We start from the raw sequence: 72,089 nt of genomic DNA on the forward strand, positions 1-72,089 counted from the left end.
TCAATAGAACTATTTTGGGGGCATTCATATGAATATAAAAGCAAGTTCAGATATCCACACAAACCCAGAAATTATCAGATTTTGCTAGATTTGTGCCATAAACAAACATTCCCTTGGACATTACTCCTCAAATTCTGAGGTAGGAAAAAAACCAAAGGGTGCTACTCAAATATTACTGTGTACTAGGAATGAATGATCTGTTAGGAAAAGGGGCTTCATGAGCCTTTGTTTATTTGATGTTTCTTCTATGCTTCCCTAAACAACAAGAATTTAGAGAGCAAAATTATTATCACTCAGTTCTCCAAAATGATAGTAAACATGTCTTCCTGCCTCCCTTTGCTCCTCCCAGAAGGAAAAGATATACACGTTAGCACTAACACAAAGGTTCCCTCAGTTTGCTTTTTTCTAATTGGGAATACATTGCTAGTTTGTTGAAATCCTTTCAATGAAACTAGAATATCAGTCCAAACTTTTCCAGCCAGAGTCAATGAAACATCTGGGGGGAAAACATACTATGTCAACACAGCAATTCAATAATTTTATTTTATTTGAAAATAAAGCAATAACAAATTTTAAGCATCCATAATGTTGATTTCATACCCACACATAAAAATGGTCTTCCATAAAGTAATTTTCTTTTTTTATGTTTTTTTTCAAGTCAATCACAGTTTTAGTTTTAGGAGTGGTATATAATGCAACTCTCGTGCTTTCTGAAGAGATGTGTAGAGGCACCACTGTTCCATTTGGGTGTGTCAGTGGTGTGAAGTCAATCACAATTCTCAATTATGACAATAGGAATAGATTGTAAATTTGAGAAGAATGGATTGATTGTATAATCACTCTCAAATTGATCACATGTTAGGTGCAGGTCTATCCTCAATTTTCTAGTAATAGCCTTAAAGTGTTCTGCATTGTATGAGTCACTTTTCCCATCCCTGTGACAAAACATCTCTATGACGATGTAGGAAAGAATAATGTATCCGGTTCAGTGTTTCAGAGACATCAATTCCTTCTAGGTGGGAAGGAAATGGTTGGACAGAACAATATCAGAGTAAAAAGAATACATGAAGGGCCAGAGTAAAATATAGCCCCAATGACATGCTCCAAGTATGTGCTTCCTCCAAATGGAACTCTCCTTTCCAACCCTTTAATAATCAAATAATATTTTGAAGGCATCAAGAGAAAATTAATCCACTCATTAGGTTAGAGCCCTCAAGATGTAACAGTCCTATGTGTTTCTCAAATCAAATCAAACTGACAAGATAAGCTATCACATGGACATAAAGTAAGACAGCTACCACACTGAAATTCTCTTTCCTGGGACCCCTATTTCATGTTTTCTCTATGTTCTATAACTTTCTTGAGTTATAAGCCTTATAAAGAATACAAAAGTGATATTTATCCATGATAGCTATATTTTCAGCCAAGATGAATTTGTGAAGCCAATGACGAATCCATTAGCAAATTCAAACAGGGTTAAGTCTCAATCTTATTCAATAAAAGGAGGAAGGACAAAAGGGGTTAAGGAAGAAGAGGGAGGAAGGACAAAAGGGGTTAAGGAAGAAGAGGAGCAATGTTTTACTCTTTTATTATTATTATTATTATTATTATTAACATCATATTTCATATGGATACATCATGTTTTGGTACCTTCTTTTCCCTTGTCCCTGCTTCTGTTCCATTGGGGACCCTCATCAATGGGGTTGTAGGCATTCCCTGTGCAAAACAATTTTTAACAAGGGTTTCACATACAGCCTCAGAAAAATGAGGTAAGGTCTCATTCCACCAGGAGAGAGGATGCAGGTTTGAGAAAGGGACATGGACTGGCCAGGCTCCACAGGCTGCATGTTTCTTAGTCTGCTTGCACTAGAGAAGCTTCAGTATTACCCACTCTACATACTGGGGATATACAATGTATGCATTCATTCTTTAAAGAAACTATTGTCTATTAATTTTAATGAATTTCAAAATATTCCCTAGATCATATTTGAGGTTCCTTTCATGTGCACATTATAGGTATGTGATTGCTCATGTCTTAGAATACAAAAAAAAAGCTCAAATCCCAAGAAATGGAAGTTAAGATGATAGTTACAAAGGCATAAATGTGTGTTCCTCTCAAAATATTAGTACTGTGGTAATTTATAGGGCTGTAACCTCAAAAGGAGAAGTTATGGGACTCAGAGAAAAAATTTAAATAGGCCTTTCAGAAAGCACATTTTTTCACTTTGTGAAAACTCATCAGACTGAGCATGAGTGTACAATACGCAGGTGTTCTTAAAGATTGGAGACCCAAATCAAATAAAATACATGACACATGAGGATTTGTGAGCCTCATACTTCCTCTTGGCCCATAATTTACAAACACTATCCTCACCTACTGCTGGGTGTATAACATTAACCTTCACATGTTTAAAAAATGACTTTTATTTAATGCAGGTTTTAAAATATCCTTTCTCCAGTCCTATCTCATCCAATTCATTCCCCTTATTGCAAACACCTCAAAAAAAAGACAATTAATTTCAGAATTTTTAGTTCCTTTCAATTGCCCCTAGATGCCCTAATTAATAGCCAAATTTATTTATTCCTTCCTTCCTTCCTTCCTTCCTTCCTTCCTTCCTTCCTTCCTTCCTTCCTTCCTTCCTTCCTTTCTTTCTTATTTTGGTTTTGGACGTAGGGTCTCACTCTAGCCCATGCTGACCTGGAATTCACTATGAAGTCTCAGGGTGGCCTCGAACTCACAGCAATCCTCCTACCTCTGCCTCCCGGTTGCTGGGATTAAAGGCGTGGGCCACCATGCCAAATTTCTTTTTTTTTTTTCTCCCTTTCTTTTTTTTTTTTCTTTTCTTTTTTCTTTTTTTTTTCTTTTTCTTTTCTTTTCTTTTTTTTTTTTTTTTTTTGAGGTAGGGTCTCACTCTAGCTTAGGCTGACCTGGAATTCACTATGGAGTCTCAGGGTGGCCTTGAACTCATGGTGATCCACCTATCTCTGCCTTCCAAGCGCTGGAATTAAAGGCATGAGCCACCACACCCAGCTTAGCCAAATTTCTTAATGAAGTAAGCTTCCTGAACCCCAGATCCATTAAGATCAGTCCTAAGTTTCTAATGACTTGTGTCACTCCCAGCCCTTCATAAGTACTTACAGGTGTATGAAGAACTTTTTTGGTAATGTTTTAAAATTGAGAACTGTATTGTAGAAACATATTGAATAATGCATAGTCCCATCTGTTTTTACTCTTATATTCCCTCTCCCCTACCACAGTTGCACTGAGGACCCCCCTCCTCAGTAGTGTTACTGGGGTCATGAATGCAGGAATTTTAAGTTTCACCTTTCTTTTTTTTAATTTTTATTTATTTATTTATTTAAGAGCAACAGAGAAAGAGGAAGAGAGAGAGAAAATGGGCGTGCCAGGGCCCCCAGCTGCTGCAGACAAACTCCAGATGCATGCTCCCACTTGTGCATCTGACTAATATGGATCCTGGGGAATGGAGCCTTGAACCAGGGTCCTTAGGCTTCCCAGGCAAGTGCTTAACCACTAAGCCGTCTCTCCAGCCCTCAGCTCACCTTTCAATGGCTAATTGAAGTCCTACAGACCTCAGAACTACCTTCAGAAAGCACTCTCTGACATGTTTGTGTTTTCTTTGCTAATAATCACTCATCCAAATTCAGCAAATTGAGATAAAGAAATCATTTTCTTTTCATAAGATTGTGGATGAGAATTCTAGAGTAATCTAAATTATTTTCAAATATTCTTGATAAGGTTGTACTGAATAGATTCACACATACTTCTCTTCAATTTAGTATGTAAAGCAATTAAGTTCACACAAAGACAATGTAAGACACACTCATCTACCCTGCAGAGGAGTAATGCTCCAGAACACCAACAATGTGCAGCAATGGCAGTGTAGCTCAACCTCCTTCTGGAGACAAAAGGAGGAACACTAGTCTACAGTCATATGTGTAGTTCCGATTCTAACACTAATCTGCTACGGGACTTTGAATTATTGATTTTTCTGTATTTTATTTTCCCCATCTGAAAAAAACTACCTTAAAGCCCTTCATGGAGTCTTTAAAAGGCAAAGAAAATGTAGTTCAAAATAAATATGGGGCTGGAGAGATTGCTCAGTGGTTTAAGATGTTTGCCTGCAAAGCCTAATACCTGAGTTTGATTCCCCAGTACTCACATAAAACCAGATCCACAAAGTGGTGCATATGTCTGGAGTTCATCTGCCACAGATAGAGGCTCTGGCGAGCCCATTCATGCTCTGTATCTGTAGGGCGTGGTGGCACACACCTTTAATCCTAGCATTCTGGATGCCTAGGTAAGAGTTTAGCTGTGTATTCAAGGCCAGCCTGAGACAACACAGTGAATTCCAGGTCAGTGTATCCTAAAGCAAGACCCTACCTTGATAAAACAAAGAAAAAATAAAAATAAATAAAAATAAGCATGTACCTATAGAGGGAAGGAGGGAGAACAAGAGAGAGAAGTAGAAAGGAGGAATGGGGGAAATAAAGGAAGAGAAGAGACAGAAACTGAATAAAGAAAATCTCATTCCCCAGTGAGGGTGACCTGGGCACCATCCAATTTGCAGAGCACCCAAACTGAAAAACTATGAGGATGAAGGATGAACCCCCTTTTTCAAAGCTGTGGCCTCCGTCTTCTCTTGCTTTCATAAGGCACAGTCCCTCTGACTCCAGGATTTATGGCAGTTTTCCTACTCAGAAATACCCTTATCAGTGATGCCTGGCTGTCAGCCTCAGATTGGGAGTCAATACTACTAACTACCCTGGTTCTCAGACCTTGGCTTTGCAACAAAAGACATCATCAACTTTCTTCATTTTCCAGCTTGTAGGCACAGTTATCAAAAGATATGTCAGTATGTCCACTCACCTGAGTCAATTTTCACAATGAACTTTGTCTTCTATATCAACATACATTAGTTCTGTTTTACTGGAGAATTACAACAATTACTGCTTGATGGATGATAAGCTTAAACCTCAGTCAACCCACCATAGACTGGGAACATGATTAAGTCCCAAACACAAATAATACAAGTAGTGTACCAAACCCAAGAGCTCTGGGGCCCAGTACACGGGCAGTAGTTTTGCCTTGGTAATCACGTGAGTGACGGGGCTGGGGCTCTGGCTTGCTGCCACCGCCTAGCATCTTGAGAGCATATTGTACATCTTGGCAGTGGACTTGATAGCCCAGAAAAGATCAGAACTCAAAACGTAATGCTTTTTAGTGAATGATATCTCTTTTGTGCCATCATCAAGTTGCAAAATTCTAATTCAAACCATTTAAAAATCAGTCACCATCCGTATGGCCCGTAATAGAAGCATTCATGAAACCCAGCCAAAATTAAAATCAGGGCTGGATTTAGGCTGAAGCACAGACTAATTTTAGTTAAGTGGTTATTAAGAATTAGCAATTTATTTGGGTGCGGAGATGTTTGTCTCTAACCCCACCACTTAGTAGATGGAGGCAGAAGGAACATATATGTAAGACCAACCTTGGCTATGGAGTTTGAATCCAGCCTGAACTAGTTAAGACCTTGTCTCAAAACACAAAATCAGAGCTGAAAAGATTGCTCAATGATTAAGGTATTTGCTTGCTACCATAACAACCTGGGTTTGATTCCCAGTACTCATGTAAAGCCAGATGCTCAAAGTAGCACATGCATCTGGAGTTTGTTTTTGGTGACTGGAGACCCTGGCATGCCCATTCTCTCTCTATGTGTCTCTCTCCCTGTCTGTCTCTTTCTCTTTCTGCTTATAAATACAAAATATTTTTGATTTTTTTAAAAACCTAAATAGTAAACAGGCAAAAGTCACAGATCTACAGAGCTCTCCATAAGCTTTGTCTTTATAGAAAAAAAAGAACAATTTTACCTAATTTCTTGTCTGTCAATATCTATAAAACAGGAAAATAATCTGTTTTTCTCTCTTAGTTACAAATAAAAGCTATATTTATTTATTTGTTTATTTATTTTTCTAACCTCAATTATCACTAAGAACATAGTAGTTCTTCAAATACCTTTAGGACTTTGACTTCAAACCAGGACCTGTGAGTACAAAAAATACCATAGAGTTTAGCTCTTTAGACCTCACAGTTCCCTTCTAAAATTATTAGTAAATGTGAGTGAATAGAAAACGGTATTAACAAGACAGTGTAGGAGGGGAATTCTTTTGATAGAAAGCTAATTAACCTTTCTGGTCTTTGTTTTGACGCTTCCATACCTTCTAAGTAAGTTTGTGGCTAAGCTGAGCTCACAAGTCTGTTACCTATAAAATGCTTTCACTATTTTATCAAGGTTAGAGCTTACATTAAAGTATGCTCTTCTCACAAAGGAAGTCTGCTAGACAGCAACAGTATTTTGAGTAGAAGTTTGAGTGGAGAATGTAGCTCACTCAGAACATGGGCAGGGCATGGTAGGAACATTTTATTTTTTTAAATATTTTTTGTTCAATTTTTATTTATTTATTTGAGAGTGACAGACAGAGAGAAAGACAGATAGAGGGAAAGAGAGAGAATGGGCGATCCAGGGCTTCCAGCCACTGCAAACAAACTCCAGACGCGTGCGTCCCCTTGTGCAGCTGGCTAACGTGGGATCTGGGGAACCGAGCCTCGAACCGGGGTCCTTAGGCTTCACAGGCAAGCGCTTAACTGCTAAGCCATCTCTCCAGCCTGGTAGGAACATTTATAACAAGCCAGACCTGGTCGTGCAGGCCTATAATTCTAGCACTCAAAAGCAGAGGCAGGGAATTCTGAGCAGATGAAGACCTTATCTCACACAGTAACAGGAAAAATATCAACATCTTGGGAACTTTTGATTGAGGTTAAGTTGCTTCATACAACAGGACACAACACTAACACAATAGTATGTAATTATATACCACCATTGCTAGAAAGTAGTACACTGTATGGACTTGAATGCTGAGAGAGAGCATTTCTCATTCATCTTCCATCATCCTTCATTCTTTAAAAGAAACCTTAATAATGGTGCTACATTATTCTGTTTGCAATTTTCAAGATAAAAGAAGCTGTAAGAAAACCTTTGGAAGTAGTCCAAATTTTTGTTTATTTTTTATTTGTTATCTTGTTTATTTATTTCAGAGAGAGAAAGAGACAATGAAGTAGATAGAGAGAGACAAAATGAGTATGTATGTGCCAAAGCTTCCTGTCACCCCCAAGATGCATGTGCCACTTGTGCATCTGACATTACATGGATACTGTGAAATCAGACTTTGTAAGCAAGTGCCTTTAATAGCTGAGCCATCCCCCCAGCCCCTGGAAGCAGTTCAAGTTATTAAATATTAACTAGCAAAATATATAGCTACATTACTATACATATGCTAGAAAGATATTTCTAGTATGTTAACTTACTAGTTTCCATTTCAACTTGTATGTCATGTTGACTTCAATGAAATCTACTAGGGTATTATAATTATTGGGTATAGCTGGCTAGCATTCCCATTTTGAAAAGGAAATTTTAATAATATTTTTATCATTCAAACAAATATTATTTTACAAAATGTTTTATTAAAAAGTTACATACGGAAGCCGGGCATGGTGGTGCACGCCTTTAATACCAGCACTCAGGAGGCAAAGGTAGGAGGATTGCCATGAGTTCAAGGCCACCCTGAGATAACAGAGTTAATTCCAGGTCAGCCTGGACCAGAGTGAGACCCTACCTCGAAAAACAAACAAACAAAAAGTTACATATGGAGCTTGGAACACGCATTAAGCGTGTATATGGGGTCAGTTAGTTCATATGGGGGGCTCCAGGGCCTCTTGCCATTGCAAATTATCAGCAGGTGCATGCACCCCTTTGGTGAGTGGCCTGGGAATTGAACTCTGGTTGGCAGGCTTCACGAGCAAAAGCCTTTAATGGATTAGCCATCTTTTCAGCCCTAACCTTGTTTAAATTACAAAATCAAACAAAATAAGCACTTGTGGAGAACCTATATGTCAGGCCCTAGTTCCTTCGTCTGAAGAATATGGTGTTGACACCATTAGACGTTCTGTCCTGTGCAGACTTGCATTATCCTGAGGACAAGCACCTGCTTAGCTTCTCTGGGTTTTGAGTCAAGTGTGAGACGTGAATCTACCAGCCACGGAGAACAGCAGCGCCGGTTCCGGGGACGGCCACCTGGGGGCAGCAGAGGAGCGGGCGTCCGGTCCGTCGGTCTGTCTGCTCTCGGGGCTCCGCCCTCCCCCTTCTCATTAGGCCTGAGGACCCGGTGCTTATTTGCCCGCGAACTGACACAGCAAAGCGGCAGCAGCCACTGGGGTGTGAACGGATTTGCGCGGGGGCCCGGGCTTCGGGCGGGATTACGCCCGCGGCCGGATGAATGCGCTGAGCGCACGGGCTGTTTGTGAAAACGCCGTCCAGGCTCAAGGCTGATTAAGACGGGGTCCCCGGGCCGTTTGATCTCCGCTCATCAAAGAGACCCTGAAGCGAGCTTCATTTTGCAGGCCTGCCTGCTGGGCGGCCCCCGCCCCGCCCCGCCCCCGCCCGGGCTCGTCCGCGAGCGGAGCGGGAGTCCCGCGCCCCGGCCACCGGCGGCCCTCGCCTCCGCCCTCCCCGCCCGAGCTCCGCGTTCCCAGCAGCGCGCGGCTCTTTGGGGCGTCCCCTCAAGGTCCGAGCACGGTTCACTAGTTCGAAACTTAGTTGAAAAGTCAGCTCTACATTACATCAGTTTGTGATGGTGGAAAAGCAATCTGTCACTCTCTCTTCTCCCTTGCCCCTTCCCACTTAGCCCCCCCCCCCCCCCGTCCCCATTTCCCCTCTCACACGTAGCAAGGTCTGTTGGAAACTGGAAGTTCAAGTCGCCTTACTTCCACACACTTAATTTCACGCTAGTTTCCTCAGAGTCAGCGGATTCACATTATCCGTGGCAATGAGCGCTTGGTGTGTCTGCAGGCACCTCATGCTTCACTGTGCATGGAGCACTGCGGAGGGGGTGAGAGGGGGACACTCCCGCCCTCACTGCACGCCCTTCTCAAATGACAATGCAGTGTGGAGACACTCCCGCCCTCACTGCACACCCTTCTCAAATGACAATGCAGTGTGGAGACACTCCCGCCCTCACTGCACGCCCTTCTCAAATGACAATGCAGTGTGGAGGCACTCCCGCCCTCACTGCACGCCCTTCTCAAATGACAATGCAGTGTGGAGACACTCCCACCCTCACTGCACGCCCTTCTCAAATAACAATGCAATGTGGAGACACTCCCACCTTCACTGCATGCCCTTCTCAAATGACAATGCAATGTGGAGACACTCCCACCCTCACTGCATGCCCTTCTCTAATGATGATGCAGTGTGGAGACACTCCCACCCTCACTGCATGCCCTTCTCAAATGACAATGCAGTGTGGGGACACTCCCGCCCTCACTGCACACCCCTCTCAAATGACAATGCAGTGTCGAGATACTCCTGACCTCACTGCATGCCCTTCTCTAACGACAATGCAGTGTGGAGACACTACCGTCCTCACTGCATGCCCTTCTCCAATGACAATGCAGTGTGGAGACACTCCTGCCCTTACTGCATGCCCTTCTCAAGGACAATGCAGTGTGGAGACACTCCTGCCCTCACTGCACACCCTTCACAAATGAAAGTACAGTGTGGAGACAAGCAGCCTCATCAGGGCCCCACATTAGGAGCTGGAGGCTGTCAAGGTGGAAGCGCCCAGTGTGGATACAGCCACAGCCTCTGACGTGGTGGTCTGAGGCTCTTTTGGCCATAACTGGTGGAGAATGCTTCTATTATTCAGAAGGTAGAAAGTAGATAACCATAGGAACCCATGGTGGGAGGGAAATGATAGTCTCTAGATCCGGGACTTCATGCCCTGCTTTCTGCCCACAGTGGCCTATCTTTATGGTTAGCAATAGAGTTTGCTGGACCATTCCAAGTGTCAGGACATCAACAAAGATGGAGGGAAGGCCAGGCATGGCAGTGCACATCTTTAATCCTGGCTCTCAGGAGGTACAGGTAGGAGGATCCATGTGCGTTCAAGGCCAGCCTAAGACTGTTCAGTGAATTCCAGGCCAGTCTGGGGTAGAGCAAGACCCTGCCTTGAAAAACCAAAAATGAAAAAAAAAAATTTTTTTAAAGAAAAGAAAGAAAGAAAAGATACAGACAGATGTCGGGTTTAAACACCATCTTCATGAGTTTTCAGTCACAGGTTCCTGGGCTCTGGGCTTTATGCTCAGTTTAGTGTTCAGCACCGTGGTCCAGGGTCTTCTGAGCTGTATTAGAAAGCTACGATGAAGCTGGGTTTATCTGTGTTGGCCATTGCCACTAATGAGATACAAGGATGTCTCCTCTTTGTTTTGTGGAAAGTCCACCCTTGGAAGAGTTATTACCTGGGACTGGTCTAAAAGTTCTTAACATCATGAAGAGCCTTATGACCAAGAATCTTTTTTAGCCGGGTGTGGTGGTGCATGCCTTTAATCCCAGCACTCAGGAGGCAGAGGTAGGAGGATCACCGTGAGTTCAAGGCCACCCTGAGACTCCATAGTGAATTCCAGGTCAGCCTGAGCTAGAGTGAGACCCTACCTCAAAAAAAAAAAAAAAAAAAGAATCTTAAAAAAAAATATTTTATTCATTATTTATTTGAGAGTGACAGACAGAGAAGGAAAGAGGCGGAGAGAGAGAGAGAGAGAAAGGGAGAAAATGGGCATGCCAGAGCATCCAGCCACTGCAAAGGAACTCCAGACACGTGCGCTCCCTTGTGCATCTGGCTAACATGGGTCCTGGAGAATTGAGCCTTGAACCAAAGTCCTTAGGCTTCACAGGCAAGCACTTAACCACCAAGCCATCTCTCCAGCCCATGACCAAGAATCTTTTAAAAAACAATGAGAAAATTACAATGTTTTCTGTTAACCTCCATGGAGGAGAAATCCTTAGTACACATTCAAGATTAGTACCAACAAAACTATTGGGCAACATCCACTGTTTTCCTAGTGAAGTAAAGCAAAATGTCAGCAGGGAGAAAGATAGAAAGAAGGAAGGAAAGGAAGAGTAGAAAGGGGAAAATAAAAATGCAGTAGTCACAAAGGCACCTCAAATAACAAGTATAGGAAAGTACTTTGTAAACAGCATGGTGTTTAGGTTTGCTTTGACTTTGCTTTCTGGATGAAGAGTATTCCAGGTGTGGCAGAAATCACTTAAAATATAAGGAAGGCATGTCTCATGTCATTCCACCTTGGGTAAACCTTTTCCTATTTTCAAATTTAATACAAAATATTAAACTTACTGCATTTATTGTGATCATAATTCAACCAAATCAAACAAGAGGCAGGGTTCCTTCCAGGACACAGCAAACTGTTTAATAGGCTAAATATAACTGCCACCCCCATCCCCAGCTATGGAAGACATTCAGAATCATTGGGCTTCCTCCTGCCCCAGACTTGGTCACACTTCCTGCACTTTTGCACCTTTTTTTCTTCCCATGACCAATGCATACCAAATATAATTTGTTTCAAAAAGAAAACTGAGCCAGGTGTGGTGTTACATGTCTATAATCCCAGTGATTCAAGAGACAGAGACAAGAGAATCACAAATATGGTCTACAGAGTAAAACTTTGTCTCTAAAAGGCCCCAAAGCAATCATAATCATAATTCAATAACAAACAGCAATAAAAAAATCGTACCCAATGCCCAACTACATAGACACCCAAAGCCGTGTGAGGACGAGGAGCCTCCTACTTGGTGGGCGTCACGTAGTGTTCACTAGCACTGAGGGGACAAAGGAGGTCACCTCTCCATCTTCTTCTCCTAATGCCTGTGAGCAGAATAAATCACAGGAGGGATTCTCCAATGGAGAGCAACCTGGCGCACGCCTTTAATCCCCGCACACATACAGGATGCAGAGGTAGGAGGATCACCACCCTGAGACTACATAGTTAATTCCAGGTAAGACTGAACCAGAGTGAGACTCTACCTCGAAAAAATAAAAAAGTAAACCTCTCCAGTTGGAACAAAAGATTATCATGCTATGTACTACTCAGGCCTCTCTGGGGAATGGCTATATAATTTCTCCCTTGTATCATTTGTGAGCTTACTTCCCCTCCCCTGAATAAATGATTTGAAGGTAGGTCATTATGAGCAGTTGTATTTTTTAATTTATTATTTTATTTATTTGACCGAGGAAGAGGGAGACAGTAAGACAGGACGGGCACATGCCAGGGCCTCCAGCACTGCAAATGAACTCCAGACGCATGTGCCTCCTTGCACATCTGGCTAACGTGGGTCCTGGGGAATTGACCCTGGGTCCTTTGGCTTTGCAGGCAAATGCCTTAACGGCTAAGCCATCCTCCAGCCCGAGCACTCATATTTTATTAAAACAGCACCAAGTGCTGCGTTTAGCACATAGTAGGACCTCAAATGTTGATCTATTCAAGCCTTCAGAAAATAAAAAAACAAAACATGAAAATCAGGGATCCAAACCATCCCACCCAGTTTTGTGAACCCAAGCTCTTGATGAACTAAGTGTATTAAGAGTCAATGTATTAACCACGCACCATTTCTTCCAAAAAGTGGGAATGCATTGGCCTTTAGTGCAGCACACATGAATTTCTAGAAGTGTTTAGATAGGACAGTAGGACCAGGAAGAGACATGTTTACTCCTCATATAGGCAGGGGATTCATTTGTTTCTTACACTTCAATGTTATATACATTTACATACAACAAAGACAATCAACACACTGACTATTAATATACTGTGAGTAATAATATGGTACCTAACATCCTGCATTCCTTTACTTTTCTATCCCACAAGCTCTCAGTGTCTATAGAAACTTCAAGTCTATACACCGGCAGGGCCATATGGACTCAAGATCTATTTCCTCTGCTCTTTTTTCCCCTTATCTGTTTCTGATGTTCACTTTTAAAACAACTGTTCAAAAACTCCATCACCGTTTCCAGTTTTCAATGTGTTTGAAGCATTTTTAGAGTAGTAGCTAAGGCTACGCCATTGTACACATTCCTAATAAAAGCCAAATAAACATGGAGAAATTAATCCATGGTTGACTTCCAAGATATGTTATCAATAAAGAGGAAATTATCCAAGATAGAGTTTGAGATGGGAGGGGGGCACCAATGTACTCTGAGGTGCCATTAAAGAATCAAATCACCATTAAATATTGTTCTAAAAACATTCTAATATGACTTCTGAAGTGCAAGCAAACAGACCATTTCAACTGTTTGTCTAATATCCCTCCTCTCTCAATGTCAGGGTTATATGACTTCAAAACTAACACTGGGTGTCTTGGGTGATACTCCCAGCAGCAATGGCTGTAGAGCAGACCGCACTTGGAATGATTCTAGACAGTCTGAGCATTAGGGGAGCACCAAGAAAATACATTCCAGTGCATTCTATTCAGCATGATTTCTAGTCATTCCTTTTCTTTTCCAAACTCACACAATGCTTGTCCATTTTCCCATGCTTACAGAATCACCCGATGTAAAAAATAATTTCCACATTTCTTGTCTTTTTCCTATCATATTGTATATGCTGCAAAAACTTAAACTTTATTCCCTACAATGACAACTCAATCACCTACCCAGTTGTTGACTAGACTTCCCATTCAAAAGTCACCAGAAAAAAGGGGGGGAGAGAAAGGGAAGGGGAGGAAGGAAGAAGGGAAGAGGGAAGGAGGGAGGGAGGGAGAGATGGGGAGAGAGGGGGGGGGGAGGGAGGGAGGGAGGGAGAGAGAGAGAGAGAGAGAGAGAGAGAGAGAGAGAGAGAGAGACAGAAATTCGAATTTTTGGGCAGCGATGAGAGGGTACCAATATGTTTTCCTGGACTAAATACATTAAAACGATGTCAAATGCACTCTGTTTCACGTTCACCTTGCCTTTCCCACAAGGTAGTGTGTTATCTCCCTAGAGGGTTATTCCTCGGTCCTGCGCAAGGTTTGATGGGATCAAACGCAAGCTTTCTCAAGCTTGGCGATATGAAACACTAAAGAGGAAGTGGGGCGTTAAGCCTTCAGGGTTTCTTATCTCCTTCCATTAACCCACCGCTGGGAACCGGGAACCAGGGAAGGACGACTGACGGGGCACACGGACCCTGTCCGCTCTGGCTCAGGGTCACTTTGATCTCATGTGTCTGCCTAATCAAGTTCATCTACTGCTGCGACTGACCAGATTCAAAGAGCTACATTAAATAGTTTGATTATCAGGTGGCCATTTCCCTCTTCCCTCCACCGCTGATCTAATTTCCAAACCCTCGTCTCTCGCCTGCCTCTCTCTCTCTCTCTCTCTCTCAACTCCCCAGCGAGAGAGAACTACTTCTCCTTCCTTGGTACCCTCGTTTGATGTGCAAACTTCCTTGAGTTTGCACATTTTCTCCAAACAGAGGAGATACCGGCGAGGGACGACGAAATGAGGGAGAAAGCAACTGGACAAACATAAGGACCGAAAGACAGGACTTCATGCAAATTTGCAGACGGCAAACGCGAAAGGGTTAAAACGGCAACTCGCCGGCCATCTGGTCCTCTTGCAGAGCCTCTGAATACAGTGATGGGGCGCATCTGACACTGAAAGTTACTTGTGTGCATTTCAAGCGAGTATTGGGGGTGGGTGGGTGGGTGGAGGAAGCGTCTCCAGATACAAAATAATCCAAGTTTATAATAACCCAAAGCTCGGGAGTCCCTCCCGGGTTCTGCGGAAGGTGAGCGGCGAGGGGCCGGGCGGGGCGGGCAGGCGAGTGTCAAAGTCCTCCCCCTCCGCGGGCACAGGCGCACACCCCCTGCAGCCCCTCCCCGCGCTTTGAAATCCCACCCCGGCTTTGTTGTCTCCCCCGGAGGGGCCGGGGAGGCTGCGGCCCGCCGTATAAAGGCCGCCTCGGCGAGCGTGGCGGCGCAGAGCTCGGCGCCCCGCAGTCGGTCCTCCGTTGCCCATCCATCCGTCCGTCCGTCCGTCCGTCCGTCCGCCGGCTCTTCCTCCTCGAACCCCGAGTCTGCAACCAGCCGCTCGCCGGCCGGGCACGCACGTCTGGGGACCCGACCCGGGGCTGGCCAAGCGACCTCGGCTTTTTCTTCCTCCCTCCCTCCCGCTCTGAGCTCCGCCTGGCGATGCCGGCTGTGCGCGCCGCGGCGGCGGCTCGCTTCTCGGCGGTGCTGGCGGCGGCGGCGGCGCTGTGCGGCGCGTGTCTGCCCGCGGCCAGCGCCACCTTGAACTCGGTGCTCATCAACTCCAACGCCATCAAGAACCTGCCCCCGCCGCTGGGCGGCGCTGCGGGGCAGCCCGGCCCGGCCGTCAGCGCGGCGCCGGGGCTCGCGTACGAGGGCGGCAACAAGTACCAGACCCTGGACCACTACCAGGTGAGAGGATGCCAGGATGCTGGGGGCACGCGTGTGCGTGTGCGTGTGCGGGATGCGGGGCGCGCGTGGCACCGCTGCGATGGGAAAGCAGTGAGCTCGGCGGGCTGTGCACGGATGGGGACCGCGACGATCCTCCGGGGAGCGTGGGGACCAACCGGCGCGAGGATGCCCGGCGTCCTCACCACTCGCTCGCTCCCCACAGCCCTACCCGTGCGCCGAGGACGAGGAGTGCGGCTCGGACGAGTACTGCGCCAGTCCCGGGCGCGGAGGGGGCGCCACCTTGCAGATCTGCCTGGCCTGCAGAAAGCGCCGAAAACGCTGCATGCGACACGCCATGTGCTGCCCCGGGAATTACTGCAAAAACGGTGAGTCCTGCAGCTGCCCCCTATCCGACTGAAGTCGCTTTGCCTTTGAGTGCCTAGGCGTGAGAACGCAGTAGGTACATCCAAGCTGAGGCACTGCAAAGCGGGGCTCACTTTGCGAGGTTGCCTTGACGTGTCTTAGTGTCCTGCGAAGAGAGAGAAATACTAAGGTCTGGCAGCTTCTTACCCTCTTGTGTCCCTCAGTGATCAAAACATTATCTCAGACTGGACCCTTCCATTAAAAATAAATAAATAAGTAAATAAATAATAAGAACTTCAAGGAGCATTCAGGTCAATTGAGAAAGGAAGATGTGGGGGGCGATGGGGGTCTTTCTGAAGGAAGACCAAGAAAACCAGTATCGGCATTTTTGTTGCCAGTTCCGTTTTTCTTATTGTGGTTTCTGTGACTTTGTCACATTGTTCTCTCTCTCTCTATCTCATGATCTCTGGATGTTGAAATTTAACAACCTGGGGCCAGAAAAATTAATCTGCATGGCTAATTTTAAGAGACATCTCAGTACCCTCACGTCCTTACTCCTCCACCCTTTCCCTAACCCCCGCCCTTGGCTACCTTAAAATAAGTGCTCTTCCTCCAACCACAGATCCACAAAATGTTAATGTCTCAAAGAGGTCTCCAGAAATAAACTCACAGGGTGGCTAACCTCCTAAGACCCAGGGGCACTCTTGGGGGAACAAACTAAATCTCTGTAATATAGAAATCATACAGTAAAGTAACTGGTGGGTGAAACTGCAGTCTTCCAGACAGCTGGAAATGCGTTTGCTCAACTTAGTCTGGTGATGCCAATGCAGTACCAAGGGGAGAGAAGTTATTTTTAAGAATAAAATTTAAGTGACTGAATTTCTTTTTTCCTACCCCAAGGGTGACATTAAAATAGACAGAAATCTTGCTGCCGCCACCACCACAGTTAGTGGGAAAGCATCTTGAACGCTCTCCAGGAGGGTGTCCCCTATGAGTGAACAGCGCACTCTGTGACGCTTCCATCTGTCTGGCTAGTTTTGCATTAACATTAGAGAAAGTTGAACCCTTGTTTCAAAGAAATGTGTTGTAAGGAAGTCTCTCATACTGGTGTCCGAGTAACAGACTGCTTCTGTCATGGCTGTTAGCAGTGACCCATTATAACCCAGGGGATAACAGCTCCTTCTGGTTTCTTTAGGAATATGCATGCCTTCTGATCAAAGTCATTTACATCGAGGGGAAATTGAGGAAAGCATCATTGAAAACCTTGGTAATGATCACAGCGTCTTAGATGGGTATCCCAGGAGAACCACACTCGCTTCAAAAATCTATCACACCAAAGGTAAAGTAGAGGTCTTGAGCTTTATTCTTGTTTGTCATCCAAGGTGTATTTAGAATCATCCCAATGAAATGATGCAGGCACAGCAGTAACTGTGTGATTTCCCTACTGTCTCCATCACAGGACAAGAAGGTTCTGTATGTCTCCGATCATCAGACTGTGCCACAGGTCTGTGCTGTGCGAGACACTTCTGGTCCAAGATCTGCAAACCTGTCCTCAAAGAAGGTCAGGTCTGCACCAAACACAGGAGGAAAGGCTCCCATGGCCTAGAGATATTCCAGCGCTGTTATTGTGGAGAAGGGCTGTCTTGTCGGATACAGAAAGACCAACATCAAGCCAGCAACTCTTCTAGGCTTCACACCTGTCAGAGACACTAAATCAGCCATCTGAACACAATGGACTCCTTTATATAATATATGCTATGAAAATCGTTTATGACTTTTGTGAACTCAAATCCTAAGGATGTACAAATGTTTATAACTAAGCATTCCGATAATACCTTCCAAAAATGTGGAGTGTGAAAGTTTTGTTTCTTTATGGAACGCCCTGTGATTGCAGTAAATTACTGTGTTGTAAAGTCTCAGTGTGGCACTTACCTGTAAATGCAACAAAATTTTTAATTATTTTTCTAGAGGTGCTGCACTGTCTCGTTTCTCTTGTCATGTAAATTTTTATATACACTGATTGTTACCTTGAGTGATAAATGTTCTATATTGAATTGAGATAATTTCAGATTATAGTTCCTAAATTCAGAACCCTTTCACCTTATGTCTAGAGTTTAGAAACAAGGAGCTGTTGGAATGACCAGTGATAGGTATCAAAATGTTAACACGAAAATTCTAGCTTACATTCTGAAATGTACTATCTCAATGCTTGGATTATATTTCTCCATAGGCTGTGATAGTCCTTGAAATAAAAATTAATATTTAATATCATGAAATGTTACAAGCACAGATAAATTTGGGGATTATGGTCATAGAGGTGTTTGTACGTATGTATGTTGTAGAAGAACAGAAATGTAACTCTGTAGAAATAACCAGGGAAAATTTGTCTACTTCCAAGATGGTATCAAGTAACATTAAAGAAAATATACTCTTCATTGATAAATGATTATGGTAGTATAAGATTGAATCTGACATGACTACTTTTGAAAATAGTTTTCAGCAAGGAGTGGTGGCTCACACCTATAACCTCAGCAGTCTGAACAGTGAGACAGGAGGAGTGTTCATGAGTTTGAGGCCAGCCTAGTGAGAGCCAAGCCAGCCTGGCCTATCAAGTGAGACTCTGTCTCAGTAAAGCAACATTAATAATAGTTTCCAATGAATTAACATTTACCTAAATGGTCAATATCTAATGGACACTGGAGGGAATGTTCCAATGAATAGTATAAAACTATCTGGTGAGTGGCAGGAAGGGGATGAGGACATATGGCAATACAACTAAAACTGCATAGTCAACCTCATGCCAAATAATGAATTTGAAATACTTTAGGTGTGCCAGCATGCAGGGAAGAATTGTTTTAGTTATTTTGGCTTTAAATAATTATAACTATCACAAATTCTATCACAGCACACTTTTTCTCCCCCTTGCTAGGTGAATGAATATTTCAATTTTCGTTTAGCTTGTGATCTGTTTATTACAATGATAATGGGGATGATCTGCCTTAAAAAATTCTAACCCTGAAAACTAAAACCTTTTTGCATTTCTACTTGCCAAATTTGATAGTTATACTGGGGAAAAGAGAAAACAACTCCCAATTTATTTATTCTGTAGTATTCTGAAAGCCTGCATAAAACCACAAAACACTGGGTTCAAGATATCCAAAGGGTAGTCGTGACTGACCAATTGTCCAAATGGTTTCCTTAAATAGTACAGATGTCCTAGAATATTTGTTGGTTTTGTGTTCCCGGAAGTGGTTCACTTTCACGGGGCCCAGCCAAGAGGACACAAGTTTCTGTTGGCTCACTGAGAAGGGACCTGGCAGGATGTCTGTGGCTGCAATCCTTTTGTTTGCAAGGCTAACCTTCCGCCCAGAGAAACATGCTTTTTCTATGTGTGATTGTTGCTTGAAGCGCCAGGAAGGCCAATTCTAAGGTTGCCATATCCAATAAAGCACAATAGAGGAAAAGAAACAGGAAACCCTTTCGTGGAAAAGAAGAAAGGAAAGAGGGGCCTTCTAGAGGGGAAAGGAGCAAACGTTTAGAGAGTCCTGGTTATCAATCCCTTATTTTCTATAGAAACCCCTGCTTGCCATCTCAGCTCAAGCCCATCCTGCTGGCTGTCTCAGTACAGGGGTGAGACAATGAGAAGTCAGCCAAGGATGGGCACTTGTTCACTCATGGAACTTTGGAATTAGTGGCAATACCATTAGTTTTCCTTCACTTTAAAATTGGATGTATTATTGGAATTTTATTATGTATTTTCATAGTCTCTCTCTTCTCTCCATGTCTCTTTCTGTCTATCTCTCTCTCTCCTTCCCTCTCTTTTTTTTCCTATCGCAAAGGTGTCCTCATGTAGTCTAGGCAGGTTAGCTTCCAACTCACGATCCTTCTGTCTCAGTCTCCCAAGAGTACTGTCACTCCAGGGATGTCTCACCATGCCTGGCTGTTTTTATAGTCTGAAAGGAAAATAGACAGCTGGACCACTGGGTTATATGCCTTCCAATAAGATCTGTAATTAAAATTCTCCTACCTTCTAAAATATTATGCTGAAACAATATCAAAATATACTAAAGATTACTTAGCTGTATACGAAAATATAGGCCATATTCTATATAATTGAGACAGCTGATTTTTGTACCAAAATGAGTATATATGGGCCTTCATGTGCTTGGTATCAGGAAACTGCTTAGAAATAGTCAATCACACCAATATGCTGGGGTGAAATATAGGTAATGGCAGGGATTTAAAAAATTTCAATGTATACTTATTTAGCTGACCTATCCAGTGGACTATATGGTAGTTTTATTAATATTTAAATTTTATTTATTTATATGAGAGAATGGGCATGCCAGGGCCTTGAGCCACTGCACATGAACTCCAGATGCATGCACCACCATGTACACCTAGCTTATGTGGATTCTCGAGAGTTGAACCTGGGTCCTTAGGCTCCTCAGGCAAGTGCCTTAGCTGCTAAGCCATCTCGCCAGCCCTATGGTGGGATTTTAAAAGATGTCTATAACAGTAGCTTCTAACTTTAAGATCACTGCTTATCAATGGAGACAATTAACAAGCAGTGCTGGCAGTTGGCTTATTCCGCTACAATAGTCTTTGAAATCAGGTAGACATAGGGTGGAATCCTGGCTCCCTCAATTTCTCACTGCACTGGTAGAGATACAATCTCATTGATCAAATGAAGAAAATAGAGACTTGAAAATATAGGTGTAAGTATAATGGATTCACTATTGTAATATTTACTATCATGTCTCCTTTATAATAGAGCTTTACTATCAGACAATAAAACGTGTATTTATGTCCTTATGTTATATCTTAATACTTGACAACATACTAACAACTAAGTAAGTCAGTCTTGAATTTCTCAGAAAAAAACATGAAGAAAGCTATTTGGACCATCATTTCATTAGAACCTTTTATTTCAAGGAAATGAAAACAGTTAGAGGAATATCCATCTTTATTAGAATCATTAGGTTTCAGATTAAGAAATTATCAAGATGTTAAATTTGATTCAATTCTAGCAATATAAATGTAAAATGAGTGAGATTTGTAATATTCATTTAATAATTATTTTAAAATCAAAATAATTATAACAACTCTTCCTGACACATAGGGTCATCTAAGACATGGAGAGAAAGCAAAAGAAACTTCTGACAATAGTGCTTCTCGTGAACGTCAGTCTGGAAGACACTCTGCAGATGAGCTTCATTAGCTTAATTAGAATTTAACTCAATTGTGACTTTTATATAATACCATATGATTTTTCATGGTGATCTAAACTCTGCCTGCTGTATGAACTTCAGCTGAGGTTTGCTTAACAAATTGCTTAGCCTCTCAGAGACTCCACTCCAAATCCTAGGTCGAGGGGTTTTAATGACTTTGCTTTTATCATGGTTTGCCATGGGTCCAGTTAGGGTTACTGACCGCATCCAGTTCATCTTCCACAGGAACTCTGGTATCTCTGCAAACACTGTGCAGGGTCAGGTATGACATGTTATATCTACAACAAATTGTTTGCATCAAGAGAATGATTGACTCATGTTAAACAAATAAGTCTTTCAATCACAAGGTAGAAAAGAAAGGAAAAACTATATTAAACATAAGAAGAAACATGATAAAATTATGAGAATACAAATCTATATCCTTTGTTAAGAAGAAATATGTCACCAGTGTTAAGAATGAAAAAAATTCTTCAAGAAAGATATCCCTGACTTTGAGTAATAAAATTTGCTTTCCAGGAAGAACAGATTTAAAAGTCTTTTCAGCAATAGAGTTGAAGGAAAACTTTTGACTTATTTTCCTTAAAAATATGAAATTGGAGCAAGGTGTGGTGGCACACGCCTTTAATCCCAGCACTCGGGAGGCAGAGGTAGGAGGATGGCTGTGAGTTCGAGGCCACCCTGAGACTCCATAGTGAATTCCAGGTCAGCCTGGGCTAGAGTGAGACCCTACCTCAAAAAACCAAAAAAAAAAAAAAGAAAGAAAGAAAGAAAAATATGAAATTGGCTTTATAAACAATGATGGATTTTGTTTTATCAAAATGGTTATAACAAGATAACTTTCACACTTTCATACAAGTATGCAATATATTTTAATCCCACTGCCTCATTTAATTAACCTCTCTCCCCGTCTACTAAGACCCCCTTTTCCTTCCCATTTGATCTCCATGCTACCTTCCTGTCTTCTTCATGCAAGGGTCACTTGCATGATTGTGGGTGGAAAGTTATTTACCAGCTACATCACTAAAACCATGACTCTCATACCCCAGAAATTATCACTTGCAACTAGCTTTTCTGGGAGTTGTTGTGTCTCATAAATCCCTTCCTCAACCATGATGAAATATTGACAGGCTCAATTTTGTACAGAAAACCACTATTCATGAGTTTAACAGCCATAACAAACAGAGAAGTCAGCATTCCACGGTCCCAAATACCATCTTTTTGCTCTTACAAATGCTTTTCACTTCCTCTTCCATAAGGTTGCAAGAATTTTGGAAGGTGTGATTTATATAATTTTTTCACTTTTGTAATTAATAAACATTTTTCATAAACCATAGATTTTGCTGAAAAATGTGTTTTAAAATAATGTCATATATTCTGCAAGTACTATTAAATATAAAATTATCCTTCATGCTGAGGAGTGAACCCAAGGACCTGCAAATACTAAACATGCCTTCTCCTATTGAGCTATGGCTCCAGCCCCTAAATGTAGAATTACTTTTGGAGGACAGTGGCAACCAACCCTGGGCTCCTATATGCAATTAAACAAAAGTAAATCTGGCAGAAGACACAAAAATGGCTAAGTATAACTCAATATTACATTTTACAATATTTCACAACTTTCTACACATGAGCAAAATAAATTTACTTGTAAAAAGTCAGATTGAAACCTTTCACATATCTGTGATACTCTGAAGTTCAAATTAAAAGCAGATGAGAGAAGATGGTTCAATCACAAGGGGGGCTGTTGTTTTTGGAGGATTCTTTAAGCAATCACAATGTCAACCAACACAGATGTTTCTTTTTCCTCCTGTGATTAAGATCAGGAATCCAAACTTTGCAGGAAAGCTAAAGAGGCACCCCTTGTCCTCTGCAGAAAGGTAGGTTTGTAGGAATTGTTGTACATAAATTATGAAAACTGAAGAACAGGAGGAATACTAAAATGTTCATTCGTGTGACCTACATGAGCATGGCAGTCCAGACTTTCTGGTGGGAGCAAGAAAAGTTGGAATGGGTTATTTTTTCCATTAATTAATAGTTATGGCTAGAGGTTAAACCCTAGAAGAAGATATACTATCTTTTATGCTTGGAAGGTTTTTTTTTTTTTTAATTAGACATTTCACAGTAAGTTTGCACATTTATATTGAAGAGAACTCATCTGAGTGGGTTTAGATAAAGCATCACTTTTGCCATTGCTTCATTGCTATGACAGAATGTTTAGCCAAAACAACATAGGGAGAAAGGATCTATTTTGGCTCACAGCATCATAGAATTCAGATCAGCTTCTTTTCTTTCTTTTTAAAAATTTTTTTGGTTTTAAGAGGTAGTGTCTTACTTTATTCCAGGCTGAGCTGGAATTCACTACGTAGTTTCAGGGTGGCTTCAAACTCACAGTTATCCTCCTACCTCTGCCTCCTGAGTGCTCAGTGCTGGGATTAACAATGCGCACCACCAAGCCCAGCTAGATCATAGTTTTTTGGCCCATGTCCTTAAGCAGAACATCATGAGGGCAAGAGTGCATGAGAAGACATTTTATTTTATTTTTTAAAAATATTTTTATGGGCTGGAGAGATGGCTTAGCGGTTAAGCACTTGCCTGTGAGGCCTAAGGACCCCAGTTTGAGGCTCGGTTCTCCAGGTCCCACGTTAGCCCGATGCACAAGGGGGCGCACGCGTCTGGAGTTCGTTTGCAGCTGGAAGCCCTGGCGCGCCCATTCTCTCTCTCCCTCTGTCTTTCTCTCTGTGTCTGTCACTCTCAAATAAATAAATAAAAATTTTTAAAAAATATTTTTATTATATGTATGAGAGAGAGTGTGTGAGCAAGTGATGCTAGGACCTCTTGCTGCTACAAATGAACTTCAGATAATGCTCCACTTTTTGTGTCTGGCTTTATGTGGGTACTGGGGAATCAAGCACAGATCACAGGCTTTGCAAGCAAGTGCCTTTATCCACTGAACAATCTCCCCAGCCTCTGCTTTGCTTTTTTACTCTTTCTCCCTTTCTTATATGATATCCTAGGCTGGCTTGGACTTTACTACGTAGCTGAGGAGGTATTGAATTCATGATCCTCTTGCCTCTGACTCCCAACTGCTAGAAATATAAGCATTCACCACCATGTGGAGGGAATTCTTCATCTCATGTTGAACAGGATACAGGGCCAGGCAGTGACCAGGGATAACACATCATCAAAATCTACCCTCAGTGACCTAGTTTCTCTAGCTGGGCCCCACACCTAAGTCATCCACAATGTCTGAAAATTGTTGTCAACATTTCATATTCAATGCATAGTGAATTACAGTATAGTATATTGAATATTATTTTCTGTTTTGGAAGGCTTGGTGTGTGTGCTTGGTGATCAGATTCTTAGTAATTAGTTCGCTTGCTAGCTCATCTAGGGAGTTGTTAATACAGAAGAAACATGTCACCTAAATGAACTTGATAGTGTTACCAACACATATCTGCTTAAACTTATTTCTAAAGAAGTCAGCAGACCAGACAGAGGTTCTCCCAGTTTGCTTCATAGCATGATGGGCTCTGAATGTCATGTTGGAGGTTTGTTTATACCAGCTAATTGAGTTTCTTCCAGTCTCCCTTGAGGACTGCAGGTCCTAGAACTGGTCAGTACTTGCAACACTCTTTTAAAATGAGCACATGCATATAATTTTAAAAAGCTTACCACAGTTGGAATTGTGTGTGTGTATGTGTGTGTGTGTTTGTGTGCACACACACCTGCACGTGCATGCAAATGTCACATGTTCTTAAAACAAACCTAGAAAGCTTGCAACAGAGCTTCAGAGAAGTAACATTTTGTAAACATTTGTAAACATGACACTAAGTTAATTGTGGATTCCAGTTTAGCACTTTTGTAATTGCAGGCTCATATTGTTGCTGTTATATTAGACAAATTTATAAAAGGCATCTTGAAATAGAACTATATAGTTTCAGTGCTCATGCAAAGGCAAGTACAAAACACTTCTCAAAGCATGAAAGAAAGACTGGAAGAAACTATGTCCACCTTTAATAGGATATATGTTTGGATGAATGAACTGTGTGGTTTTTCCATACTTCCCAAATGTTTCACACATATGTTTCATTAACCATAAAGAAGATTAAAAATGAATATTTTCATTTCCTACTTAAAATCACTTGTAAATTATGTGAAGTTTATTATTTTGACTGTTATAAAAACAATTGTTACATTAAGTAAATTACCTATAAAGACCAGATGATATATATCTACATTTGATACAGGTGCTTACATATTGTATAGTAGGAACTACAATTAACAATAGCACTCTGAAAGGCAGGCTGGAATATGTTTCAAATGCAAATACTCCTTGATGCAATAATTGTATTTCTAAAGTGTTATCTTAAGGACAGAAACAGTATTATATAGAAGATAATTTGTAATGATAAAATAACAAAAATTGTAGATGCATTAAAATGATATCGTGAGATGTTCAGAATTCTGTCTGAATGCTTGAAAAAAGTATATTATAGAACCTGTACAGATTGATTTGAATTAATTATGGGAATCACATATCTAATCTAATTCTAGATAGCCAATCTGGGAAGTAGGATGATGAGACTATTGAATCTTTATTTTTCTATAATAATAATAGGATATATTATTATTAACTATAAAGGCAGGACTATAACTTGGGTGGGTTGGCCATATTAACTATTGAGCAGTTAGCTTTATATGCCTCATTCTGACTACGAAAGTCACTCAGTGCTGAGTTACTATTTCACTAATTTTCTCAAAACTACCAAAAAGAACATTATCCCTTACTCACCATTACTCACCATACATACTATGTTCCCTTCAAGGAGTAATGACTGGAAAAACATAGATGGAAAGAACTCCCAGACATATTTGTTCAGTGAAGAATGAATAAAAGAATAAATGAATAAATGTGGAATAGGAGTTGGTGTGTAGTAAGACTGTAAAAAAGCAGAACATTAAACACATTAAAATAGCCAAAAAAGAAATAGGAAAATGGAAAAGTTTCTGCTTTAATAAATGTCTTCATTTTTTCTCTGATCTTGGTTCCATATTTATACATTGTCATTCACTATGTTGTGATAAACTGAGAGGGAACTGAGTGAAGGCACACAAATACATTGAACATGGCCTTTAACTTAGATGACTTCATTTGTGAGAACACTCCCATTCTTCTCTGGGCAGCACAAGTAAAATCTTCAGATAGCTTGGCTTATAATCTTTCTGGAAAGGGTGGTTCAAGTTCAAAGCTCATATAAACAGAAAGCTGGAGACAAGGAAGATGACTGGAATTATTCTTGAAGCCCAGAACATTTCACAGTTTTACCATCAGTCTCAATTAACTTTTCTATTAAATAGTACCATGTGCTACCATATCCTGATACTGGAATAGCCCATGATAGAAAATATATAAAACAAATAATAAATAAGGCAGTACTTCCAATTCACTAAGGTTGTGGTCTGTCAGCAAAATAAAGACATGAGCTTTTTTTTTTTTTTTAACATATAAACACTTCATTTAATGACTTGCCCATTGCTACTGACACCATCTCTTTCTTTAGCCATCTTATTTTATTCATAATTTTCATTAATCATCTTCTCACTCTTGCTGTAAGCTCTCCATGGTTTCATTCCTTCTTTTGCATTCCAGATACCTAGACTTTTTGACAACATCCTCCCGGACCTGTCCTATTGTAGTGCAATCCCCTGGGGTCAGAGCTATCAGCTAATCACCAAACCAAAGTTCCTCCTAAGGACTTTCCCCAGTGCCTTTTGCAGGTAGGGGACTATGTGACTGAGCATGGCCAATGGAATGCATGCTGGAAGCCCTCCTGCAGGCATCAGAGTTGGTGGCTGCTGCCTCAACTACATTTAAGGTAGACAAAGGAGCCCCACTATGAACACAAGCAGCCTGTAACAGCCAATGTGTCATCATAATAGCACAAACACATCTTCCCTGCCCTAACTTCCTACTTACATCAAACTAAGCCATTGGGATTTACTTGTTAATTTTTTTTCCTTCTTTACCTCCTTCTTCATCTCCATTCAACTTCCAAAGCCTTCCCCCAGCATACCTAACTCAGAGATTTGCCATTGATCTTTAATATATTTACACTATAAAATATAAAATATTAAATTAAAAACACTGTTAAAGTAAACTGCTTTAATGTTTAAAATATTATGATCTTATTCTTGATTAGATAGAGAATTGAATAGGCTGCTTGCCAAGAACATTTACAAAATAACTTTCTAAGGATATTGTTTTGTTATTTTTTTCACCTATAGAGGATACTTTGGTGCACTAATGTTACATTACAAGGTATGATTTAAAAGAAAGCACTGAAGGCCAGTTACAAAGTACTGTATTTCACAAGTGTTTTTATATCCTGATTATAGTTCCTTTTTCTTTAAGCCCATCCTTCAAATTATACCTTATGTGGTAGTAACTATATTTATAGTCACCATTTGCTATTTATTAAAAAATGAGGTATGAGTGGTTTCAACTTCCAGAAGGAAAAAAATCTGGTATAATTATATCATGGATTCACCCTAAAGTACTAAAAATGTCTGAGACTGACACTGAACACAAACTTAAATTTAATGTTTTTCTGTGATTGTTGCTCTTAGAACAGAAAATTAATGAGGAACTGACAGCTTTGAGGTAGAATTTGGAGTCAGAGTTGAACTTTTCCTAGCCATAGGTCTTAAAAGAATAGTGTCTAACACGAAGAGAGGGCTATTGAATGGAGGTAGCTTGACAGCAGCTGGGTCCTGACTTCAGTGTGTATGGGCTTTCGGTGAGGCTTTATGCAAGCATTGTTTCAGTGTGTGTTAGCTCAGGATGCTATAATTACATTGAATTTCAAAATTTCTTTGCTTCTAGAGGGATTTTATATACCAGTTTAGGATCAAGAAGCAGCAAGGTAGTCCCACTTATGATTCCAATTCCAGTTAACTAGGGGTAGTCATTTCAGAGCTTCCATAGACAAGTGGCTCCCCAGTTCAGCTCATCATCTGAAACATCTGGAAATGCTTTAAAATTACAGATTCCAGGATCCATTCCTAGACCTATTGAATCAAAACCTTGGGATTAGACCTGCAAGTCTATAGATTTCAAATCGCTAATTTTGGAAACTACTATTATATCACCTTGATCAAAATGCTGTTTTCAGTATAGTATGACATGCAAAAACTCAGGTGAAATGAGGTGCTGATTGAGGACTTAGTATGTAGGATGATCACACATAATACCTATAACACAGTAGGATATAAATGTTCATTTATATCAGCAAGTCAGTAAGACAAGGAGATGTATACCACACAGATACAAAATTGACGAATGAATAAAATCTGGATGCTGATGGTCTCAAAGACTACTTCATATCAATAATGACCAAAAAGGGTAACTAATTTTTAGGGTATTAAAATTTACTCTCTTTGAAGATAGTTCTTTGAGAAAGCACATTTATCTAGAAATTAAAGGAAACAGAAACAAGCTAAAGTACTTAGCTTGAGTCACTTCAATTTTTCTGATTCCCCCCTTCTTAAAGGGGAAACTTTCTTGACCCACTATTGCATGACATGCCAAAACAAGCATTTATGTTGTCTCATAAATTCCTTCTCATGGCTCTTTTTAATGTTATTCTTATTTATTAAATGGATGTATTTCTCATCAAGCTGAAATCTTCATGAACAAGGATTTTGTCCATTCTTCCATGCACAGCCCCCAACCCAGTTCTTAGCTCCCTTATAGCATTCACCCCATAAGAACATGCTGAATGAGTTAATGAACTCTAAGAATATATTTGCCTATGTATTATTCATAAGCTAAATAGATACCAAACAACCATTATTATATCATTTATTTTTCTATAATGAAATCATTAACCACATTAAGATTTAAAACAATTATTTTTATTTTTTTTATTTTAAATTACCTATCTAATTTTTACACACAAAATAGTCTGCTAATAAATAAAATTTAACAAACTAGTTCTTGCTTTATTGTTATTTATCGCGATTGTTTGCTTAAAGAATTATGTTGTACAAAGATAAGATAAACCTAGAATAACATGCAACACTTGGAAAGACTTTAAAAATGATTTTTCTTGATATGAAATACTCCTTTTCTTTTTATATTTGACTGCCTTACTTTGTTTTCCACCAGAAAAAATGGTCATCTACAACTCACATTCATAGAGATAAAGTGACCAGTAAGAAGCCTATCCTGCCTCACTTTTCCCTGATGGTTTGCTTGCCACAGGTTCATTCATTCCTGAAAAATGTATGCTATTTCCTGAGAGATGCAGAATGTTTCCAACCCGCCTCAGCCAACATAAAGCAAGTTCTTTGGCTGCATTAGTGAGTCAAAGATTCCCTACCCTTGACTGCGTACTGGCATCAGCTGGGAGCTTGAAAACTTCAGATGCCTGTGACTTGCCTCAGAGATTATCACTGACTGGTTTTGGAGTATGGATATAGTTTTGGGAGTTCTTAAAGATTGACATGTTGTTCTGATTAGGAATGTTTGTGAACTACTGTCATTAATTCTGTCTTCCTCAAAGTAGAAGTTTCGAAGTTTATACTTGCATCGTGGAATGGCTTTATGGAAGAACATGTTAACATTGAAACTAATTTAGACCTTGATTTTCTTGAACTTGCCTGCAAAGGATTATGGCTAGTGTGATGGTTTGATTCAGGTGCCCCATAAACTCAGGTATGCTGAATGCCACTCACACCAGCTGATAGCAATTAGAAATTAACGCCTCCTGGAGGTGGTGTATTGTTGGAGGCTGGCTTATGGGTATTATAGCCAGTGTTCTCTTGCCAGTGTTTGACACACTCTCTTGTTCCTATTGTCCACTTATGTTGGGGGTGACGTCCACCCTCTGCTCATGCCATCGTTTTCCCCTGCCATCATGGAGCTTCTCCTTGAGCCTGTAAGCCAAAATCAACCTCTTTGTCCCACAAGTTGCTCTTGGTTGGGTGATTTTTACCAGCAATGTGAACCTGACTACAACAGTAAAGTGGTACTGAGCAGTGGGAATGCTGCTGACACCTGGCTGTGGCTTTGGCTTTTTGGAGCTGATTTTCAAGAGGAATGTGGAAGGATTTGGAACCTTGGCCTAAGAGATGCCTTGCAGTGCTGTAAGTACAGCTTGATGGACTATCCTGGTCAGAGTTGAAAGGCCTGAATGCAGTAAGATCTCTGGACTGTGAGCTTTGGCTCATGAAGGTGAGAAAGGGTTTGGCCTGGACTAGGCTAGCAGTTTGTGTGGGAAGCTTGCTATTATGCCTGGTCCTGAGAAGTTGGGCAGGGTTGCTTTGTGTAGAAATGAATTGGTGTGAGCAGAGGGATATGGCACAGAAAGAAAAATCTTTAGGTAAACTACTGCCCATACAGCTGCAATTGAGAGATTACAAACTTTGAGACTGGGCCAGCTGACCTGCACAGGGGCAACAGGAAGAATGTAGACTCTTTTGAAGTGGCCTGAGTACTCAAGGAGTGTTCCCTTCTTCCAATTCTGCCTTATTCTCTCTTGGATTAACAAATTGGCATCCTACTTGGCATTGTGGAGTATAAGAAATGCAGAAAAGAGAGGGTGATTGAGTGTGCAACACGGTCTTGTGTTTTGGAAATGGCCGTGGGCAGTGTGAAGCAGGTTTACTGGATCCCTGCATGGAGACCCTATAGGGCCATAAGAATGAACCATGGATTGCAGTGGAGACCAGTAGAGATGCTAGGATCATGAGTTAGCTGCTAAGGAAAGCTGCCAGCCCTGGATGAAGTTTTCCAGGACTGTGAGTAGCCCAGCTGGAGGGGTGGAATTGGAATGCCAGAGACTTGCTCCTGGTTAGGATTATCGGATTTAGAGACTTGTCACTGGCTAGAGTTATTGGACTTGGAGCTTGGTGTTTGCCCTGTTTTAAATCTTGTGTTGGTTGAATATTTCTTTTCTATGCCCAAAGCCATCTTTTGCAGTGTGAATGTTTATTCTGTGCCATTATGGTGGGTTTTTTTGTGGGGGGAGATTTTTTGGCATTATGGCTCAGTTAAAAGACCTTGGATTATGGGGATGTATGAACTTCACTGGAGTTGATAAAAACTATGGGAACTTTTAAATTGGATGAATGCATTGCACTTTACATCATGTATAGTTATCAGTTTATGTGATCCAGGGGCAGAATGTGGTGGTTTGATTAGGTGTCCCCCATGAACTATTCTGAATGCCATTCTCACCAGCTGATAGCAATTGGAAATTCACACCTCCAGGAGGCAGTGTATTGTTGGGGGCGGGCTTATTGTTATCATAGCCAGTGTTCTCTTGCCAGTGTTTGGCACACTCTCTTGTTCCTATTGTCCACTTATGTAGGCCAGGAGGTGATGGTCACCCTCTGCTCATGCTATCATTCTTCCCTGCCATCCCTTGAGCCTGTAAGCCAAAATAAAACTCTTTGTCCCACAGGCTGCTCTTGCTTGAGTGATTTCTACCAGCAATGTGAACCTGACTGCAATAGCTAAGAATGAGAAAGCTCAGGATATCTCAACCTGGGAATCTCCTATAGCCTATATGTCAACTTGGGTCTGATAGCAAGTTTACCACTGAATGAAAAAGTGAAAAAAAAAACAAAACTGAAATATGCTTTTTTAAAATTATATAGTCCCAAACTCCCTGTGACCTGAATAGGATGAAATCATAACTATGTATCAACTAAAAAGTGGGATTTATCAGGTATGGTAGAGCCAACTGCTATAATTTCAGCACTTCTGGAAGTGGAAGTAGGAAGATCAGGAGATCAAGACCGTCCAGGACTACAGAAAAAAAAAAAAAAAAGATAAAATAAAATGAAGAAAAAGCTAAAGTAAGGTGTAAAATAAGTCTCTCATATGATTTATTATTATTTGGAGGCCCATCAAGAAAGTTCTAGAGAAATACTAATTAAATGATAAGTTCTAAAGAAATACTAATTAAATGATCATGTAATAGATGAATTTATGAACCCAGAGGGAACACACACATCATAATGTATGCTGTATTAAAAAAATTCCCAGAGTACAGAGCATAATTCAAAACCACTTGTTTCTGAGACTAAACAGACATTTGGAAGCTGCTGAACTTCTCAATGTGTGCAGTTTTAAAAAATGGCAGAAACTGGTATTCTAGCCAATGTGATAGCAGCAAGTATTTTTTTAAAGCCCCATCTACTGGAAGTATAAAGCTTTTCACATTTCCTTCATTTTTCCTTTTTATTAAAAGTAAAAGCAGATACATAACTTTGGGGGAAATTGTGCAGCTTTGAGCAGGTGATGCTGTTGTTAAAGGGCACAAAGATCATGCAGAAAATTGAGGTCCAAGGGAAGAAAAAACAGTAAGCCAGTTTTAAAAGAAAGCTTAAGCTGATTTCTCCTGTCCTCTAATTCCTTCAACTCTAGTCTGGAAATAATTGAACCTTGATCTCATTTGAGAATTTGAGGTGGAGAGAACACACACAGGTGGCCTAATTCCTAATTATTTCATCCCCAATGAATAGCACAGGTGTCAGATTCTGAAGGATGTGAGCCCTTCATTTAGTCCATTAATTTCTTTCCTTTTAAACACAATATCAGCTGCCCTGTTGGCTCCTCTTACTTTATACCATCACTTAATAAACTATAAGCTGCTGACTGGTCTCTGTTGAAAGCTGCTTCTTTAAGAACTTTAATGTTCCTTAAGACTTTGGTTCTGAATCTTAGGTGCTTATGGGATCACTTGATCTAAAACTGATGCCTGCTCAGGTCCCACCCACCAAGATTCTGCCCTGTGACTGTAGCCCAGGCAATGGGTTTTAAAGATCCTGAGGTAACTCTGGCACATTACAACAACAGCTATCCTCATGAGTCAGGAAAGTGTGATAGATGTTTCTCTATCAAGTCCCCACCTTTTCTATCTTTGACCTAGCACTCCTTCAGGGATGATTAGGGGATTTTTTTCCCCAGTGACAGTAGAAAGGGATCATCAATATAGTCACATGTTGAGTATGTTGTATATCTGTTTTTACTAATAACAAGTTTGGAAACTTGCATAGTGAAATGTGGCAGGATATAAAGAAAGTGTGAGAATATAATCTGAATACTGCCTATCCAATTGTAAAACACTTTAAAATTAAAATATTAAGTAAGCCCAGATAGAAATGTATATTCTCCTCAGTTTGAATTTAAAGAATAACTATGAGCCTGGCATGGTGGTGCACGCCTTTAATCCCAGCACTCAGGAGGCAGAGGTAGGAGGATCACCATGCAATCAAGGCCACCCTGAGACTGCATAGTGAATTCCAGGTCAGCCTGGGCTAGAGAGAGAGACCCTACCTTGAAAAACAAACAAAAAAGAATATGACTTACTGCATAAAAAGAAGGTGAGTTAATGAGAATGAATCATGACTTAAAATCAATACATTAATTAGGCATGTTATATGTTTTAGTAAATTACACCAATCCACATTTTTCTGACTCAGACTGTGCAGTTCTGAAATGACACATGCATTTATTACTGCATTTAAAGAGATTATCTGTTCAATCTGTAGAATTTCTTAAAGCAAGAAGAATTCAGGCTAAAATTGTTTTCAAGAAGTTTGAATGAAATGTGAATTCTGTACTGAGCTATTCCCTCAGTGATAGGCCCATATCTGTAGAAAAATTGAAATGAAAATCATGAATTTTCACAAGACATCATAAAAGAACACAATCCGTTGTATTTTAAAAGTTGAAGTCACCTTTATTAGCCTGTATTTACAGGGCATTATTTTACCAGTAAATCCTACAGGAAAAATTCTTTGATTATGACATTGTTATATATGACTCCTATAAACTGAATTTTCATTGACATACCTTGACATATTAATATATCTGAACTTATAAGAGTTACTATTCTTTTCCTATTGACAACTTCTATACTTACAGACAACAAACCATGGTATTTCTCTCCGCTATCCTGCTTTCCCCTTCATAACTCTGTCTCCCTTCCCTCTCTCCAATAGTCTCATTTTTAATTTTATGCCATCATCTTTTTCTCCTATTATGAGGGTCTTGTGTAGTAGGTATTTCTAGGCACTGTGAGGTCATGGATATCGAGGCCCATTTCTGTCTGGACAGTTGTATGCAAAGAGTGGTACCCTTCCTTTGGCTCTGACATTCTTTCTGCCACCTTGTTCGCAATGGACCCTGAGCTTTGGAGGGTGTGAAATGTTTCAGTGCTGGACACTCCTCCATCCCTTCTTCTCAGCACTATGTTGCCTTTTGGGTCATTCCAGTGGTCATTGCCATCTGAAAAGATAAGCTTCTCTAACCAGAAGTGAGAGTAGCATTAATATATGACTATGAATATTGAGTGTAGTGCCTTCAGGGCAATTTGGTGAGAGTAATATATGCCTTTATCTAGGCAAGATAAGGCTTTATACCCCTAAGGCTCATGACCTCCCCTGCCATAGGCTTTTGATTAGGTTTTCAGTACCAGGCATGTTTTCCCTCTTCAGTCCAATTAAAGAGCAGTAGGTTTCCCCCAGAGCAGACATGCCACTGTTGTACTTGTTCAGTCATTTGGCCTGTCTGGCCAAACTTGAGGCTTCCAGTGTCCACTGTTTTCACCACTGATGACTTCTGTCTCCCATAAGACTGCATACAGTGCTGCTTTTTCCAGCTTTCAGTTGGTGGAGCTACACGAAGAAGGCTTTTTGCTCAGCACGAGCTTGATTTCTCAGTGACTTTGCTGCTCAGGCATGTGAAGTCTTCAGCAATAGAGTCTTACCATCTCTTTCTCACGGGAAACCAAGGGCCTTGGCAATAGCCTATAATGTTTTTGAGACAACAGGGACCTCTCTGGCCAACAACTCACTGGAAGGTATCCCATCCCTGGCACTGAAAATTTTCTAGTAACACTCTATGGCTTCTGGATGTGCCATTATTCAAGAAAGTAGATTTTCATATGTCTTATTCGGAATATCTTTAATATTGATTTACCCTACTCCCTGCCCTTCTTTTATCCAGTATCTTCCCCTGACCTCACTTAGGCCTTTCCCCTCCCTGTAATCTGTTCTTCTACTTACACATATAACAATACCATCCCCTTAAGACCTTCCCTCTCCTCCCTCCCTTATAGTTTTTTTCTAGCTTATGGGCTTCTGCTACTGATTTTTGATTCTAGATCACACACATGTCTATATAATTGTAGCTAGGATCCACATATGAGAGAGAACTTGTGACGTTTGGCTTTCTGGGTCTGGGTTACCTCACTTAATATAATCCTTTCCAGATCTATCCATTTTCTTGCAAATTTCATAATTTCATTTTTCTTTAACACTGAATAGAACTCCATTGTATAAATGTACCACATCTTTATTATCTATTCATCTGTGGATTGACATCTAGGCTGGTTCCATTTCCCAGCTATTGTGAATTGAGCGGCAATAAAAATGGTTGTGCAAGTATCTCTAAGGTAGTGAGAAGAGTCATTAGGAAATATGTCTAGGAGTGCTATAGCTGGATCATATGGTAAATCTATTTTTAGCTGTCTCAAGAACCTCCACACTGCTTTCCACAATGGCTGTACAAGATTACACTCCCACCAATACTGTAGAAGGGTTCCCCTTTTATGGCATCCTTTCCAACATTTACTGTCATTTGTTTTCTTGATGGTAGCCATTCTGACAGGAAAGAGATGGAATCTCAAGGTAGTTTTAATTTGCATTTTCCTGATGGCTAAAGATGTAGAACACTTCTTTAGATGTATATATGCCTTCAGTATTTCTTCTGGTGAGAACTCTGTTTAGTTCCAGAGCTCCATAGCCCCGCCCCTTTTATTCAGGTAGGGTCTCTCTCTGTCCCTGGCTGACATAGAATTCGCTATGTAGTCTCAGGGTGGCCTTGAACTCATGATGGTGATCCTCCTACCTCTGCCTCCCAAGTGCTGGGATTAAAGGCATGTGTCACCATGCCCAGCCTAATAGCCCATTTTTTTAATTGCATGGTTTGATTTCTAATTGGTCTGGTTTTTGAGTTCTTTGTATATTCTGGATATTAATCCTCTGTCAAATGTGTAGCTGGCAAAGATTTTCTCTCATTTTGTAGGTTGTCTATTTGCTCTATTCACAGTGTCCTTTCCTGTACAAAAGCTTTGTGATTTCATGAGATCCCAGTGGTTGATTAGTGGTTTTATTTTCTGAGCAATTTGGGTTATATTCAGAAGTTATCACCTATGCCAATATGTTTAAGAGTTTCCCTTATCTTTTCCTCTAGCAGTTTCAGAATTTCAGGTCTGATATTAAGGTCTCTGACCTACATGTATTTGATTGTTGTACATGGAGAAAGACAAGGGTCTATTTTCATCTTTCTATATGCAGATACCCAGTTTTTCCAGCACCACTTTTTAAAGGGGCTGTCTTTTCTCCAATAAATATTTTTGTCAAAAATCATGTGGCTGTAGCTGCCTGGATTAACATCTGGGTCTTCTATTCTGCTCCATTGATCTATATATCTGTCTTTGTGCCACTACCAGGCTATTTTTGTTACTATGGCTTTATAATACAGCTTAAAATCAGGTATGGTGATACCAACAGCCTTACTTTTGTTACTCAAAATTGTTTTGGCTATTTGAGGGGTTTTTATGTTTTGTTTATTTGTTGAATTTTAGGATTTTTTTCTATTTATGTGAAGAATATCATTGGAATTTTAATGGGGATTACATTAAATGTATAGGTTGCTTTTGGTAAGATTGACATTTTTCTTTTTTTCTTTTGCAGGATTCCAGTTTTAGTATACTTCAGAACAAACAAAACAGTAGGGACCGAAAACTAGCTACTTGTCAGGAATTGATTGAATTTTTTTTGTTATTCTACATATCCACTTTTAAAATTTTTATTTATTTAATTTGATTTTTTTATTGACAACTTTCATAACTGTAAACAATATCCTATGGTAATTCTCTCACTGCCCCCATTTGCCCTTTGAAACCCACTCTCCATCATATCCCTTCCTCCTCTCAATCAGTCTCTCTTTTATTTTAATGTCATGTTTTTTTCTTCCTATTATGATGGTCTTGTGTAAGTAGTGTCAGGCACTGTGAGGTCATGGATATCCAGGCTATTTTGTGTCTAGAGGAGTACATTGTAAGGAGTCCTACCCTTCCTTTAGCTCTTACAATCTTTCTGCCACCTCTTCTGCAATGGACCCTGAGCCATGGAAGGTGTGATTGAGATATTTCAGTGCTGAGTACTCCTCTGTCACTTCTTCTCAGCACCATGGTACCTTCTGAGTCATCCCAAGGTCACTGCAATCTGAAAAGAGAAGATTCCTTAACCAAAAGTCAGAGTAGCATTATATATGGGTCTGTACATTAAGAGAAGTGCTTACGGGACAGTTTGGTGAGTATAGTATATACATTTAGCCAGACAGTAGCAGATATGACACCTCTAGGGCTCATGACTACCCCTGTTTTAGGTTTTCAGTATCAGGGATGTAGTCCCTCCCATGAAGTGGGCCTCCAGTCAAATTAGAAGATGGTTGGTTTCCCCCATAAAAGATGTGCCCCTACTGCACCTGTTAGCTCACTTGGCCTAGCTGGCCAAATATAAACCTTGCAGTGTCTACTGTTGGGTATCTTCACTGTGATTTATCTGTCTCCCATTGAACTGCATGCAGCATGGCTTTTTCTAGATTTCTGTGAGCTGGTCTACATGGAGAAGGTTTTCAGCCGACCTCCAGCAGGAATTCTCAGTGACCTTGCAGCCAAAATATGTGGAGTTGTCAGCAATAGGGGCTTACCATCTACACAATATTGATTATTCCAATTCAAGAACATGGTATATTTTTTCCATTTCCTTGTGTCTTCTTCAATTTCTCATTTGAGTGCTTTAAAGTTCTCATTGAAGAGATCCTTTATTTCTCTGGTTAAGTTTATTCCAAGGTACTTTATTTTAATTATATTTTTTGAGGCAATTGTGAATGGGAGAGATTCCCTGATCTCATCCTCCACATGTTTGTTTTTAGTATACAGGAAAGGTACTGATTTCTGTGTTTTATTTTGTTTTTTGTTTTTCAAGGTAGGATCTCACTCTGGCTCAGGCTGACCTAGAATTCACTATGTAGTCTCAGGGTGGCCTCCAACTCACGACGATCCTCCTACCTCTGCCTCCCGAGTGCTGGGATTAAAGGTGTGCACCACCACGCCCAGCGTGTGTTTTATTTTGTATCCTGCTACATTGCTGAAAGTGTTTATCAGCTCTAGCAGTTTGCTGGTAGAGTCTTTAATGTATAGAATCATATCATCTGCAAATAATGATAATTTGATCTCTTTCTTTCCAATTTTTATCCTTTTTTTTTTGTTGTTTTTTCAAGGTAGGGTCTCACTCTAGCCCCGGCTGACCTGAAATTCACTATGGAGTCTCAGGGTGGCCTTGAACTCACAGTGATCTTCCTACCCCTAGCCTCCCAAGCGCTGGGATTAAAGGCGTGCGCCACCACACCCAGCTCAATTTTTATCCCTTTTATGAGTGTCCCTTGCCTTATTGCTATATCTAAGACTTCCAGTACTATATTAAATAAAAGTGGGGACAGTGGGCACCCTTGTTTTGTTCCTGAGTTTTGTAGAGAAGGTTCAAGTTTTTCTCCATTTAGTGTTATGTTGGCTATAGATTTGTCATAAATAGCTTTTGTTATGTTGAGATATTTTCCTTCCATTCCCAGTAGGACTTTTACTATCAGAAGATGTTAGATTTTTGTCAAATGCCTTTTATGCATCTGTTGAGTTGATTGTGTTACTTTTGTCATTCAGCCATTTATATGATGTATTACATTTATCAATTTTCATTTTTTTTGGGGGGGTGAGTTTCGAGGTAGGGTCTCACTCTAGCTCAGACTGACCTGGAATTCACTATGTAGTCTCAGGGTGGCCTCAAACTCACGGTGACCCTCCTACCTTTGCCTCCCAAGTGCTGGGATTAAAGGCATACACCACCACGCCTGACCTAATTTGCATATTTTGGAACCATCCCTGCATCCTTGGGATAAAGTTAACTTGTTCAAGGTGAATAATATTTTTTATATATTCTTGTATTGTATTTGCCAACATTTTGTTCAGAATTTTTGCATCTATGTTAATGAGGGAGATCAGTCTGTAGTTTTCTCTTTTTTTCAGTCTTTGTCTGGTTTTGGTATGAGGGTGATGCTGGCTTCATAGAAGGATTGCGCAAGAATTCCTTCCTTTTATATTTTATGGAAAAGTTTGAGAAGCAGTGGTGTTAGTTCTCCCATGAAGTTCTGGTAAAATTCACCAGTGACTCCATCTGTGCCTGGACTTTTTTTAGTTGGGAGACTTTTTATAACTTCTTGTATGTCCATACTTGTTATAGGTTTATTTAAATGGTTTATCTCATCTTGATTTAATTTTGGTAGGTCATATGAATCAAGGAAATCATCCATTTCTTTCAGATTTTCAAACTTAGAGGCATATATATTCTTAAAGTTTGTTCTTATAATTTTATGAATTTCTTTGGCACCTGTTGTAATGCTGCCTTTTTCATCCCTAATTTTTGTCTCTTCCCCCTTTCTTCTGGTCAGATTTGCTAAGTGTTTATCAATCTTGTTTATCCTTTCAAAGAACCAACTCATTGTTTCATTGATTCTTTGGATTTTTTGTTTGTTTGTTTGTTTCTATTTCATTAGTTTCTTCCCTAATCTTTTTTATTTCTTTTCTTCTACTGATTTTTGGGTTGCCTTGTTGTTCTTTTTCCAAGGCCTTGAGGTAAAGCATTAAATTGCTTATTTGTGAACTCTCTAATTTCTTAATATAGGCACTTAGAGCTATAAATTTCCCTCTTAGGACTGCCTTTTTGTGTCCCAAAGGTTTTGGTATGCTTTATTATCATCACCATTTCATTCTATGAATAAATTGATTTCCTTTTTATTTCTTCAATGACCCACTGATAATTCAATAATGTACTATTTAGGCTCCATGAATATCTGTATGTTCTACAGATATTCTTGTTGCTGATTTGCAGTTTAATTCCATTGTGGTCAGACAGAGTACAAGGGATTATTTTGATTTTCCTGTATTTGTTGAGATTTGCTTTGTGTCTTAGTATATGGTCTATTTTAGAGAATGTTCCATGTGCTTCTGAGAAAAATGTATATTCTGCAGTATTTGGATGGAATGTTCTTTATGTATGTGTTAGGTCCATTTATTCCATGACATCAATTATTTCAGATGTCTCTCTGTTTATTTTTTGCTGGGATGACCTGTCAATTGATCAGAGTGGGGTATTGAAGTCACCCACTACACTTCAGTTTGATGTTATCTGTGACCTTAAGTCTAATAGTGTTTGTTTGATGAAACTGGAAGCCCCCATGTTAGGTGCATATATGTTTAGGATTGCAATGTCCTCCTATTGGAGTGTTCCTTTAATCAGTATAAAATGACCTTCTTTATCTTTCCTCACTAATGTTGGTTTGAAGTCTATCCTGTCAGATATTAGGATAGCAATCCCTGCTTGTTTCCTAGGCCCATTTACTTGAAATACTGTTTTCTATCCTTTCACCCTCAGACAGTATCTGTCTTTTATTGAGAGCTGAGTTTCCTGGAGGCAATAAATGGCAGGATCCCGCCTTTTAATCCAGTCTGCAAGCCTATATATTTTGGTTGGTGCATTGAGGCCATTTATATTAAGAGTTATTATTGGAAGGTATGCATTTATTCTCACCATTCTTCCTATTTTATAGTGTTTCCTGTTTTCCCATTACTCGTTTGTTTTAACTGTTATTTGAGTGTGGTTTGTTTTCTCCTATTTCCTCCTATGTGTGTTTTGCTTTCTCTTCAGTGTGAAGAATTCCTTTAAGTATTTTCTGTAGAGCTGGTTTAGTTGTCATAAATTCCTTTAACCTGTTTTTGTTGTGGAATGTCTTTATTTATCCATCAATTTGGATAAATATCGTTGCAGAATAAAGTAATCTTGGTTGACAGCTGTTATCTTTCAGAACTTGGAAGACCTCATTCCAAGCCCATCCGGGTTTGAAAATTTGTGTTGAGTAATCTGCAGTTATTGTGATAGGGTTGCCTTTGTCAGTGGCTTGTTTTTTCTATCTAACTACTTTCAATATATTTTCTTTGCTTTGTGTGTTTAGTCATTTAATTATAACATGGCAAGGAAAGGGTATTTCCAGCTTTTTTGGTGTTCTAAAAGCTTCTTGTATCTGCATTCGCATTTCTTTCCTAATTTGGGAAAAATTTTCTTCTATGATTTTGTTGAAAACACCTACTAAGCCTCTGGATTGAAATTCTTCTCCTTCTAATATACCCAGAATTCTTATGTTTGATCTTTTCATACTGTCCCAGATATCTTGAATTTCCCATTCATACCTTCCTATTAGCTTGTCTTTCTTTTTGTTGGACTGTATTATGTCTGCCACCTGGTATTCTAGTTTAGATAGTCTTTTCTCTTCATCCATTCTACTGGTGAAACTTTCCACAGAGTTGTTTATTTTATTTTATTTTTTTGTTTTTTTTTTTTCACCAACTGTATTCTTCCAAGCTAGGATTTCAGCCTGGTTTGTGTTCTCTTGCAGAAGTTTGGTTTCTTGATTCCTTTCACTTCATTGATTTCTTTAAGTATATATACTATCATTTAAAAAAAAATCTTCATCAGGCATTTCATCTAAAACAGTGTCATTGGTGATCATTTCTGATGGATTTATAATTTTTGGTGGGACTGTATTGTCTTGGTTCTTTGAGTTTCTTATCATAATGTAGTGACTTTTGTATCCTGAATGGATTGATGCTTGGGTTTTCTACTTATCTGCAGTGTTCTTAGATGTGGCAATCCACCTCTATATGTTTTCAGAATATGAGTTTAAGGTGCCAGGTATAGTTCTTGTACCACAATCCAACTTCAGCAGTAATCCTAGGTGTTAAGTTTGCTTGCTAAGCAAGTATTCTAGTGGACTGGGTCGAACAATTTACTGGCAAATTCTAAACTTCAACTGAGCAACAAAGTATGCAATTGTGGGGATTAAAACAAACAGTCTTATAAAGCCAAAATCCCTAAGGGTGTGTGCTGTTCTACACCCTTAATCTTGGCATCTGGCAGGTAGAGATTTCTGTTCTGAATTGGGTTCCAGGTCAGCCTGTGTTTGCATCAGATCCTACTCCTAATAATGACAGAAGGAAAAAAGACCCTATAAATATGTAAGCATCAAAGACAACAATGCTCAACTCCCAAATACAGGTTATTTGAAAATGGTAAAGCCAACCAAGAATACATACCCCATAACCTTTCCTGACAAGGAAAGTTAGATTAGCTCTTCTAATGCAGGATGCAGGCCTATGCACCTGCTTTTTTTTTTTTTTTTTTTTTTTTTTTTTTTTTTTTTTTTTTTTTGTCAGTAGGCCTCATTACCTTCTGGGGTGGCTTCCAATTTCACCAGTGCTGAGTGCCCACATAAATCCCTCCATGTTGTGCTGTGGAGCTGGAGCTCTGATTAGCTGTGCCACCAGGGGATAAATGCCAGAGGTTTGTGGTTCTTATGGTGGGGGATGTGGGAGTTTAGGCTTCTGGAGTTGCTCATGCAGTTCTACCTGTATACCTTTCAGCAGCTCCTTAGTTGATCTTCAAGAAGGCTGATGAAGTTGAAAATGTTCCTTGTTTGGTCTCTGCTGCTGCCACTGCTTGACGCAGCTGGTTGAGTGGTGCTGGGCAGGTGCACGGATCTGGCAGATTGGCAGGCCACGAGCGCCTCAGTGGGACCCTGGCCAGTTTCCTCCCTTCTGGTGAATCTTGGTCTCTCTGGATTCTTGGCTATGTCTAAGAATATCCTATACTCCTTCACTTTTCAGAAGAGTGTATTTTGCTGTGGTTTTGCTTAAATCTCTCCCTAGGCTGGCTTGGCATGGCTCCTATGCTGCCATCTTACCCAGACCAAGAGATATTATTCTTGAAAAAAATCATGAAATATACTTTTTAAACACCCATGTAAGTAAACCTATTATCTCCTCATAATTAGTAAGGCTTAGCTATATTTTAATATATGCTTATTTTTGGAATTTGTTGCTCATTTTATTCAACCCTCTTTTATGTCAAGTCAGAAAGAGTACATAGATATGTTTTGTTATTTGAGAGATAGAAAAATATGTAATTGGAAAGTTTTGCTTTTGGTTCATTTATTATGCCCGAAAGACTTTCATTTCCCTGCTTAAAGACATTAAGTGCTTAAGATACAGTATTCTAGTTAAAATGAGGCTGTCTACAATAATTGGTGCCAAATTTCTTTTTATCTACTGAATGTGTCTTGGATTGTTTTAAAAATAATACACAGAAGTTTGCCATATTCCTCAATAAAGGTTGCAAACTATCTTATACACAGATGTTTCTAGGTTATTAATCATTTTTCCCTCGATTGACCATATGTGTCCAATTTTGCTTTCTTCCAAACAATGTAGTGCTGAGCATTCTTAAATATTCTTCTGAGTATCTGTACAAGTTTTTGCTTAAATGAGTTTATCACTTCAACATGTGATATGTATTGCTAGGTACCTTCCAATAGTTAACTTCAAGTTAGATTCCTGTTGGAGAAAGATTCATTCAGTTCTCTAAATCTTTCCTAGGGAAGATATTGGTAACAAATCAATAGGTGAGAATTGTTTACATTATTTTTATTTGTTTTCTATGCTTATTAATGAAATTATATATTTTAGATGTATATTGCCCATTCATATGTCATTTATATCTTGTTTTCTGGATTTAAATTCCCTATTTTTTCTTATGATTCATAGTCTCCACATCAATATTCTGATGATGGGGTAACTTCTTGGTGAGAGTTTTACCAGGAACCAAAGCATCATCTATTCTTTTAATGATTAGTAATAGGATCTCACAATTCTTTTAATAATGAATTTCTTAAAGTGTGATTCACATGCATATACAGAATATCTACACTATCCTGTCTAAGGAATCATAATAACTAGGTATAAGGGTAAAATATATGCATTTTACATAAATTCTTTCCCAAAACTTTTGTGAAAAATAAGTTCATGATGAATTACTTAGTCATGCTTTGGACTTTCACACATTTAAAAAAAGAGCACTTTCTGAGCAAGTATAAAGGTCTAAGGAGACCTGAGAGAGTGTTTGAGCTGAAATCCAGGACCCATATAAATAGCTGGGCAGGACCACACACATCTTCAACCCAGTCCCATGGGGAACAGAGACTGGATAATTTCTGGAAGTTGGCAAAACAGAACAAAACAAATAAGCCAAAAACAAGGAAGCTCCAGGATCACTAAGTGACTCTGAAACTCTGGATCAAATAAGAGCAGGTGGAAAAGAGTCAGGTGAAGTTCTGCTCTGGCCACCACGAGCAAGTGCACCCTGCTGCAGACATGTCCACAGGTACCACAAGGGCACATACAGGTGCATACATCACCTACACCACATTTCACACAAGCAAAACATGAATAAAAATGAAAATGATTTAAATTCTCAAATATCCATAGGGACAAAAAACAACACTGGTACAGATATTAAATTTAATTACATTTATAAGATATCTTGTGGGCTGGAGAGATGAATCAGTGGTTAAGGGGCTTGCCTGCAAAGACTAAAAACACAGGTTAAATTCCCCAGTACCCACTTAAAGCCAGATGCACAGTGGTGTGTGCATGCATCTGGAGTTCATTCTTGTATAGTGGCTGGATTACCTGGCACACTTGTTTGGTCCCTCTCCCTCTCCCCCTCTCTCTCTTTCTCTCTCTGTTTCCTCTATCTCTGTGTTTCTCTCTCTGCTTGTAAATAAATAATTTTTAGGCTTTTTTATTGACAGCTTCCATAATTATAGACAACAAACCATGATAATTCCATTCCCTCCCCAACTTTCCTCCTAAAGCATAAACATATTTTAAAAAATAACTTCTTTAAAATAAAATTAAAATACCTCTTGCAATGACAAGCAACTTGGAAACTTTGAAATTTAACACGTTAAAATTGTTCGGACAGTTTACTTCCCATGCGAGCTGCTCAAAGTCGTTGTCATTTGTTTCCGCAAAGAAGAATCACATTTTACAGAATTATTCTTTTTAGAGAGTTGTTTCTGCCTGCCCCACAGACAGGCCTTCAGGTAGTGCCAAGTGAGGGGCCCAAAGCCAGGCCGACCATTGGCACCTCACGAGCTGCACTAACACCTCCATCAGCTTCCACAGGTTTCCTTAGAATCATTAAAGAAGAAAGAGTAGATTCGCCTGGTCAGGTGCTAAAACTTTTTGCCAGGATCACACACTTTTCTTTTTGTGCACAGCACTTTGAAGTCTCCTGCTTGGACCTGACAGGACAAAGTTGACAACTTAAAATGGATGCTGTTGCAACCATTTTTGATTTTTGTACCCATATAAATAAAGTCTATGAAACTCAAGTCAAGAAAGTTTTTGCAGAAAAACGACAGTTTCCCTCTAACCAGACCATCTAATGTAGAGTCAAGCGATGGTCAGCGAGCGCTACGTGAACACAGTTACACCTTCAGAACTCCTAGAGAGGCAAAAAAAAAAAAAAAAAAAAAAAAGAGAACAATTCGACTGGAAGAAGTAGCAAGTTTAAGAAGAAAAATGAAAACTTGCCTCCATAAGAATACAGAGTGACAAGAAGATAGATCAAACCCACATGCTTTGTGATGAACTTGGGAGCAAATAACATGGTACCTAAAGGCACATCAGAACACATTTTACCAACCACCTTAAGCAATCTTCCTTTGGGAGATTTCAAAATCCTTGCATAAGGTCAATAAGATAAAACATTACCAATTCTCTAAATCTAAAATAGTCTCTATATTTAAGCTTTGCTTTCACATACTTGATGCCAATACTCCATTTCTTTTCAGAGGTAAAGATATTTGGCAATTATGCCAAAATTGGGTACTTAATAAAGTTTTACTTGAAATAACTAATACTGTATAACTTATGGAGGCTTGATTATAAGAAAAACAGAAAAATGTTAATAAAACTTTTATTTGAGAATAAATAGAAGTGCCTTACCTAAGAATTATGGACTTAGAAATTTTCTTATGAAATTGTATGTTTGCAAGGTATTTCTGGTTTTGTCTTTTAAAGCTACTATTGCTTAATGTATATGACAGAAAAAATTCCTGTACCAAAGTTGAGGTATTACATTCTAAAGAACATGCTGAATAGAAGCTACTCATATTAAATGTGACCTTAAAACTGTATTATTATTTGCACTGGTTGCACTGGTGAAATTCATAGAATAAACCAGATGTGGTAGTGCATGCATTCAATTCCAGCACTTGGGAGGAAGAAGTAGGATTGCTGTAAGTTTGAGGTCAGCTTAATACTATAGAGTAAGTCCCAGGTCAGCCTGGGCTAAAGTGAGCCCCTACCTCAAAAAAAAAAAAAAAAAAAAAAAGAAAGAAAGAAAGAAAAAGAAAAGAAAATTTATAGAATAAAACTTCTGGAGTACAGAGAAAGTTCTTTTATTTAAACTTTTTATACTTTGTCAAAGAGTCAAAGTGAGCTTCTCATGACATCCCTTATCAGAACATTGGAAGTAGGCTGTAGAATATTTTGAATGTGAAATACCTTTAGGAATCCAAATAGATAAGGCCTTAAGTACCTGAGACTAGTAGTAGAAACTGATACACTATACTCACCTCCAAGGAAAATGTGTAAAAATAATGAAGAACTCAAGATCCAGCTCCCACCTTAGTAAAACAAACAGACAAATGTATACTACTATTTTGTTGCAATAAAAGACATTGAATTTCTATCTTCAAAGCTGGTACATGAATAAACATCAAAGACAAACTTTGTTGTTCCATGAGTGGTAATAGCAAAACTCTTGGGCTGTTAATTCATTTTAACTTCTTTCTAAATTCTTTCCATATATTAGAAATAGCCTTTGCCCCCTCTATAAATCACACAATATAATTTAATCACAGAAAACTACTTAACCACATTGTATTTTCATAATTTACAAGTTACAATGGAATCAAATTACAATTAGCTTTTTAAAAATATTTTGAGTTAAATACAGCAAGCATAATGCACAATGGAGATAAAACAATATATGTTTGCCTGTGATGAAGTTATGCGAATGTGAAGCACTTATAATCTAGAAGTATCAAAATGTCCTTGTGGTTGTCATCTGAACCAGGAAGAGGTCTGCCTGATTCCACCAAACATTGAATAAGAACCCTTCGAAAAGCTTTGGTTGAGTACTATAAAAATGTAGCAATGTAGCTTGATATTGTAGAGTGGGCTTGTGTTTGGGTATGGTTCTGACTTGTTTCCCAGCTCCAGCTATGGATCTAGTACCACTGAGTGGATCAGTTAGCCAAATCAAGAGCAATTGGTTCCTCACCATGGCTGTGTACCATATTGCACTTGTGTGGGCATCACATCAGGTTATTTGTTGCTAATTAGGTTAGACAATGAGTTGCTTGGACAGATCTTGGTCGTTTCCCCTAGTCGCCCATTTAGCACCTTCTGGCACTAGACACGCTGACTGTCTGGGGACTGACTCTCTCGTGGCTTCCAGCCATGCCATTCCATTTTACGCGTCAGCTGCGTATGGAGTCTTCAGCAATAGGGTCTTACCACTGGCCTTTGGTGGGTCATCAAGTACTCTGACAGAAGTCTGTCATTGTTTTGGGAAACCTTGTAGGTTTCTCTGATCAAAAGCTCATTGTGGATGGTAGGCCCAAGCTGGAAGTGGGGGTTACAGGTCAGTGTCCATTAAGAAATTGAGGAGAAACATAACTACTATACAAGAGTTAGAGAGGAGAGAGATAGCAGGGAGAGGGGGAGAGGGAGGGAGGGAAGATGTAGGAGATTTAGGTCAGTCTTGATCCTACCTTCTCCAGTGTCTTGTGGTTCAGGTGTTTCCTGTAAGGGTCTAGTGAAGGTTCAGCCATTTGGTCTGTCTTTTAGGAAGTAGAATTTGATGGTACCATTGCCGTTTGGGTCCAGATTACTGTTTTCCACCCTTCGATGCCCTCCCCGCCCTCCCATCCATCTTATTGTGTAGTCCATGAGGTGCTTGCTGGGTATGTAAGGTATCTTGGGTAGATTCAGGTTAGGTGTTGTAGATGAGTGAGACTATGTGTCGATTTTTTTTCTGTGATTGGGTAAGTTCGCTGAGAATGATCAATCACGGGGTATCAGAGGACCTACACCTATCATACTGTCTATCAAAAAAGTAAGTGTTATCTCAATTCTCCGGGTGCTAACTTACTCTCCGTTGGAGAATCTGCTTTTCTTTTCCAGATAGATGCAGATCCTAAGAAGACAGCTGCCCCAATATACCTCAAAAGGGGCCCAACTGAAACTAAGGACAACTGGCGAAACAAGCAAGGGTGATGTTTTCCTGTGAACTGGATACCAGCACAAAGGGGAAGGAGAACAACGCAGAGAAAAATCAACTCCTACCAAATCAGAGAGCTAGAGCCTCAGAGGCCCCCAACACCTCAGCACTGAAGCAGACCAAAAATGAACCCAACATGGCTCAGGGAAATTTTGCAGAAGAGGGGGCGGAAAGAATGTCAGAGTCACATGTTGGGTCATGATTTGCAGAGACATTTGTCATACCAATAACTGGGGGCTAACTCCACAATGCACAACCCATTTACATCAACAAGGAGGGTCCAGTGGGAGGTGTAGATGAGCCTAAACAATGGTACCAAACTGCCTGTATTTACTGAAAAGAAAACTAATAAATTAAATTAAAAAAAAAAAGAAATGTGCAAGTCACTGTCTTAAAGGCATCCTAAAATAAAGTGTGCTCAATTCACTGTCAAAAAAAAAAAATGTAGCAATGTGTAAGTAAATTTATTAAATTCTGCTTCAAGTTTGGGATACTACCCTATAAAAATAGCATATACCTAATCATAATTATGGGAAAATCTTTCCTATAAAGAAATGGATTTTGTCTTTGTCTTTTTGCCAACTGTCTTTTGTGTGTTTGTTGGTTTGTTTTTGAGACAAGGTCTCATATGTTCCAGGCTGGCCTTGAATTCCATGTAGCTGAGGATACGATGGACCTTCTGACCCTCCTGCTTCCACCTCTCCAGTGTAGGTTCACTGGTGTGCAACCACACCCAGTTCATATGTTGTTGAGGACTGACCCCTGGCTTCATGTATGCTAGGCAAGCACTCTACCATTTTAACTACATCCTCAGCCCTTTCTCATTTTTAAAAGTTTTATTTTTAAATTTATTTTATTTACTTGTGAGAGTGAAGTGGGGGCGGGGGAGAATGGGCATGCCAGGGTTTTCAGCTGCTGCAAACGACCTCCAGATGCATGTACTACCTTGTGCATTTGACCTACATGGTTCCTGGGAAATTGAACCTGGATCCTGTAGCTTCAGAGGCAAGTGCCTTAACAACTAAGCCAATCCTCCAGCCCACTTTCTCCTTTTTTTTTTTTTTTTTTATGGATTTGTTATTCTTTATTAAATAGAGTACACTTGAGAGTTTTTTTAAGCAATAAAACAATATGGATACATTTATAACATCCTTGTGAAAGTAAAAGTAGTGTATTAGAGCCAAACTATAGGCCTAGGAATAATTTCAACTACCATTGTAATGGTCCCTCTAAGAGAGACCAATCTCTGAAATATGGCAGTAACAATGGAAAGGGTAGAGTTAAAAGATGTGTGTGTGTGTTGCTATGTGTCAAACCCAGGGACTTATGCATGCAAAACAAGGATTCTACCAAGGAAATCCATACTCCCCACCTGAAATATATTTAGAAAGTATAAGCCGAAGTATTTTTTTTATTTTTATATATTTTTTATTTTAATTTAATTTATTAGTTTTCTTTTCAGTAAATACAGGCAGTTTGGTACCATTATTTAGGTTCATCTGTGATCTACCCCCTCCCATTGGACCCTCCTTGTTAATGAAAATGGATCGTGCATTGTGGAGTTAGCCCCCAGTTATTGGTATGATAAATGTCTCTGCAAATCATGACCCAACATGTGACTCTGACATTCTTTCCACCCCCTCTTCTGCAAAATTTCCCTGAGCCATGTTGGGTTCATTTTTGGTCTGCTTCAGTGCTGAGGTATTGGGGGCCTCTGAGGCTCTGGCTCTCTGATTTGGTAGGAGTTGATTTTTCTCTGCGTTGTTCTCCTTCCCCTTTGTGCTGGTATCCGGTTCACAGGAAAGCATCCACTTTCTCCTTTTTTAATGGCATTTGCTTTGATGTTAGCAATAACCTTCCTACAGTACTAGCACATTTCTTTCTCATGAGGAATTTCTTCTCAGCAAATGCAAAAGTAGACAAATATCTCTTAGTTCTCATGAGATACTCGTAACAAATATGTATGAAAATCCTTTTGCAGATGTTAAAACCTCATCAGTCATTGTAACTTTAAGGATTAGATGTAGTTCCTTTGAATTTTCATTACATATTTTTCCTAATATAGTTTCAGAAACCTTTATTACATGTCAAATATCATTATCAGCAAGCACATTGGCCATATCTACTTTATAACTCAAAATATGGGAAAATAATCACTTTAACATAAACTGTGTTTTGCAAATATATCATTCCATGCCAAGCACCAAACACTAACAGGTGTCATCCATTTACTATCTTCATTATCATGATAGCTTAATACAGCATTTTCTACATCATAAAAATAAGACATTACAAATATAACAACCTACTTAGTCTGCATTCACCATTTGCTTATATTGTTTTCTTTTTTGCAGTTCCAGGGGTTCCATTTGACTAGCATGCTATAGGCAAATGCTACCACTGTGCTATAATGTCTAGTCTTTTCCCTTAAATATTATCTGACACTATTAAATAAATAATCCTAAGCAATTGTAAAGAACATAAATAAAATAAAAGTTGTCTATAGTGTGGCTGACTAGCTGCGGGCAGAATTTCTATCCATAGAAAAGAGGTTTTTTAAATGAAGATGGGGCACCGTGATCAGGATGAAAGCCTGTGCCGTCATGATATGATCTCCCAGGCTGGAAGGAGTACTGGAGCACCAAGTTGAGCAGAGGCGTCCCTGGGTACAAGAGCAGAGGGAGAGGACACTGGAGCCAGAGGAACACAGGAGAGACAGAGAAGACATTGTCTTAAAAGAAAGCAAGCCAAGTGGGAGTTTAGGGAGAAGTGAGTGCTGAGGAAAACATGTATTTTCTTTAAACAATGGCAAACAGTCCTCAGGCCAACACTTTATAATTATGACTCTTTCATTGCAATGTTTTCTGTGGCTTTTCATATACTTGGAGTTGTATTTCTTTTCCGTTTATTGTGATACTTTACATAAACTCTTAGTAATTTTAGTTACTATAGGTATTTCCTTTTTTTAAATTGTTCCAGCAATAAAACTTTGAAAATGTAAGCCATGGAAGTGAGTTTTTGAGAGGGAAGGTCTCTCATCAGTTCTTCACTGTTATTGTAACTGTTACTGTTATAATCTCAGTCGTTCTCCTTTACTGACCATTATTATTTTCAATTCATCCAGGCATAGGATTACAGATGTCCTAAATAAATTTAATAGTGAACAGATTATTGAACAAAGTGTCAAGTCACTAACTTTAAGGCATTTATTAACTGTGAGAAGGTTTTAATTGCTATAATCAATATTTTATCACTTTTTAAATTTTTTTTTTTTGAGGTATGTTCTTACTCTAGCTCAGATTGACCTGGAATTCACTCTTTAGTCCCAGACTGGCCTAGAACTCACCTAGATCCACCTACCTCTGCTTCTTGAATGCCAGGATTAAAGATGTGCACCACCAGGCCTGGCTATAATCAGTGTTTTTGTAATATTTTTATGAGACAGACAGACAGAGAGAGAGAGAGAGGGAGGGAGAGAGAGGGAATTAATTCGTTGCTAGGGCCTCCAGCCACTGCAAGCTCCAGATGCATGCTCGACTTTGCTTGTATGTGTGACCTTGCACACTTGTGTCATACTGTGCATCCGGATTACATGGGACCTGGAGAGTCAAACATGGGTCCATAGGCTGTGCAGGCAAGTGCCTGAACCACTAAGCCATCTCATCAGCCTTTTTTAAACAACTGGTACTTATAAAATAGCATAATGTGCTGATTTTCCTATCTATATCACCTTCATTCATGCTTCTATTTCTCTTCCACAATGAGAAACAATAGTTCCAAGATCTGGTATAGAATCAGGGCTGGAGAAGTGACTCAGCAGTTAAGGCATTTGCCTGTGAAGCCAAAAGATCTAGGTTTAACTCCCCAGGACCCACGTAAGCCAGATGCACAAGGGGCATATGCATCTGGAGTTCATTTGCAGTGGCTATAGGCCCTGGCATGCCCATTCCCTCCCTGTCTGTCTCTCTTCTATCTCTCTGCTTACAAATAAATAAATAAAATTTTAAAAATAGAGTCATAGAAATGGGCATGATATACAGAATAACAGAAGTAGTTATTCTGCTAGTCTAAGAATACTGCCACAAGGTGCTGGGAAGATAGTTCAGTTGGTAGAAGATATGAGTGTAGATCAAAAACAAAGGAAAAGAAAACCTACAATTTTTCATGCTTTTTTATTTTTTTTAGGAAAATCACATTGAGACCTTCACACTCCTCTTCCTTGGTCTGGCTACACATGTGCATATAAACTCAAAGTTCACTGATTCTAAATTCTAAAATCTTAGCATATTGTAGTATTCTATTGCTATTTTGAATCTTAATGATGTAACTATGTTCAGTTGTAGTTATTAGGTCTCATCTTGATCTTTATATCACCATTATTATTAAATGCATGAGATAAATTATTAAATTCAAATACCTGGGATTGCTGCATATTCCAGTATTTAAAGTTTAAGCTGTAACTACTACATAATTATTTTAAACATTTCATCACAATTATTATGTTCTCATCAAAGCCAAAGAAAATGATTATGAATAACACTTCCTATTGCAAAAAGGGAAAGTGGAGGCTTGGGAGATAATTTATTCAGTGAAGTAATTGCTTTGCAAGATGAGGACTTGAATTCTCCAGAATCTACATTTTTAAAAAAAATTGTTCATTTTTTGGGGCTGGAGAGATGGCTCAGTGGTTAAGTGCTTGCCTGTGAAGCCTAAGGACGCCGGTTCGAGGCTCGGTTCCCTGGGTCCCATGTTAGCCAGATGCACAAGGGGGCGCACGCATCTGGAGTTCGTTTGCAGAGGCTGGAAGCCCTGGCGCGCCCATTCCCTCTCTCTCCCTCTATCTGTCTTTCTCTCTGTGTCTGTCACTCTCAAATAAATAAATAAATAAATTTTTAAAAAATTGTTCATTTTTATTTATTTATTTGAAAGTGGCAGACAGAAAGAGCAGAGAGAGAGAGAGAGAATGGGCACACTAGGGCCTCCAACCACTGCAAACAAACTCCAGATGCATGTGCTACCTTGTGCATCAGGCTTACTTGGGTGCTAGGGAATCCAGCCTTGAACCAGGGTCCTTAGGCTTCACAAGCAAGTATTTAACTGCTAAGCCATCTCTCCAGCCCCCAGAATCTACATTTTTTAAAGTTTACATAATTTATTTATTTATTTATTTATTTATTTATTTATTTATTTATTATTTTGGGGGGGGTCAGATAGAGAAAGAGAGAGAATGGGTGTGCCAGGGCCTCCAGCAACTGCAATTGAAATTCAGATGCATGTGCCAGCTAGTGAAACTAGCTTACATGGATACAGGGGAGTAAAACCTGGGTCCTTAGGCTTCACAGTCATTTAACTACTAAAGTTATCTCTCAAGACCAGAATATACACTTTTTTAAAAAAGCCAACTGTGGTTGCACATGTTTGATGTTTATAAGTGTTCGTCAAACCAAGGAAGAGACCAGAGGATCCCAAGTGCTTGCTGGCATGCCAGCCTAGTTTATGTGGTGAGCTCTAGGTCAATGAGAAGCTATCTCAAAAATGTAGATCAGTGTTCTTGAAGAACCACTCCTAAGGGTATCCTCTAGCTTCCACACACACATGCACACATCCACACCCCACACACACATGAAGGGAAAGAATGAAGAAACATATATGTAATTCACTCATTTTTATCTACATTTTTTCAGTAAATTGAAGAATGAAAGTTGGACTTTAAAAATATATGTCAGGATAATCTACTTGGAAAACTCTCCAGCATTGCATGCCAAACTAAACATAGTCTCTAGTACTATAGAGACACAGGTTTAAATCTTGGATTGACAATGCTACTCTTCACATTACTTTCAGGAATCTACCTTACATGACTGTAATACTGAAGACTTAGGACTACTAAAACATGAACGAAAATTGAATTATCCTTGCAATGGCTACCTATCTTCCTTTAGTGTATGCTAGGGACCATGCTGAGATTTAACTCTACAACACAATCTGCAGAGTGAGTTTTCTAATTATTATATCCACTTGATGTCACTCTTCCTAAGTCCATTAATCTAAGATAGACACAAGCCACTTGAGTCCAGAATTCAGACAATGAACCTTAGCCAGTATAAGAGTGATCTTGTTGATAGGACAAAATGCCCAGCCAGAAGCAACTTTTAGAAGGAAAGGGTTTATTCAGCTGAAAATCTTGAGGGGACATTTCACCATGGTGAGAAAAGCATACAAGAACAGATAGCAGAGTGTCATATCAGGTAGGAGGAAACAAGAGTAAGTTAGCTAGCTGGCACTGGCAAACAGGGCTGAACTATAAAATCCCAAGGCCCACCTCCAGTGACACACCTCCTTCAGGAAGGCTCCACCTCCCAAAGACCCCACAACTTTCCTCAATTGCCACCAGCTGAGGATCAAATATAAAGTTTAATTAGAAACACATGAGGCTGTGAGGATCACTCCACATGAAAACTACTACAACCAAGTTTTCTCATCTGGAAGAATCTAGTCAAGAAAAATTGCAGGCTTGGGGCAAGAATCTAAAAGACTAGCTTTGGACCTTTGTCAAATTGCTGAGACTTTGGGCTTTATTTGACTTGTGTTTACATTCAGAACAGCAGTATGTATCATAGAGGGATGTTGCAAAATTTAGGATATTGTGTAGCCTACATTTACTTATGAAATACTTGTAGTCCTGGAACATAGTATATATTTAATAAAGGTTAGATAAATACAATGTGATTTAATTTTTTATACTAAAAGAAGTTAACTTGTACCTCTATAAGAATTTATTTTTGTAACCATTTTTGGGTAACTCTTACAAATTATGTCCATTTGGAAATATTGGTCTTGACATTTTGTCTGTTGTCTTTTTTATTTTGAGACAACTTGAAGAATAGTAAAATGAACATCTCTGACATAAATTCATGGAGTAAATATTTTCAAACTGTAAACATGTACCATGTTTTCACTTTTTTCTACATATAATTTGCTAATGTATCTGAAAGCATATTGCAGATATGCCATTCCTCATTCCAAAATGATTAGCAGTTATTTCCCAAGAAGAAAAGTATGTTTCTGTATAGGTACACTGATCCTATCAAACCTAGAAAATTTAACCAAGCAAATAACACCAGCTAACATGAAGCCTATATTCAAATTTCCCTAGCTTTCCCTAGTCTAATCCTCTTTAGCACACAGATACCCATTAATCACTTTTAATTTTGGATATATCACAAACCACCCACCCATTACATTTGGTTGTCATACCTTTTGTCTCTTTGATAGAGCTGTTGTTAAATATAGGACAATTTAGGGAGGGGAGACTGAGCTAGGGTCTCATGTAGTCTGTTCTGGCCTCAAACTCATTATGTAATAGCTGAAGATGGCCTTGAACTCCTAATCCTCCTGTCTCCAACAATCAAGCATTGAGATTGCAATAGGTACACAGCATTAGACAAAGATGACAATTTGCATTAATCTGATCATTGCCTGTGATAATTTCTGAATAAACATTTTCAGCAATTATAGGACAAATTGGCCTGACTTTCACTTTCACTTGGATCATATTAGCAAAAGCACAACAGCATTTTGTTGCTTTATTGATGTGAAGGTTGATTGCTTGGCTAATGTAGTGTCTATGGGGGCTTTTTGTGGTAAGGACACCCTTTTCCCTTTATGGTTAATAATTAGCCCAAGAGGTAATAAATAAAAACTATGTGTAGATACCATACTTTCAGCAGTCTCACAAGCAATGCATGTTAACATGTATTAATGATATTTGCTAGAGGCATCAATGTAAATTCCCTATAATTCTATATGCATGTATATATGTACTTTTATATGACATTTTTTCTTATTTATTTATTTATTTGAGAGCGACAGACACAGAGAGAAAGACAGATAGAGGGAAAGAGAGAGAATGGGCACGCCAGGGCTTCCAGCCTCTGCAAACGAACTCCAGACACATGCGCCCCCTTGTGCATCTGGCTAACGTGGGACCTGGGGAACCAAGCCTTGAACCGGGGTCCTTAGGCTTCACAGGCAAGCGCTTAACCGCTAAGCCATCTCTCCAGCCCTATATGACATTTTTTCTTGTAGCCTTCACTACTGAAAGAATCTAGAGGGTGTGATAGGAAACATACCTACCTAAAAATCATAATTTTTAATCATCATTCATAACTTAGAAAACATGGGTAGTGGAGAATCTTTTTTAAGACTTAAAGGTATTTTATTAGAGTAAAAGAAGAAAAGTACAGAGAACTCTTGCCATATGGAAGGCGGGAGGATGTAGAGACCACACGTGGACACAAGGGTCCCTCCACCATCTCAACCCAGGGCTGAAGTAAGGGCAGCTTACAAGAGTATGGACCTGGAAGCCCAGGAGAGGTGAAAAGCCAAAAAGTAGCACAGGAAATCTTTTAATAAGTTTCAAATTTCAGGTCTGGGGTAGACTGAGAACAAGGTAAGCCTAATGCCCCACTTTCCTATGCCAAAAAAGGAGATACTCAAAGACCAGTGGGGACAAAGGAGAAGACAGCAGGGTAAACAGTCTTCCTTTGGCTAAGTTCAGAAAATTTGAGAAATGGCAGCAGGCATACAATGTTATTCAATAATAGAATAATATGTATCAATAAGAATCTAGTAAAAACAGGGAGTACATTCCAAGGACACAGCCTTTGTGAAATTTGACCCGATGCTTCATTTTCAAAAGCTGAGATTACAGAGCACAGTCTCTTTTGTACTCTTCTACCTTTAGTTTGTAGAGGAACAAGAACATTTGGTTTTCATATTTCAAAACTGGCCCAAAGAGTAGAAATATATTTCAAATTCTAAGGTGGAGGAACTGAAAATCTCTTTTTCAGCCACAGTCTCTGGGCTGATAGTAGAAACTATGAGGAAACTGGATAAAACATGCAAGTTGCAAGTTGGTCGACACATACAAAGTAATAAGAAAAGAACAGAGTCCATCTGTTTCAGAGAAGGGGACAGCTGGAAACAGAATTCCACTCAGAGGAGTTTTACTGAAGAGAACTTAAGGAAGGGGATAGTCACAGATGTGTGTTATAACTAAGGGAGTTCCAGAGAGAGAATTGATGTTCCCCTCACCAGGACAATTGGCAAGAAGCCATACAGATTCCTCGACTTGACTGAAGTGAGAGCCAGAGGAATAAGGTGAGGAATGTACACCAGAACTACAGAACGGGGTACACCACTGAGAAGTAAACAGCATGTGGGGGTGGGCATGTGAAAAACAACAGGGAATAAGTAAAATGAGAACTATGGGAAGAATGACCTGTGTGGTATTCATACTATCCAAAGCACAAAAAAAGAGAAAATATGAAGAGGCTATAAAGTATGGAGCATAAATCATTTTTTAGGTATTTGAATGAATCATTAACAAACTCTGTACAGGTTGAACATGCCTAACAAAAATATAAGAAATTCAAAATATTCCAAAATCTGAAAATTTTTGAATACTTACATGGTACAAGTGGAAAGCTCCACTACTGACTTCATGTGAGGAGTCAGAGAGAGCATACAGGTTCACAAAACTTGATGTATATCGCTATATTCAAGTAATCTGCATTCAGGTTTAATGAAGCATGAACCAGAGTCCAGAATGCTAACCATTACACCATGGAACCCTCCTTATGAAGCATAAATCAAATGTTTTATACTGGAGTCTTGTCCCCATGATGTATTATTATTTACAGATATTATAAAATTAAAAGTAATCATAATTCAAAATATTCCTATTCATAAGAATTTTGAATAAGAGATACTTAAATGGTATTATCATCTACTCTCTTCTATTTCTAGATGTGGTAGCTATCTATCATTGAATTAGTATCAATAAATCCATCCAGCAACTGTTTGGGGTAATATAGGAGATGGAATTGGATGCTGTTAGAACTATCATGGTATGCCAGGCCAGTAAATTCTGTTACTTTGTCTAGAATCTAGATTGCCCGCACCTGTGTAGATGATACAGATGGTCTCATTAGAAGAAAAGTTATCTAGAATAATCCAAGTGTACCTATACTTCACCCTGTGGTACATTTAGGTCACAAGTCCATCTGATTTTACCAGCAATGTTCCCTTAAGTAATTTTGTGAGTCTAAGTATTATAACTTCATGCATGTTCACATATATATTGGCTAGCATGTCATATCTGGTGAGACAACTCTCCTGTATATTTCAGTTTCTCTGCTCATACAGGTCTTGAAGCTTTTGTTGAACAAGACTTCCCTTCCTTTTAAGAATATTACATCTGCTGAGCAAGCCTCACGGCCACCTCCTGCAACATTTTTGCACTAGACTCTTGTTTGTTTATTTATATATTTATAGACAAAAAGAAAGGGAGAGAGAGAGGCAGAGAGACAGAGGAGAATGGGGCACCAGAGCCTCCAGCCACTGTGAGCAAACTTGACACATGAGCCACCTTGTGTATCTGGCTTTATGAGGATATTATTTCATCTAAACTGGGTCCTTTGGCTTTGCAGGCAAGAACCTTAACTACTAAGCCATCTCTCCAGCCCTTCCACTAGATTCTGGAGTACAGTTGGGAGAATACACTGTGAAAGGGGTAGACAATCACACCTTTTGCGCTCAAATGTTTAGAGAAATTTTTTGTAAACTACTTTTTACTTTAGAGGCACCACATGCATAGTATTACTTACATACATAGTGTCATAATGAAGGTCTGACTCCTGGAATAGAATCATCGGTATTAAATATTTTACTTCTATGGGGGAAATATTCTATCATTAATGAAGTATCAACTAAAATCCTCATTTTGTTACAGTTAAACATTCGAGTTAAAATGGCAACATTGCAAAACACCAGAGATTAGAAATAAAAAGTGTGCCATTGGGTAAAAGAAAGCCAAATTCACTAGATAAAATAAGGTCTGAGTTCCACAAAATATAAGGGAAAGACCCAGCATTGAGCCATAAACCCCGTGAGTCCAGAGTCTTTGATCTTAAGAGCCATGCTACACTGCCTATAAAATGCCTCTGTAGAGTTTACAAACTCAGATTTAATGCCTAGGAGCTAAGGGAGAATTTGATTAAGTGTTAAGTTTCAGATGGTAATATAACAATGTTATATAGAATGAGTATATTGCAGTAAAAATTACCTTTAAGGTAAAAAGACATCTTAAGAGGTAGGGGCAACCCTAGGTGAGTACCTGAGCAAGGAGTTGCAGTGACACAGAAATTTTAGTGGGTTACATATTGTCTAAGAGTTGATTGGCTGTTGCAGTCAAGTTCACATTGCTAGTAGAACTCACCTGACCAAGAGCAGCTTGTGGGGAAAAAGGTTTATTTTGGCTGATAGACTTGAAGGGAAGTTCCATAGGTGGACAAGGCAACAGGAGAGTGTGCCAAACACTGGCAAGGGCACATGAGTATAACACCCATAAGCCCACCCCCAACAATGCACTGCCTCCAGGAGGCATTAATTCCCAAATCTCCATCAGCTGGGAACCTAGCAGTCACAATACCTAAGTTTATGGGGGACACCTGAATCAAACCACCACATTGGCTTACTAAGCCAAAGGATCAATGTGTGCACTTACTAGACATTTTTATTTTAATATCTATAGTCAAAATTGTATTTTGAGCCGAGCGTGGTGGTACACGCCTTTAATCCCAGCACTTGGGAGGCAGAGGCAGGAGGATTGCCGTGAGTTCAAGGCTACCCTGAGACTACATAGTGAATTCCAAGTCAGCCTGGACTAGAGTGAGACCCTACCTCTAAAAACCAAAAAAAAAAAAAAAAAAAAAAAAAAGCATTTTGAAATAGGAGAGTGCTCAGTGGGAGGACAAAGGGGAGGGAGGGGAGAGCAAGGAGGCACTGTAGATGGTATCTGAGATATAAGGCACAAAGCTTAGAAGAATTCTCAGAAGCTTAGAAAATAAAGTTTCTATTCTTTGAATGGGTTTATCATTTCTTGAGGAAGTTTAAAGATAGAGACATGAACATGGTGAATGAATGGAGGGCAAAGAAAGACTACAGAGAATTGTGGAAAAGAAATTCTGGCCACTAAGACCTTAGTCAATCAAGAAGAACAAAAGACTAAAGGGATGAAAAAAGCCTGGGAATTCGGTCACAAAAATGCTTAAAGAACTCAAACCCCTAGGAATGGGGAATGCTCATATCAAGTCCTAGGTCCTCCTCACACTTCCTCTTCCATTTTTTGCTTTGGATATACTGTATGCTGATTATAAGAACAAATTTACTTGATTGTTGTATTAGTAATCTCTGGGAAATAGAACAACTTTGTTTTAAATCAATTCATCTTCCTGGAATTTCTAGGGTTTGCTTCAAATCTGTGTTAGCTGAACATTGTAGATTGAGTTGTGTTGGAATTACCTGAGGAACTTGGCAGATGTGTAAATCTCTGGTATGTGTTTATTAACATACTAGCATGCAGTTTCTTCACTAAGATTCATACCTAAGCCTACATTTTGTAAATTGTGTGATGCCATTATGGGTTAGTTTGTCTATGGGTAAATGAAATCTAAATTCAAAAGTATTCCAAAATCTGAAAAACTTTAAATACCAACATAATTTCCCAAATGGAAAGTTCTATGCTTGATCTTATGTGATAGATCATAGAACACAGCAGCCACATTAAAAAAAAACTTAATAATATTACCTTTCAAGTAGATGTACTTAAAATGTTTATGAAACCTAAATGAAATTTGTTGGCATTGATTCCATCTCCAAGATATTTCATTATGCATATACACATAGTCCAAAAAATATAATCTGAACTCAAAAACACTTAAGCCCCAAGAATTTGTAATAAAGGATTGTCATCCCGTAGTACCCAACTTTCCTTTTTTTGGGGAAACAATAAAATGAAACAATATTTAAATGCAAGGAGCTTAGCCCAGTGCCTGGAATATAATATTACTTAGTAATTCCTAAAGTACCAAGGAACTAAGCAGTGAAATATGTCATGATTGAAAATCCCTAAAGTGACTGGGACAAAGCTGAGCACTTCTATTGTAACAGTCTCACCACAGAGCTACATTATGTTCCAGGTTCTCCGTTCCAGGCTGTGCGTAGACCGTGCTTGTTCATTTTTATCTCTAACATTCCTACTCCTCCTAGTGTATCCTTTGTCGTTATCAACCTATCATTTCCAGATAGATGGGTGTTCTAGGGCTAGTCTGACATTCTTCAAAAGGGAAATCTACCACAAATCCCCTCAGTTTGTTGAAATAAGCATTTGTACAACAGACCTAGCAATGACATGTGTCAGACAACCAGAGGTGCTTTTTCTCATGTTTGCTGTAACTAACTCTGTCAATAAAGTTTCTTCCCCAAAGTACTCACTCAGTGTATGTGAATGTCTTTGCTTGTTATGGCTACTACTATAAAACCAAGATTAGCAAAGTTTTTCTGTAAAGGAACAGGTAAATATTCCTCCTCTGCAATCTACATTCTGTAACAACTATTTGACTTTGCAGAAGCAGACATAGATGACATGTAAGTGGGTGTAAATGTGTTACATTTAAACTATTTATAGACATTGAAATTTGAATTTTATCTAATTTTCAAGGGTCAAACACTATTTTTCTTTTGCTGTTTTAGTCACTTAAAAATGTATATGCAGGGCTGGGGAGATGGCTTAGTGGTTAAGGTGGCAAAGCCCAAAGCTTTCCATTCGATTCTCCACAACCCATGTAAGCCAGATGCACAGGAGAGGAGTATGTGTCTGGAATTCATTTGCAGTGGCTGGAGTCCCTGACAGGCCCATTCTCTCTCATTCTTTCTCCCTCAAATAAATAAAATATATTTTAAAATATATATATGCAAACTTCTGGTAAAATGGCAGATTACACTCTGTGTATATGTAACATGGTGAAAGAGAGAGGGAAAAAAATGGGTTCTACTCAAAGGGGAGAAAAGAAGAGCTTCAGAAATCCACAAAGAAAGTGAAAGCTCTGCTGATAACATTCAAGAAAGACAGAATGACTCAGAGAAGTAAGCTGAAAGCAGTTTCCACCCTCAGCTTCATGGTGGGTGGAGGGAGTGGATGCAGAAACCACTCCCAAGAGATAAACTAGGTGAGAGACAGACAATACTACTGCAAGACTGGCTCAAGGCTGTCACAATCCTCAAAGCTCCATGTGAGTTTAGTGAGACGGTGATTCCTCCCGTGGCCAGCTGAACAGTTAGATACCATTTTGTCATAGAACATGACTCAGAGGGCAACAGGTAGATGCCAACTTGAAAGAAATCTATTGCTAACAACTGAGCTACCCACTCAAGCATGTGTACACACACATGCGCGCGCTCCATTGGTATCCTTGGTCTGATGTTAGGAAATAGCCACAGGTCAGGTGACCTCATTTTGCTCTGCCACGGCCACGGCTAAGGGAAGAGACTCACTGAACCTGAAACCTGAAGCCTTGCCCAGCCTGAACAGCCTGTAGCTGCCAATCCTCAGTTCACCAAGGACTGGTGAAGACTGGAAGTGAATGTTTTGTTCTGTAATCTACCAACAAATGACTGCGATTAGGAGAAACCCTGTCTTTGAGAAGCACACAGGCTATTGTATAGGAATGATCCTATTCTCTTCTCCCAAGCTTATCTCCAAAGCAGTACTGCTCAAACTTTAACCAGCATAACAATAACTTGGGAATCATGGTAAAATTTTGGATTTTCAAAAATTTAGTCCTGGAAATCCCAATGTAGTGTCTGTGGAGTAAAATCCACAAGTCTACATTTGTTAAGCAGTCTGAATAAGTTGAATGCAAGTGAATACGGGCTTATAACCATTTTGCCACATTTAGGGTATTGATGAGGGAGAAAAATTCTGGTATGTAAATCTCAGTGATGAGAGACAGTGAAGAGAAGAAAGAGAGAATATGATGCGAAAAAATACCTACATAGAACCACTAGTGCTGGATAATGTGGTGATTAGCCCCCATATGATTATGAAAGCAATGTGATAAACACCAGAGTACCTCCACATCTAACCTACCTTTGCTTTCTTTTGACCTGAACTTTAGCCAGAGGAAAGCCCTTCTTTAAAACAGAATTCATGCCATCTTAATTCCTTGTCTGCCATCACAGGCTTAGGTGTCCCTCAAATCACACCTGGTTTCCAAGTCTCCTAAACTGATCACTCACCTCTAAGTGTTTCCTCTCCTTAGGGTGTCTGGCTTAGTACCTGAGGATCTACAGTTGTTATTCACCAACACTTTAATGTGACATCTAATAGTTATTTGAATTATATTTTCATTTATTTTTTAACTTTTAATTTGTTACTTTTATTCATTTTTTAGAAAGAGAGGGAGAGAGAGAATGAGCACACCAGGACCTCCATCCACAACAAATGAATGCAACACATGTGCCACCTTGTGCTGCTGGCTTACATGGGTCCTGGAGAATTGATCCTGAGTCCTTTGGCTTTGTAGGCAAACACCTTAACTGCTAAGCCATCCGTCTGGCCTTCATTTGTTATTTTTATTAAAAAATCTCTTGCATGGTTCAACACCTGACAGTCACTGTAGAAGTCTGCAGTGGTTCCAATCCATTACAAGGTTCAACACTTCAATAACAAGCTCATGATAACTTCTCATTCCTGTAGCATAGTCATTTTTCACAGTTTCTTAAATACCACCTTTCCAGTGCTTTTTTCCTTATTTAAATACTCATGTCTTGTCTAAACTGTAAAAGTATTTTTATATTTGTTTGGTCTCTTCTACTAGGACTACAATACTATTGATTACAGAGTAAATTAATCATAAATCAGCACTTTCTGGCACTAGACGCACTGTCTGGGGATTAGCTCTCTTCCCACTTCCAGCCATGTCACTCCATGTTATGTGCCTTTCTTTCACTAGGCTCTAGTCTTGAAGGTCCCAGTAGGACCACCAAATGGGGTCATTGTGAGTCTTTGGAGGATACCTCAGAACCAAACTATCACATAATATAGAGGGAAGTATTCTCCAGTGGTCTTTGGGAACAGATCTCCCAAGTAATAATCCTTACTCTCTGGTAAATAGCAAACAAAGACTACTTAGCCTGGAAAACTGTAAGTTGTAAACTTGGTGAATCTGGAATGACTTGCAGAATACAATGTAGTCAGCATTTTCAGTATTTGCATGCTCTTTCTGCAAAGTAAAGCAGTTTGGATACCTTCTTGAATTCAGATAGAAACATATTTATGTGACATTATACAAAGGAAACCCATTTTGAGCTGGAATTCAGGCTGAATGGCTTGTTCACTATCCTAAACCTACTACCCATCCTCCTATTTTCTTCTATTCAGTATAGCTGTTCTGGTAGGTTTTTATTTTCCTGAAGACTACACTGCTCTTAAATAAACATGATTACAGGCTAGAAAAGCTACAGACTGCTTCAGGTGCTAAAAATAAAATAGTTAAAATGGAGAGACTTCAATTAGATGCAAGCTGCTCAACAATTTCACTTCTAATTGCCTTGTGGTTATTCCACAACTAGAAATTGACCATATTCCACTGAAAGGAGATTGAAGGTCTCAGGAAAAATAAGAAATAAAGTAAACTTTTTGTTGCCAAATCTTGATCTCTAGAAAAGTGAGCAAAAATAATCATATTTCTACTCTAATATAAAAATTGTGAAACCTTAAGACATGTCAGAATTTTCTGTTTTCAAACTTGTTTCATTATCTCACACTCAGAAGAAGAAAGCAACTAAAAAATTGGTAATGTTGCCTCAATCAAGACATTCGCCCTCTAATAAGAAGATGTAAACAAATAGTTCTTTTTCCATGCATTGTTCTGCTTTGTTTGGTGTTTTTGTTTTTTGAGATAGTCTCATGCCCAGGCTAACCTTGAACTCATGATCTTCCTGATTCTGCCTCTCAAATACTGGGATTATAGGCATACTCACAGACAATTTCTTTCTTTCTTTCTTTCTTTCTTTCTTTCTTTCTTTCTTTCTTTCTATCTATCTATCTATCTATTTATCTATCTCTTTCTATCTATTATCTATCTACCTACACTTCATTTCCACTTCATTTGTGAGACATACCAAATGATATAATTGTTAATCTTATAGTTTTCTAACTTGATTTTTATTTCTTTAGAACATGCCACTTTTACAAACACATTTTGACCTGTGTGTTTCACTTAAGTTGTGATGTTGAATTAAAAATTAGTAAGAACCCGGGCTGGAGAGATGGCTTAGCGATTAAGTGCTTGCCTGTGAAGCCTAAGGACGCTGGTTTGAGGCTTGATTCCCCAGGACCCACATTAGCCAGATGCACAAGGGGGCGCATGCATCTGGAGTTCATTTGCAGTGGCTGGAGGCCCTGGCACGCCCATTCTCTCTCTCTCTGTCTCTTTCTCTCTCTGTCGCTGTCAAATAAATAAGCAAATAAAAATAAACAAAAATTAAAAAAAAAAGAGTACCATCTTTAAAAAAAAAAAGTAAGAACCCAGTTGATAATTTAATGTAAAGGCAAGTAGAACATTTGTCATATTATGGTGAAAGGCTTTTTTAAGCATTCATTGAACACTATAGAATAAATATACTCTTATAGGGCAAAATGTAATTATGTATATTTATAGGTTACTATCCCCTGACCTAAATTTATAGCTATTTGGAGTCACAAAACACATAGATATTATTAGCAGTCCCATCACAAGTATACTGAAATGAAGTCTAGATTACTAGGTGGAGTATGTAAAGAAAATTTTAAGCAGCTGAAGTGAGTAATCTAGCTCCAAAATGATCTTCACAATATATTTTACTAAGTCTTCTGTTCTTATACATTTTTTTCCTCTCACTATCTTTATACACTATTATTATAGGCTTCAGTCTTGTATTCCATCTTTATCTCACTTTGCTTGTTTTAATTGGGTTATTTTATCTTTGTATTTTGTTTTACTCACCATATACCCTCTGTGAGAATACATTTTTTTAATACACATATACTTAAATAAACATACTCATATATATTATGCATGCACACATGTATGTGTATAGAGAAAAAAAGGGAGCCCTAAAACTATCTGTAAGCTACAGAATCTATTTTTACCCAGCAATTGTTCAAAGACTAAACAGCCAAAATAACTTGACATGTAATTTTCCAAATTCTTCCTGTCATTTAACTCTTGATGTCCATTAATTCATGAAATCTGAAAATCAAGACTTAAATCAATGCTCCAATTTTCCCTTCTTTATCCATCCATCTCATCCATACCCTAAAGGCCTATGCTTTCAAATTACTTATTTATTTCTATTGCCAATTTCATTTTCTTTGGAGCCTAGTGTTATCTTGCAAATGAATTCTGAATTCAAATTCTCCCCTCTAGATTCAAAGTCACTTTCAGAGTTTTTTTTTCTGTAGATTCTCTCTAGTTTAAATAGGTTACAAGGTGATTATTTTGTAGAAGGTAGGCTTACTACCTCTCTTGTGTCTAATATAATACAACTTCTCATTTATGTCTATATTTTCTTTTATTCTCTAAACTACTGAGATAATCTTTGTACTATACTCCACTTCTGTTTTCTCTTGTCTTCTTAGAACTTGGATCATAAAAAAGAATAATGTAGTGTAACTATTTACACTCCAACTGATCACAGTTGAGCCCAGATTTAAGATCAGGAAAAAGGAAACCCACCTTTCAAAGGGAGATATATGCCATAATAATTTTAGTCTTTTTGATTCTAGCACCACATTCCACATTTTGCACAAATACTGTGTGTGTAACTATGTTATGACTGTGCAGTGGACTACTTATTTATGTGCCAGACTGTGATCTCTTTGACCAACAAGAGCCAAGAGCTCTGCCTCACTCAGCATTGCATTCTCAGCATGCAGAACTGTGCAAAATGTGGTTGAATTGACCACACTGTTTTCCCTGCTCCCATTGGACAATGTGCTCAAGATCATTCAGCATAGAAGTAGGGCTGGACAGCATTCGAAAAACATTTGGCTACTTCTCTCTAATTCTAAATACCAGTGAGATTTTATTTAGTTTTTGTGATTTTTGTTTCCCTCTAAGCCTTTTGGTGAGAACCCATAGCCTATAAGATTTTCCCTATCATTTCTCAGCAACCCCAGGGTAAGAATGTAGAAAGGCAAGATTGGAAATTATAAATTTTCTACCTTCTGATTCTGATGAGCAAAATAGAGCCTGGCATCATGGAAGAAAGAAGTTTTAAGATCTCTTTAAAGTTTTTTCAGAAATTAAATAGAGCACAACTAGATAGAGACATTGGTTCTGGATAATGGATCTCTTAGGAATTGTGGGAACGTACACATGATTTGATAGATGTTCCTTTATTTCATATAGTTGACTAACTTTGTTTAAAGAATTTAAAATTCCTGTTTCTGTACCCATAAAGAGGGAGATTAAACACATTAATCTAAAAGTTTAATTGTGTCTTTTATTTCCATGTACAAGCATGGAAATTCCCTAGTTTTAGAAGACATTGCAAAATAGCTAAAGGTGCTTTTGATCATAAATGTAATGACCCCATCCCCATCCTGTCTTTCAATATTAAAGCACCTTTCATTTCTGTAAATTGTAGAGGAATTTTTTTCCCACCAGCTCTGATTTCCCTATTCTAAAATTCACTCCTAGCTTCACCTTATATTAAAATGTAAATTCACAAGAATCTCCAGAAAGGGCCTGGAAATTATACAGAGGTGATTCTTATAACCAAGCAAAGTTGAACAGCATTTGTATAATCTTAATCCATGAGTCAATCTAAGAAAATGTCTAGAATCTTAAAATATAAATTAACAAATTGAGAAAAACAAACTTCTAAATTATTAAAGAATTATCATGGAAACACTTTTTAAAAAATTTTTTTGTTTATTTTTATTTATTTATTTGACAGTGACAGAGAAAGAGGCAGAAAAAGAGAGAGGAGAGTAGGCACGCTAGGGCTTGTAGCCACTGCAAACGAACTCCAGACGCATGTGCCCCCTTGTGCATCTGGCTAACGTGGGTCCTGGAAAACCAAGCCTGGACCCTGGGTCCTTAGGCTTCACAGGCAAGTGCTTAACTGCTAAGCCATCTCTCCAGCCCCATGGAAACACTTTTATCAGGCTAAGGTGAATTAAGCAGATGCATTTCTTTCTCATGAGGATTTAAGATGTATACAGATAAGAGCTGAAGGAAGCTCCCCCATTTTTAATGTTGTGGACTGAATATTTATGTTTTCCCACATGTACATGTTGAAGTTCTCATTCCTAGTGGGATGACATGATAAGTAGGGCCTTTGGAAGATGAGGCTCTAAGGATAAAACTACTGTCCTCATAGAAGATGACACCAAAGCTCCCTCTCTCTGACTTGTGGGGACAACCCCATGAAGATAGCCATCTGCAGCCAGGAAGTGGGTCCTCACCATGATCCAATTTGTTGGTACCTTCACCTTGGAAGTTCTAGCCTCCAGAACTGTGAGTAAGAAAAACTTGATGTGTATTCACCCTGTCTATGGCCTTTTGAGCTAACTCAGAGATCCCATTGTCCAGATAATAAATCTCATGCACTAGGCCTTTTTATTTTCCATCATTTTATTGAGTATTTTAAAATAGACCTATCTACATAGGGATATAATCATGAATCTGTCATACTCTTCAATATACTTCATAGATATTGTGCATCCAAGAATACTTTTAAAAAATTAAAAGGTAAGTATTTCCTTTCCCTATTCCCCACTATATCACTAGTCACTAAATGAAATTCTTTCCTTTTAAGAAGCAAAAATCAATGATAAAATGGAAAAAATATGGTTATATGAGTAGGTGTACAAGAATAAAATATCAGTGAACCACATATTATTCTAAGCCATATTAGCTAAACTAAGTGTGGCTCTCATATAACTATGAAGACCCTTTGAGCTCAGAGAGTTGAATTTTAAAGCATTCTCTAATTTGCCTGTTAATAGGAATAGATATTTTACTTCATCTTTCTTAGTTTCATATTTATAATTTATAAAGTAGATATGGTAAAAATCATATCGATTTTATAACATTGTGAAAATTAAATTTAGACCTATAGCTGGCATGTAAAAATACTTGAGATATGTTAATGGTTATGATTATTGAGAGAATGATTATAGCCCACATCATTGCATTATCATTGCTATTGTAGTATTTTTTTTCTATCATAGGACTTCATCTGAACTTGTGATTTCATTTTCAAGCACTATTAATGCCTTTGCTTATGGCATAAGAAAGAAGTTGATTGCACATGGAATACTAGTAGAGTATTCCTAAAAATTTCTTAACAGTAAGCTCTTATTGGCCCACTAAAGGTCAAGAATAATGCCTTAGTCTGTATGATGCCCACATGCCTAGTCATGTCTTAACAGTTTAGCCTTTGTAGGATTGTGGTTTAAAGGGTGGTGTCAGAGCAATGGTAGGAATGCAGAAGGGAAGTACACACAGGAGTCTGTATTACTGTGGTTAGCACACTTGTCTGTTCTATGCATTCAGAATGTCTCAAGTGCATTTTGACCTGCCAGATAGATTACTTTACTAGTCATAACTCTATTACCAGTTATATTATTCCCCCACATCCATACTTTGCAATTTCACATCTACATTATAAAAATGTTGAGTAACAAGATATATTTTAAAAATCCTTCATACACATTTTATTCTTCATTCCATGCTGATTCTTAACTAATGATATTGCATTCCATTGCAAAAGGTCTTTCTAACTATTTGGATGATTTCTAGCATTTTCCTACTCAAATGAATTTTTTTTTTAATCTGTGGCTGAATCACTCTTCAAAGAACATAGCTACCTGGCTTCAACTATACTTTTTAATTTTTAGCATTTTCCAAATATATTTTTTCATTAAAAAGATTCTGATCAATCACTATTTGCTAGTAACATTTTGAGTATTTCCCATCTATAACTTTTATTCCATAAAAAGACAAGTCTGTTGCATGTTTCCTATCATTTTCTTAAGTATTTCACAGATAATACTCTTCTATAAAGCCACTAATTTCCCATAATCAAAGTTCTATCTCCTTACTTTGACCCAACTTTCTTCACACATACATAGACACACGCTTTGTGTATTTTTTACTGCACATAGCACAAAAGTTAAAATCAAATTCATCTTGATGCACTAACTATGTGATCTAGAGAAAGTATCCTAACTTCAGTAAATCATGGACTTGCTTATGCAGTGAGGAGAGAAGTAAAGATAAAATGTACCTTGGAGAGTTATTGTGAGGATAAATGCTGTGAGGTTCACAGAAACCAGTCCATAAACAGTATAAGAATGAAGAATTTATTATTACAAACACTGAATGAAACCTGTATTAAAATACATAATTAAATAAGGTATGCTTTATAAATGACAGAGTTTTAATAATTGCTAACTTGGATTTAAAGACTAAAAACAACTCATAATTTGAAATTTTTTCTTTTACCCATAGTTAGGGCACATACTACCATCCTAAGAATGAGTGCATTGTATAGTTTTACAGGTTTTTCTTCACAAATAACTAAGCGATGACTGTCACTATGAATCTACCATAGAAACAAGCATATTTAAAAATCAGAGCAGAAAATTTCTCTAAGCTTGCCAACTGTTGGCAAAATGCTAACCTGCTTGAATATTTTCTTAGTTTCTGTTTTAAAAACATGAGGGTTGAAGTACTAAAAGTTGTGATCCAAAACTAAACATAGTAAGACACAAATAACAGTGTCAGTGTTTTGGTTTTATAACTCATGCTACTGTGGCTGAGGGAACGTAGGGAAATAGAGAGTGATGTCTTGGCTGTTTGATCATTGGCACATACTGTATTAGGACAGTACGAAATTGAGCAGCATAAAGGGCTTCTCTCACTAACAAAGTTGAATCTTTGTAAAATTTGTGATTCAGAATTTGATGTTGACATAGTAAATGAAATGGCTCTCAGGGGGAGGCTATCTTTTTCAACAAAACTAGTTTTGAGGTCACTGTATGTCTATAGGACCTAGAGTCACATCCTTCCAAAGTAAGGAGAATTTGTAGGTAAGAAGATGAGAAGAGTTTGACACTACAAAAACAAGAAATGGAAAATCCAAGGTAATGATTTACCTAATAGGTCTTCTCTCCTATTCATCCCTAATACTTTAATCTTTGATTCCTCATAGCTGTTATTATGTTCACCTTCTTTTCTCCATCTCATTTAGTTCAGGATGACAACTAGGCACCTTCTTTTTTTTTTTTTTTTTTAAATTTATTTATTTGAGAGAGACAGACACAGAGAGAAAGACAGATAGAGGGAGAGAGAGAGAATGGGCGCGCCAGGGCTTCCAGCCTCTGCAAACGAACTCCAGACGCGTGCGCCCCCCTGTGCATCTGGCTAACGTGGGACCTGGGGAACCGAGCCTCGAACCGGGGTCCTTAGGCTTCACAGGCAAGCGCTTAACCGCTAAGCCATCTCTCCAGCCCGACAACTAGGCACCTTCTATAAGGAACATTCAGTATTATTGATCATTCTTAATAGCCAAAGCAGGTTTCCTTTATAATCTATTTTGGTATATTATTAAAAATTTAAATGTATTCAAATTAGCCATCTTATAAGAATACAATGAGGTATAACATAGAGGAATGCTAATCTTCCCCTTCTCCCTAAGATTTCAATATCTTTACCTAGAGGCCATGCATGTCAAATACTTGTTTTGAATGTATATGGCCCTGGAATCAATTATTAGCAATAAAAAGGAACACATATAGAAATAAAAAATGGCACATTCCCTAACCTCTTCAATTGATAACATAATATTCAACAATTTTGAGAACCTTTTAGTATAAATAAGAAAATTCCTGTGCCAT

At 39.0% G+C, this 72,089-nt stretch overlaps 1 protein-coding gene and 1 pseudogene across 1 annotated transcript; both read left to right on the forward strand.

The window, feature by feature from the left end:
* The first annotated feature begins 14,893 nt into the window (after positions 1-14,893).
* Dkk1 (dickkopf WNT signaling pathway inhibitor 1) lies at positions 14,894-18,127 on the forward strand. The gene is made up of 4 exons (XM_004653186.2): positions 14,894-15,338; positions 15,541-15,703; positions 16,876-17,019; positions 17,140-18,127. The coding sequence occupies exons 1-4, from the start codon at positions 15,090-15,092 to the stop codon at positions 17,391-17,393; spliced, it is 810 nt and encodes a 269-aa protein (XP_004653243.1). The 5' UTR covers positions 14,894-15,089; the 3' UTR covers positions 17,394-18,127.
* Positions 18,128-21,089: 2,962 nt separating this feature from the next.
* Positions 21,090-45,725, forward strand: LOC101598451 (annotated as a pseudogene).
* The last annotated feature ends 26,364 nt before the right edge of the window (positions 45,726-72,089 follow it).

This window comes from Jaculus jaculus, chromosome 1, assembly GCF_020740685.1.
Source record: "Jaculus jaculus isolate mJacJac1 chromosome 1, mJacJac1.mat.Y.cur, whole genome shotgun sequence".
Taxonomy (NCBI): Eukaryota; Metazoa; Chordata; class Mammalia; order Rodentia; family Dipodidae; genus Jaculus; species Jaculus jaculus.

Bases quoted from the DNA above. Each gene is read 5' to 3' on its own strand.
- Dkk1 (XM_004653186.2), top strand. From the start codon at position 15,090: ATGCCGGCTGTGCGCGCCGCGGCGGCGGCTCGCTTCTCGGCGGTGCTG. The intron at 15,339-15,540 runs GTGAGAGGATGC...CGCTCCCCACAG, and splicing joins AGACCCTGGACCACTACCAG to CCCTACCCGTGCGCCGAGGA. The intron at 15,704-16,875 runs GTGAGTCCTGCA...TGGTTTCTTTAG, and splicing joins CGGGAATTACTGCAAAAACG to GAATATGCATGCCTTCTGAT.